We start from the raw sequence: 69,883 nt of genomic DNA, 5'->3' as shown, positions 1-69,883 counted from the left end.
CAAAAGGTTTGAAAACGCATACTTTATTTTTATCTTTGGATTCGACATTTCGCAAGGAATAAACAAATATAAACATTCATGCTATCATGTTGTATACTTTTACATCCATCGTTTACCATAAACGGTGACCAGTTCGAAATCAGTTTGTCTCCTTTTGTTTTTTTACAGAAAAGCTCTTGTGTGAAGAGCTTGTAATATAAAACAAATAAAAGACACAGCTGATTGATTTTTTACGCGCTTAAAATATTTGAATAATAATTAAAACATGTGTAAATATGTAAGAGATACATAACAAAAGTATTTGTTACCCAAATTTCTGTTAGAGTTACCCTGCAAGACTTAGGTAACACCCTGCCAACCATGAGCGGGTAAAACACCAGATAATTAGCGGGTAACATGGTGGTAAACGTGGTGGTAAACATATAGAATGTTTCTTAAGCCTGGCAGATATTTTACCTACTCACGTACGTATACATGTGATCAGACATCTTTGTTGCGCTCATTCAGCAGTGTCATATAAAAAAGTATATCTGTCCTGCTCTAATATCCCCAATCGACGGCTGATGCAGGGTTGCATTTTTTGATTCCTACTTTTAAAATTTCTTAAAATTTCAAACTAAACTTTTTAATTTTCAAAATTTATATTTTATTTTATTTTTTATATGTTTACAAAAAATTTATTACAATTTATATAAATAAAAATATATTTAATTTAAAAAAATATTTAATATCTGAAAACAGATTAAATAAAGAAAAGAATTTTTAAAACCTGAAAATAAAAGAGTGGAAAAATATTATAAAACACAAATACCTGAAAATAAAATAAAGATTATTAATACCTGAAAATAAATAATAATTACATTGAAGAAAGATTAATTGTATAAAATGATAATAATATCTGAGAAAAAAGATTAATATTATCTGAAAGAATAAAATATATTAAATACAAATAGAATTTACTCTGAAAGCCAATATTAATTAAATAAAAATAGAGATAAAGTCTGAAAAGAAAGAATAATTAAAAAAAAAGCATAATAATATCTGAAATAAAAGAATAATATTATCTGATTATTTAAAATATAAGGCAAACATTTGTTTTCACATATTATATTGGATTGTGCAGGCTGCCTTAAACGCATAAAATACATACTTATGTACATATGTATGTAATTATTTTTGCATATTATGTTGAACTGCGCAATCCAATTTCAAACAACACACACTTTTTCTCACATACTTACTTAACAATTTAAATTTGCTGCTTCTGGTGATATTGCTGCAGCTGCTAATTCCAATGCTATAAAAACAAATAAAGTAATTATTTGCAAATTATTTTAAAAAAATCATTCACTTACCTTCTTGTTGTACGAGCCTCCTTTACGATAGTACGATCACGAATGACATGCGTCTTTCAATCGTTTTTTTATTACCCTTTTTGGGATTTTCTTTTGTCACTATTGACAATAATGTTTTCTCCTTCGAACTCATTCAAATAAATCAAGAGATGAAAGAAACTTTTTTCATCGCATTTAGGTAAACAAAAAATTACCCGAAAATGTGCGTTGGTGTTAGTGTATAGAGAAAAAATGTGTAGTTGTATTGGAATATTTGTCTCAAGCGGGTAGCCGTGGTTCGCAGGGCAGATTGCACAAACACATTGAAACATTTTCAGCTGTTCACTAACACTGTTACATATTCTGGAATTTTCAATAGAATGGGAGATTACGTAAGTAAGATAGAGAAAAACTATCGACATTCTAAACATATTGTAATGTTAATTTGCTAGAATAGGATAGACGAATTCCCAATTTTTCAAGAAGAAGAAAACGAAAAGCGCAGTTTATTTTGGATTTTAAAGAGGTAAGTTTGTTATTTGATAATTTGATATTTTATAATTAATTTCTTATATGTATATTATTAATTTCTTTTATATATTATAGAGAAAAGGAAAAAGATTAAGAAGGAGAAAAAGGTAAGCATTGTGAATATATTGTGTTGTGTGTATAATTAAAAATTTTAATATTACAGAAATCAGAACTTAGAAAAACTCAAATCTATTACGTATAACAAGCAAATAAGAGAGTAAGTTTTAAATTATTAAAGTTAAATAGTGCATATTTAATTCAAATATATATAGTGAATTTTTGTGAAATATATAATTTGTATATACATACATATGTATGTATGTAAATGTAAAAAATTTAAAATCTAAATTGAAATGAATTGTCCGGTTACAATTATAATTGTGTAGAATTTAGAATACCCAGGATTTCGGGAATAAAATAGCTATGGTCGGATAGAGGAGGTTCTGCAGATCAATAGCGTAATCCTTTAATTGATGTTAAATAAATATAATTGAACAATAAGTTAATATTAAAAAAAATCCACACGAATTAGTGAAGTGTTAGTGGATAAAAAAATGCGAAATATAAGTGTAAAATTAATTTTAAATCGAAAAATACGTTCTTCGAATAGTGGTAATTTTCAGCTTTAAACGCAAATATCTCGAATATTCCCGCGAGTATAAGTATATATACTCTTGAACTGAAGAACATCCTCTGTAACTAAAAATGTTCACTTGTTCGTTTAAGATATCTGTTCGTATGCAGAATATCTAAATTTGTTTAAAATAAAAACAACATTAGTGTTTCATAATGAATAAAAGTGAACATAGTTCGAATATGCATATACGCATTTCTGCTCCGAAGCATGATTTTAAAAATTAAATTAAAATTAAAATATCATTAGTCATCACCTTTTTTTATGATTTTTCATGGAATGAATTTCGATGACCTCGTGGAAGAAAAGGATTCCGAAGTTGAATGCTCACAACCGTTGAGCCCCCATAGAGGTTGTATTGAACATAAATATTTTTCATTTTTTAATAATATTTTTTTAAAGATAAAGTGTTTAAAAAAATATCTTGCAACCTCGTTTGCGCTCCTCGAGTAGAACCATCACAAATTGTGGTACCGTCGCCATCTTCTGGCGGCCATGCAGGTATAATGTATTATTATATAAATGTATGTTTTAGTATTTGCTTTATAAAAATACATTTATGTTTTTCAGATATAATACAGAAGCTGGATGCCATTGAGACCCGACTCACTGCCATTAAAAAGTCCCTAACAGACAAAGTAAGTAACGCAGTATTACATTACCAAATTAAAACAGAAGCTAACTTTTATAATTTAATTTTCGAGATGCCAGAAAAGGCCGAGGTGCAGGCACAAAGCAAATTATTGCGCGAATGCCGCGTCATAGCGACAAAGATGCATCGTTCGATTATCCGCATCACCCGTGACTTGGAGGACGAACACTACGTGGAGCTCGCTTCGAAACTGCCTATGTCATCGGAAGAGCACGTATTAGTTTTAAGTTGTACGTATTAGTTTTAAGTTGTAAATATTAGTTCTCAGTTGTACATATTAGCTTTACGTTGTAAATATTAGTTTTAAGTTGTATAAATTAGTTATAAGTTGTACATATTAGTTTTATGTTGTAAATATTAGTTTTAAGTTAAACATATAAATTAGTTTTAAGTTGCTTATATTAGTTTGAAGTTGTATATATTAGTTCTCAGTTGAAGTTTCTAATTTTATGCAATAATAATAGGCATATTATTAATTTAACTAAATATCTGATTTTGATTTTATTATTAAATAAAGCAAAATAATAAAAAAAACTGAATTTTATTTAAAATAATTGAATTTGCTAGAAGTAACAAATGGGTAACAGATAATCTTGTTACTGCTTGTTCTTGCTAACATGCTTATATGTTATATGTAACAAACTGATAACGAAAATAATAACACTGACAGATATTCGGGTAACAAATACTTTTTGTTATCCATAACACACAGGTAAGCTGTGCGCTAACAAAAGAATTTATTACCCGTAACATACTGTGAAGAGATTTGCTAACAAATGCATGTATTCTGTTAGAACAAGGCAGCATGCGATATTTGCCATTGGTTAGAGCGAGATAACCATTGAACATCAAATAGCTATGTGTTATTTTTTTCCCACTCTCTGAACAAAAGTAACAAATATTTTAACGAATGCAAAAGTGAACAATAACAATAGCTTTTTGAATATTTGTTACCCGAATATCTGTTAGTGTTATTATTTTCGTTATCAGTTTGTTACCTATAACATATAAGCATTTTAGCAAGAACAAGCAGTAACAAGATTATCTGTTACCCATTTGTTACTTCTAGCAAATTCAATTACACTCAGTCCTTTTTTTACGCGATCTCTTTTTACGCTATTTCACTTTAACGCGGTTATTTTTGCAGCGCAAATTCCTTTTTTTACGCGAATTTCTCACTTTAACGCGATTGTTTTTTTTCGTTTTTTGCTTGGTCTTAAACTTGCAGCACAATTGGAAAATTATTTTGTAGCAAATGATACTGATGCCGAACGTGCACGAATTTTTCAAAAAGAATTACGTCTCTGCATGTTAAGATATAAAGAACTACAACGGAATTTATTGGGTCCAAAAAGAAGCATTCAAACAAAATTAACTGAATTTATGGTGCAAACTTAGTCGGAGATGCTAAGTCAATTAGAACATCAATCCATAGTTCTTACTATTGATTCTGATACAAATTCTAGTGATATCAGTGCCGGCCATCAAAAAAAGCGACTAAGAATAATTTCCACTACGGATAATGACAGTGATTAACCAGCATTCAACGGTTTTTTCAATAAATCTACCTATTTTCTATTTTCTTCTCTTTTATATATGGTTTTTGTTTTGTATTTTTTATTTTGTTGAATGAATAAATCATAAATCTGAAATTTGAACCTTATTGTATTGTTTTTGAAATTTTTTTTTTGCGCGTATAATTTGTTATACGCGATATTTTTTATATTCGGAACCAATTCGTCAGTTAATCAGCCCTATTCTGCATTTCTACTCGAATCGAAATTTTCTCCGATTGGCAACTTTGGTATTCTGCGTTTCGATTCAACTTCGAAAATTCCAATTCTATGTATTCTGCATTGCGATCGTAATTACGTTTTTGTACGTTGAAGTTTTGTTGGCGGAAAGCCGTTATATATTCATTTTCGTGCATTTGGATAAAATAATTTCCTCAAATATGTAAGTAAAACTTTAAGATTATAGTTGTAAAAGACATAATGATGGTGTCCTTGGTTGTTTGTGCTTAAATGATATATTTTGATATGTTTGCAGGTCAAAAGTAACAACGGCAGAGCAATACGAAAAATTGTGTGATATGATGGCCACGAAAAGAGATATTGCGCACGGCTTCCAAAAGCGACCGAAGGAAGAAGTACAGGAGTTTTAATAGGAGGTTGCAAGGAATTTAAATGCACTTGGCTCACCAACAAAAGATTCCAATACATGGAGAAAGGTAAGGTATTACCTACAATTAATTTTAAAAAATTAAGTTAAATTTAACTTTTTTTGATGAAAAGGTGATAGCTTTGACGGGTTTGGAAACGGATGATATCCCTTCAACCAGTAGAGCTAGCAGCCAAAATAGAGAGGCGAGGGCAGACAAGCAGAGCACTTCTTCATTACTTAAGCAACAGATACAAATCAAAAAGAATTTTATGCAGAGACGAAAAAATTCAATGAAGCTGCCTTTGGTAAAATGGAAGAAGTTACTTCATATTTACGACACATGAATCGTTCTCTAGAAACTTTGGCGGAGACTGCAGTGAAGCAACCTGAAGAACAGAAGCGACACAATAGAATTAAGGAAGAGCTGGTGAAGGAAAAAGTAGAAATAAAAATGCAAATGCTAAGATTAGGTCCAAATTATAAGCCGGATTCAAAGTAGTCATTTTTTAATTGTTAGCCTTTTATTTATTTTACTATTATTCATTTATATAACGAGCTGTGAAATGAAATAAAAGCATTTACTTTTTTAATATAGGAGCTGTAAAATGCACTGAATGCAATTGTTTTTATTTAATAGAGTAATGTAGGGCATATTTTGAATAATGCATTGCTCTCCTCCTCAAGTAATATCGCTGCCGCTACTAATTCCATGTTAGTGTTTAAAAAAAACGCGATATAATTTCTTTATTTTAATAAACCAACAATAATTTGTGTATTTTTGCTTTGTTGTGTTTCATTTTTACACGTTTCAAGGCAAACAGCTGACTTCGAAAGAGCTACAGCTCTTCCTCTTCTTCTTTCAATCCAATCGTAACTCAGAATACCTATTTTCGACTCAGACGGAGCGTAGAGTGGGAACGTAATCGAAATGCAGAATAGGGCTGAATATTAGAAAACTAATCATTTTTACGCGATTAGTGGCAGAACCAAAAATGCGTTACTTACTTTGTCTGTTAGGGACTTTTTAATGGCAGTGAGTCGGGTTTCAATGGCATCCAGCTTCTGGATTATATCTGAAAAACATAAATGTATTTTTATAAAGCAAATACTAATACATACATTTATATAATAATACATTATACCTGCATGGCCGCCAGAAGATGATGACGGTACCACAATTTGTGATGGTTCTACTCGAGGAGCGCAAAGGAGGTTGTAAGATATTTTTTTAAACACTTTATCTGTAAAAAAATATTATTAAAAAATGAAAAATATTTATGTTCAATACCACCTCTATGGGGGCTCAACGGTTGTGAGCATTCAACTTCGGAATCCTTCTCTTCCACGAGGTCATCGAAATTCATTCCATGAAAAAAAAAAAAAAACAGAAAAGTAAACACTTTTGTAAATTCGCAAAATATTATTAATTCTTTCGATTTTAATAAAAAGTTTTAGTGAAGCGATTGAATATTGTTGAGTGAAAAGATTTGAATCATTTCTAAATAAATATATCGGCCTATTGATAATAAAATTGTCTATTAAGTTGTGATTCAAATGGAGAAGACGTTTCTTGTGTTGTATATAAATATATACATATATTATAAGTTCAGATGTATGAAATTATGATAAAAGAATTGTGAAATTATTAATTTAGTATTAAATATATCATTTCTTTTGCAAAATAACACCAATTTTTTGGCAACTTTTAAATCAGCCGGAAAACTGAAAAAACTCGTTTTCGATCTTTTAATTGCATAATAATTATTACAACAAGCCACTGCACATTTCATTTTAAAAAATTAATATATTTATGCTTAGAAATTTAAATAAATACAACAGTACACTTACACTGGTTTTCTTCATTTGAACAATTTCCACACATGCTACTCTATTTATTGTGGATGTGCCTAAAACTAATTATATACATATTTTCTCGCAACAATATTCTAAACATTCCACTGAAATTTTTCCTGCAAATACGAATGAATTAATATTATTTTGTGAATTTCAAAAAGTGTTTACTTTTCTGTTTACAATTTGTATGCATTTCTATGCTTGTTCGTCTCAACGCATAAGTGTGACGTCACGAAATTGTTGCACAATATATTTGTTTTTGTAAGAATTGTCAAGAGCTAAACCGAAAAAAACTAACTGTAAACTAGTGTCGTAATCTTGTATTCTATCATTCTTGGGTATTCGTCTATCCTATTCTAGCTAATTGACATTACTATATGTTTAGAATGTCGATAGTTTTTCTCTATCTTACTTACGTAATCTCCCATTCTATTGAAAATTCCAGAATATGTAACAGTGTTAGTGAACAGCTGAAAATGTTTCAATGTGTTTGTGCAATCTGTTACCTCCGTCTTGCAGGGTTTTGGCTAGCAGCTTGTTACCTTTAACATATAGACATCCCAGCTTGTTACTTATTTGTTAGCCGTAACAAGCCTATCTGTTAATTGTTACCCATTTGTAACTTAGGGTCATAGGTTATCGTATTGGAAACCGTTTTCACACCATAACCAAATTCAATTCTTGTAAATAAAATTTAGTATATTTAATATTATTTTGCTTTATTTAATTGCAAAAATATATTTATTTGAACTAATTGTTAAAATCAATTTATACCATATATGTATGTGTACATAGCGTGTGAGGAATAATCAATTTTATAAATAGTGGTTGTTAATATAGAGGAGGATGGGGTCATGTGTAGAAGTTCATGCAATTGAAGAAAGTTTTTCGATTGCCATTCATTTGATAGAGCCAGAAACGATTCTTTTCCTTATGACCAAAGCAGCTCACACCTTCCGCTCTTTGACCATGTATCCTCTGGGTAGCCTAAAAACATCCGTTTGAAGGCGAGCTAAAGTGAGAAGGCGAAACATTCCCTCTACAGGGTTGTGCGCTGCGTATCACACCCACCACGTAAAATACACCCCCAATGAAAAACTGCAAACAGCCTCGGAGGAGAGACTTCCGTTTTGATGACGACCATGGCAAACACACTAGAGATAACGATTTATGGGCATGCACCTGGAATGTCCGGCCCCTTAATTGGAAAGGTGCTGCGGCCAAGCTGATTGATGTCCTCGTTAGAGTGAATGCTGATATCACCGTCGTTCAAGAAATGCGATGGACGGGAAAAGTATTGAGGTCTTTTGGCATTTATTACAGTGGCCATATAAAGGAGAGTAATTTCGGTGTGGGATTCGTGGTGGGGGAGAGACTCCGTCGCCGAGTACTGATATTCACTGCGGTGGATGAACGTCCAGCCACAATCCGCACCAAACCGAAGTTCTTCAATATATTGCTGATTTGCAGCTATCATGATGAAACATCCCCAAATGGGTTGCGGCTAATTGACTTCGCCGAGGCCCGAAATATAGTTATCTGGAGTACTAGATTCCAGCATAGAAAAATTCATCAAGCTACCTGGCTGTCCCCGCGTCGAGAAGCCACCAACCAGATGGATCATGTTGTGATAAACAGAACACACGTCTCCAGTGATCTAGACGTGCGTACGCTCCTCGTAGGTCCCAACATTGACTCGGACCAATATCTTGTTGCCAAGTTACGCACCCGCCTCTGAGCAGCAAAATACGCGCGTCAACAAAGACAAGGAAGGTTCGACGTCGAGAAGCTGCAATTACAACAACCAGCCGAAGGGGTTTCTACTCGAAATCCATAACTGCTCCCTGAGAGTACTACTCAGTAACTCGGTATAAAAAAACTGTGGGACGACATTTCAAGATCCTTACATACAGCTGAAAACGAAACTATTGGTTTTCGGCAAATGCAAAAGATGCCTACCTCGCAAAGCTACCATCGACCACAACACGTGAGGTATGAGATAGATACCGGAAGCGAAGAAGGTTTCAAGACCGGAGCAAACTCTTGTAGAACTCCCAAAGGTGGTCTAGCAACCAATGCCAAGAGCATACTAAAATCATGTAGGGAACATTTCTCCAGCCTGCTGAACAGCAGTGAAGGCATAACATGAGGAGTTGGCGAACCCGATTTCCCATTTGATGTATGTTAAGCAGAACTTCCATTGCCTGACCATGAAGAAGTCCGAATAGCAATAATCCATCTGAAGAACGACAAAGCGGCGGGGGCCGAAGGATTGGCGGCCGAGCTATTCAAACACGGCGGCGAAGAACTGATAAGGAGCATGCATCAGCCTCTTTGTAAAATATGGTCGGACGAAAGCATTCCCAATGATTGGAATTTAAGTGTGCTATGCCCAATCCATAAAAAAGGAGATCCCACAATCTGCGCCAACTACCGTGGGATTAGCCTCCTCAACATCGCATATAAGGTTCTATAGAGCGTATTGTGTGAAAGATTAAAGCCCACCGTCAACAAACTGGTTGGACTTTATCAGCGTGGCGTTAGACCAGGAAAATCAACAACCGACCAGATATTCACCATGTGCCAAATTTTGGAAAGGACCTGTGAAAGGAAAATCGACACACCTTACCTCTTCGTCGATTTCAAAGCTGCTTTCGACAGCACGAATAGGAGCTGCCTTTATGCCGCGATGGCTGAATTTGGTATCCCCGCTAAACTAATACGGCTGTGTAAACTGACCTGGAGCAAAACCAAAAGCTCCGTCAGGATCGGGAAAGACCTCTCCGAGCCGTTCGATACCAAACGAGGTTTCAGACAAGGCGACTCCCTATCGTGCGACTTCTTCAATCGAACTGCAGAACTTAATCGAGCAGGTACAATCTTTTATAAGAGTGTATAGCTGCTGGCGCATATCGATGATATTTATGATTCTCAAAGAAGAAAAGCAAATGGGTCTGGCAGTGAACGAGGGCAAGACGAAATATTTCCTGTCATCAAACAAACAGTCTTCGCACTCGCGACTTAGCTCTCACGTCACGGCTCTCAACAGACATAACTTTGATGTTGTATATAATTTCGTCTATTTAGGAACGAGCGTTAACGCCAAAAACAACGTCAGCCTCGACAGCTAACGTAGGACATTTCCAAAACCAAACTCTATAAGTCACTCATCATCCCCGTCCTGCGTTATGGTGCAGAGGCATGGTGGATGACACCATCTGATAAGTCCACGTTACGAGTTTTCGAGTTAAGGATTTTGCGGAAGATTTATAGTGGAACGATAAGCTGTATGAGATATTCGATGACATTGAAGTAATTTAGCGAATTAAAAGGCTATGTGAAAACACTCAACTCTGAAGTTTTCGAAGCAGTCCCGCCGGGAGAAGCAGAAGATGACCTCAACTCCGTTGAAAAGTCGGAATCACAACTTGCCGTTATATTACAAAAAGAGGAAACGACTGGCGCCCTGTTGTTGACACGGTAATAACGAGTTAGCAGTTTCTACGCAAGTAAAGCAGAATAAGAACAAATGGGTAACAAATAAAATAACAGATCGCGGAAATTAAAGCAACAGATATGCTTGTCACTGCTAACAAATAGGTAGCAAAAACGCTAACATGTGTACATGCTAAAGGTAGCAATTTGGTAACCTATTCGCTAACTAAAGTATTTGCTACTATGATCAGACGGTAAAGAGATATGATAATCAATAAATGTCATTCAGTTAACCAAAACAATACAAACACGGTACACATTTAAGGTAACTTAGAACAAGACAGCGTGCCATATTTGCCATTGATTAGAGCGAGAAAATCATTGAACATCAAATGAATCTGAACAAAAGTAACGAGTATTTTAACGTATGCAAAAGTGAACAATAACAAGTCGCTTGCACATTTGTTAACAAATACACGTCTTGCAGGGAGTCCTGTTAGCTCTCAATTAATATATGTTTTTAATAATTTTTATTTAGATTAATACTACTTTATATAGCATTACAATACGTTTCATTATATATATTAAAATTCCGAATTTTCTTTACTTTCAATTGTTTTTAAGTTTTTATTCGTTCCCACATATATTTGGTAGAATTTCAATTGGCCGTGCAAGTAATACCAATTGCGAAACGACAAACGCTACCCTATCCAGTAAAAATCGGGTTGATGAACTACTCTGTCATTTCCAATGACGGTACAGTTGGCATCTGTTTATGTTCGTTTTATTGCCTGTCCAAATGCGCTGTAAATACAATGTGGACTTAAACTTCGGTGAGAATATTTAGGAAAAGTGGAATGTGTAGCTGAATTCGGGATTGCTTCTGAGCAGGGTTCTTCAGAGATTTTAATTGTTTGGAAATTTATTTGAGTCGTATTCTTTTAAAATTTTTAGTTAATAATAAGCCAGTGTGGAGTTAAAATATCTAGAAAATAAAGAATAATGTTTATTTATTATTTTTTAGTCTAATGCTATTTTGGCTATTATGGTCGTTTGGTTGAACATATATGTGCTTTGTGCAACGCGCATTTTTATAGTCAACGAAACTGAATGTTTCGGACTGTTTATGCTGAAGTGCTAAGGATTAGAAGGGATTTATATTTTAAAGGTTGGAAAACAATAGATGGAACTCGGAAAGAAAAGGTAACACAAAATAATTATTTATTAATATAATGAAACGACAAATGTAAGCAGATGAGTAGATATGAATATATATTTGGAATGTATATACATACATATATAAGTAAAGATATATAATATTTTTGAAGATGGGATTTTGTGAGTAAATACGCTTATCTGTTAAGGACGTGTTTTATTCTATAAAAAGTATTTGATTAGTCATGGAGAACTGTATTGAAAACAAATTGAGATATGTTTGTTCAATTATGTACGAAATTTATGTGGCATTAGGAAACGTTACAAAAGTAAAGTTATTAGCCTGATTTCTATTCCGCAAAACCCCGTTATAAAATAATAACCCTTAAGTTTTACTTTGACGTTCACTTTCATTATGAACGGAATTTTTATATCAGCGATTCTAAGACGTAAATTATTTTGGGTAAACTTTAGTATACCATCCCACTATTTCAGTGTTAAAAGTGGTATGGTTAGATAGTGCTGATGCTCCAGATTAAGAATATATGTATATAATTATTGCCGCCGCCAACTTATAGTTTTCGAGATATTTGCATTTAAAATTGAAAATTTTGCAAATTTAATTTTGCAATTTCTCGACTGGTTAGTTTTTCTTCCGCGCCGTGCTTCAAAAAAAATAACCATGGCAACCCTTTTCTTATTGTGCAAATGCAGAGAATTGTAACTAAAATAAAATAATTAAAATAAAGCTTTATTTACAACAAATATTAAAAAAATGAATATACCGAAACGTTATAGTGAAGTGTTAGTAAGTGAAAAGTGCACAATATAAGTGAAAAAGTTACTCACAATACACAAATTATCAATGTAAAAGTTGTCAATTTTTCAACTTTACATGCAAATATCTTTAAAACTATAAGTCAGCGGCAACTATATTATACATTTTCGTGATCTGGAGAACGTCACCTTTCCAGTGATACCCATTTTATTCCCGAAATCCGGGGATGCTATTCTAAATCGCAGCCCAAAATTCCTTTTATTTATAATGAATTTTACACATATATTTTTAACTTTGATATCGACTACCACTTCACTAATTCTGTTCTACATATTTGTAGAATTAATTTTGTTGAAATCAAATCTATGCGAAAGCACTGAAGCACCCCTACCGACCAAGGTTATTTTTTGAAATGCGCCGAAATGTACCATGTAGAAGAGAATTCTATGCGAAAAACTAATATATTATTTGTATTTAGAAAACTAATCAAAAATTTTATATATATAATCCTGAGGACCTCCTCTATCCGCCCATACCCTCAGATCGCGGCGCCAAAAGAATCGTAATCGTGCCATAATTAAATATTTTGTTGAAAATCCAGTGTTGTTTAAAACAGATCGACACGACTTCGTCAAAGAATCCATAAGATTTCGGCAGAAAAAAAAACTCTTCATTATTACTTGAGCACTTCCCTCCTAAGGGTTCAGGAGGGTCATCTGGCCTGTTTTTTGGGCCTTTTTCAAAACCTTCCAATGGTAAAGTGGGTTTCTACATTAATTCCAAGGGTATAAGGAAACAGAAAATGCAAAAAAAAATTTTGAGAAAATATTACCATACTGACCCCTGTACCGACGCTTTCACTGTTTTTCACTAATTTCCAATGGGGTTTAGATCCGTGGACTGCGGTGCCCACTATGAAAACGTTCCTACAACCATATGTTTAACGGTCTTTATCGTATACTTAGGGTCATGCATTCTTCTTACACAATGTATAACTCTATCAGATTTAATAAGTTGACTTTGGTTTCGTCAGACTAGATAATGTTACGCTATTGCTCTTTAGGCCAAAGAAGATTTTCTTTATGTTCATGTTAAGGGATCGTCTCAGTGTGAAATTTCCGAGAAATTTTTGTTGTATTATCGGATACAACTACAATAAACATTCCCTCAAATTTTGAAATCGAAGTTCATATTATTACAGTCGCTACATCGTTTCTTGTAGAAAAGGAACAGAGGAGAGCATGCAACACCAATCTTTAAACGCGTTTTTCTCAGAATGGAGTTTTTCGAAACGGTTTCCACTTTCAAAGGAAGACTTTTGAAGATATATATCTAGTTCCAATTTGGATAGAATATTTTTAATGTCAATCGCTATCGCGCTATGGAAGCTTTTATTTTTTGTTTAAAATCTTCCTAGTTTTTTCTACAAAAAACTGTCGAAAAAGCGGCAAAATTCAATCCTTTTTGTTCAAACTTCCGTCATTTTGCCAAAAAAATCCATAGCGCGATAGCGACTTTCCTACAGATTAATAATCTTTTTGAAATTTTTGTTTTAGACCAAAATTACCGTCCGCAATCGTGGACATCATAAAGGACCTTTTTTTTTACGTGTCATTTCAACAATTTATTGAACTATTATACACTCTATAAATAAACAAAAAAATTAAGTTGTATTCGTTATGAATGTATTTACTTATAAAAAAATCGGACTGATTAGTTGAATCCAACATTAAAAAAAAGCGAAAATCTGTGATCACACAATCTGGGGTCACACTGAAACTGAAACGATTCCTTAAGGGCTATACCAGTGTGACGTATGAAAAATTAGGCGATTTTCGTGAATTTTTTTAAGAGAAAGTATGCGATTGAATATTTCGAACTTCTTTGAACGTAATAAAATATATTTTTAGCTATATTTTAAGTTTTTTTTTTTTACAAAAATATTGAAATAACGGAGCTATGTGTAGTCTTCGGAGGTGCAAAAAAAGAGCCCCAACTGCTGACATGATTCCGGCCGATTAAGTAGCTGAAACCAAAAAACTCAAAAAGTTTATTAAACTTAAAGATATTTCCTATACAATGACCTATGATCTTTGAAAAATATCAAAAATTAAGATAATGGCGTAATTTTGAAAAATTCGTTTTTTTTTTTAGGGAAGAAATGGTCGTTCAAAAAGATCGTAGGTCATTGTATAGTAAATGTATTAAAAAATACTCAGTTTTAATTTTAAGTCGACCGGTTAATTTCTCGTTGAGTTATGACGCCAGCAATTTTGAAAAATTGTTTCGAGAAAAACGCGTTTTAAGTTTCACTTATATATGTTTGCACCTCCGAGCGGTAGCTCTTTAGAACGCTGCCATTCAAAAACTATTCAAGGTGCGACATTCCCGATTTCACAGGGTATTTATGGAAATATAAACTATCGAAAAAGCACATAAAAAAATTTTTTTTTTTTGAAAGTGTAAGCCCGTAAGCCTTTGTTGTATGTTCTTTTTGACAACATAAGCACTTTTTCCTTTATAAGTACTTGGCGGATATATTATGGGCCAATATCAATATTCAAATCACATTTTATTTATTTCGGCGAAATAAATGGATTTTCTTAACTCATAACTATATTTTTTCACTGTTTCACTAAATATTTAATAAGTTCTCAAGTGTTCAAATCGAAGTGCTTACCCCTTCCCATATCTATTCAATAAAAGGAAAAACGAGGTTTTAATTGATTGATATTAAAACAAAGTATTATTCTTGCCTTATCTCTTTAAAACACACACAAACATATTGTACAATAAGTTACTATATACTACATTCTTCCTTATTTAAAAAAAATAACATTATTTATAAGTAGTATATTCTCAAAAAATTTGATTTATTGGTATTAAGAAATTTCAATTTGAGTGATCACAAAGTTGTTTCAATATGCACAAAACATCAGCTTTGGTATCAACTTTTTCGTAATTTTAGTATTAGTCAAAACTTATGCTTGTTTTAATATTTATCCACCCTTTTGTAACCCCTAACTGAATTTAATAGTTTTATATTTACGCTTGCAACCAGTTGCTACAGAGTATATATTATTGCACACCTAACGGTTGTACTGTCTTTCCGTCCATCCGTGCAAGCTGTAACTTGAGGAAAAATTGAGATATCTTGATAAAACTTGGTATATTCGGCCAATGCTACGCCCACAAATCTAAGCACTAAATTAATATATAAAGCTGTAATACAGTACTGGGGATCGCAGTAGTAAGGGGCACTTGTGGGTAAAAAAAATTTTAAAGAGGGGGCGTGGCCACGCCCTCTACACATCTCCTAAACTACTAAAGCACCAACAACCAAATTTGCTAAGCGCAAATCAAAAAGAACTACCTATAGTGTGAAAATGGATGAAATCGGAGATAACACCGTTCACTCCCCATATAACGGTATTGTTAAAAACTAATAAAAGCGCAATAAATCAATAACTCAATATATCAGAGACATTATTTCCTCCGAGATGGCATTAAAGAGGTTAATGTGAACCAGTGTGAAAGTGATGGCGATGGGCGTGGGACCGCCCTCTTTTTGGTGAAATCATATATCCCGGGACACGACCAACCGATTTTGACAAATTTAGTACGTAACGTTATTTTCATATTCTTATGTCACACTAAGAAAATGGATTAAATCGAAAAATTTCATTTGAAAATTTTAAATTCCACTTGATTCGTTCAGTTTACAGTACACAAATCAATATAAAATTGATATAACGGGATAAAACTTTTCACGAATAATATCTCTGGTGTGTGCCACCTTTTGACCAAAAATTTTTTTAATTCAAGGCTGTAGGTACCGAATATTTAGCCCCGGTCCCTAAAAATTTCGTAAAAATATAATTGCAACTCTGTTTTAGCTGTCATTTTACATAAAGACATAATACACCGTTAAATTGTTGAAAGTAAGTTTTAAATAGATTTTATAATTTCTATTTAAATTATAAAGATTTGTTTTTGTTAAGAATGAATACAGAATGTGCACCAATTCACAATAGTCATGCACAATAGTCATTCTTAATAAATTGACCAAAACAGCCGTTCATATATCACTAGAGTCTGCAATGGGTGCTCTCTTGGCCTTGCATATTTCAGTATAGGATTTTTGCAAGAGCAAGAGAATCTCCCTAATATAAAGATTTTCGAACTTCCGGGTGACTTTCTTCCCCATATATCCGCCAATATGTGAAATATCCCGATGAAAATAAGAGAAACATATCATAACAGTGTATCTTTGTGCCTAAAATAGATCAATTTGAGCGAAAACTTGGCCTAGCCTCTATATAACTAGTATTAGGATTTTCGAACATCCGGCTGACTTTATATGACTGGCTTTGATTCGTGCAAGTTGCAAGAGTACAAAATGTTCGGTTGCACCCGAACTTAGCACTTCCTTACTTGTTTTTCGCTTAAAAACTTCATTTACTTTTATTAATTAATAATTCTATTTAACAGGGTTTCTCTTGCACTAAGTACAAATTGGTTTTATGATTGACAAACTTTTACGTTGCGTATTCGCTGCGTATTCCTTACTTTTCAATCGTAATTCTTCTGAAATAGTTATTGTATGTTGATGTTAATTTTTATTGCTCGGATGACTGTCTTATACTTTCGTTCGGCAGTATGGTTTTCCGAGGCCTTCTACTTCTATGCACTGTAACTAAAGCCTGATGTGCGAAATCGTTTATTATCGGGAAACAATCTTTCCGCTTACGCGATTATTGCCGAGTTAATAACAGCGTGCCAGTCGTTTCTTCTTTTCGCTACGTGGCGCCAATTGCATATTCCAAGCGAAACCAAGCCCTTCTCCACCTGGTTCTTCCAATGGAGTGGAGGTCTTCCTCTTCATCTCCTTCCCTGGCGGGTACTGCGTCGAATACTTTCAGAGCTGGAGTGTTTTCGTCTATTCGGACAACATGACCTAGCCAGCGTAGGCCCTGTCTTAATTCGCTGAACTATTCACCGTGGCCAATGCGCAAAGGACCATAAATCTTTCGCAGAACTTTTCTCTCGAAAACTCGTAACGCCGACTCATCAGTTGTTGTCATCGTCCAAGTCTCTGCACCACATAGCAGCACAGGAATTATGAGTGACTTATAGAGTTTTGTTTTTGTTCGTCGAGAGAGGACTTTACTTCTCAATTAAGTTGTCTTGCGTTGGATTTCTAGGTTGACATTGTTGGTGTTACGTATACTAGTTCCAAGATAGACGAAATTATCTACGACTTCAAAGTTATGACTGTCAACAGTGACGTGAGAGCTAAGTCAGGAGATACATATTTCGTCTTGCCCTCGTTCACTGCCAGAGCCATTTGCTTTGCTTCCTTGTCAAGTTTGGAGAAAGCAGAACTAACGGCGCGGTTGTTAAGGCCAATGATATCAATATCATCGGCATACGCCAGCAGCTGTACACTATTATAAAAAATTGTACCTGCTCGATTAAGTTCTGCAGCTCGAATAATTTTTTCTAGCAGCAGATTAAAGAAGTCGCACGATAGATGTCTGTCTGACTGAAACCTCGTTTGGTATCGAACGGCTCGGAGGTCCTTCCCGATCCTGACGGAACTTTTGGCTTTGCTCAAAGTCAGTTTACACAGCCGTATTAGTTTAGCGGGGATACCAAATTCAGACATCGCGGCATAAAGGCAGCTCCTTTTCGTGCTGTCGAAAGCAGCTTTGAAATCGACGAAGAGGTAGTGTGTGTCGATTCTCTTTTCACGGGTCTTTTCCAAAATTTGGCGCATGGTGAATATCTGGTCGGTTGTTTATTTGCCAGGTCTAAAGCCACACTTAAAAGGTCCAATCAGTTTGTTGACGGTGGGCTTTAATCTTTCACACAATATGCTCGATATAACCTTATACGCGATGTTGAGGAGCCTTATCCCACGGAAGTTGGCGCAGAGAGCCTCCCTTTTTGTGGATTGGGCAAAGCACACATAAATTCCAATGTTGTTGTTTTAACAGAAATTCAATCCCCGTTGGGATGGTAAATGTCATTTGTGTTGTCGTCGATGTCATCCAACGGTAGGCCCAGGAAACGTGCTGTTTCAACGGGGTCGGACCAAAGGGAGGAGGATGTTAGATGAGTAGGGTTCGTAGGGCATGCAAAGAGGTAGTCAGTGTCATGTGGAGACTCGTTGCATGCAGGACATACATTCGGTATGTCAGGGTCTATTCTGGATAAGTAGGAGTTTAACCTGCTACAGTATCCAGAACGAAGTTGCGCAAGGGTCACACGCGTTTCTCGCGACAGCTGGAGCTCTTCGTCTGCTATGGGTGGTGGTTTGACTCCAAGAACGCCATTCACGGGAAGGGAGTCGGTGAAGGTGTTGATGGCTCCGCTGTGATAGCGGTCAGTACCTGCCGAAAGTTAGTTGCGTCCGAAGTCCGGGCGGCGTACTGTACGACGTCGTCGACGTAGTCCAGGAATGACCTTTTGATGCTCCTAGGAGGCGGTTCCGCTCCAAGCAGATGGCTGCAGGGGGTGATTTCTGCGAAAGCATCCCAGCAGGAACTGCCTGGAGAGGAGTTCATTATGCTCCTTAACTGGGAGCATACGCGTCTCACTGTGGAGGTGTTTAACGGGAGACATCAAAAGACATCCCGTAGTGGTCCGGAGTGCAGTGTTTTGACAGGTCTGAAGTTTCCTCGTCTGCGTGCCACTGCATCCAGGCGACCATATGGGTGCTGCGTAATTGTGGACCGGCCGGTCGATTGCCTTGTATGTTGCCAAAAACGTTTCTTTGTCTTTTCCCCATGTGCTGCCGGCTAGCGACTTGAGGATTTTGTTGCGGCTCTGTACCTTTTCGATAATCGCGGTCGTATGAGGAAAGAAGGAGCATAGACTATCGAATGTTACACCTAAAATCTTAGGATTATTGACAGTCGGGATTTTGACGCCGTCGACTGCAATATTAAGCCCAAGTCTATACTCCTTCGTCCAGTTTGTGAATATGGTCGCTGTGGATTTGGTGGGGGAAAGTGTGAGATTTCGTGCAGTGAGGAAACGAGAAAGGTCGGAGAGGTAGCTGTTTACCTTCGAACACATGCCATCGATTCCATTGTCCGACGCCAATATCGTGCAGTCATCAGCGTACGAGGTTATGGAAACTCCCTCTAGTGGTTGTGTGAGTTTCGAGATATAGAAATTAAACAGTAGCGGGGAGAGGACATCACCCTGCGGAACCCTTTGTTTAATTCTTCTCAGTTTAGGTGTTTCACCTCGAAATAGTACGGATGACTGGCGACCGCTCCAATAGTTCATGGTCCACCTCTTTAGCCCTGGAGGAAGCGTAGTTGTTTCAATGTCCTGCAGTAGTGTTGTGTGATTGACTGTGTCAAAAGCTTTTGACAGGTCCGACGCTACGAGGATCGTTCTTTCGCAGGCTGAGGCCGCGAACTATCTGAGCGTTTATGACGCTAAGTGCTGTGGTGGTGCTATGCACTTTTTTCGGGAGTAGCAAGGCCTCAAGTGTCTTCACTACTGGGGAGAGGAGAGTTATCGGTCGATAAGTTCCCCTTTGTTGGCGGGTTTCCCAGGTTTCAGTAGTGGGACCACTCTTCCGACTTTCCACACATCGGGTATTTGAAGAGTGGTCAGCGGCAGATTGAGGACCTTGGTGAGATATCCTACTCCCGTCGAGCCTAGATGCTTTAGCATTAGCATGTTGATTCCATCAGGACCAATGGATTTGGAAGATTTTGCCTTTTTGATGACACCCTGAACCTCTTCATCGGTGAAAGTAAGTGGCGCGCCATCGTTTGGCATTTTGCGCAGCCGTCGGTTAACACATCGTTTAGCTTTGTCTACCGAAGGGTGCAATGTGAACTGCCGGCTAAAATAGCTCGCGCACTTCTTCGGGTCCGAAGAGGCATGACCATTGAATTGAACTTCAACTCGGTCGTCATGTCTCTTCGGGTTTGACAAAGCTTTAACAGTAGCCCAAAGCTTACTCACACCGGTGGAGAGGTTACAGGACTTCAGGTGCTCTATCCATTTCGTCCGCTTATATTGGTTTACCATACGCCGAATCTCCACATTGAGATCCCTTATTCGGGGATCCCCGGGATCGGCATGGCGTAAGGTGTCGCACTTATTAGCTAAAACGGCTGCTTCGGCTGGGAAATTGGGGCGGATCATTTATGAGAATGAATCATAAATTCCAATCGTTAGGCATGCTTTCGTCCAACCATATTTTACAAAGAAGTTGATGTATGCTTCTTATCAGTTCTTCGCTGCCGTGTTTGAATAGCTCGGCAGGCAATCCACCGGCCCTCGCTGCTTTGTTGTTCTTCAGACGGGTAATTGCTATTTGAAAAAATAGTATGAACTCAATTGTTTTTCCAGTAGTTATTACCAATGCTTAGTTCTTATCATCATTAAAAAAATGTTCTCTAAAATGAGCAGAATACTTATTACGACCCATTGACATACTTTTCACTATAATATGCAACAACCTCATTTAATAACGAACTGCAACTGAATATGATCTAATTTTTTTCTAAAAATTAATTATAACTACACATACCCAATAAAATAATGTGTACAGTTAGAAACACAGAACATATTTATCACATTAATTTATTAAAAGCAATTAAAGTCATACTATTAAAAATAAATCATTTAATTCTCATTTTATGATTTTATTCATTTAAATACCGTCAACGTATTCCGCGCTCTAGTTTTGCCGCACACTGTATATTCAGCTATCAATACGTAGGTTGTCTTTTATATATCGAGATTTGGCAACCATAGTGTTGCAATCTGGCAATTCAACTTTATCGTGAATTTTGACATATTTGATAATATGTATACATACTCAAAATGTTTTGACATATGACAGCTATTTGTGTTGCTTACAGTAACTTGAAAAATTAATCTCGGTAAACTGTGAACGTTTCTGAGCTATAATTCAGCAACTGTGCATCGATGAACTTAAGGGGTTAGGGGTAGTCAGAGGCATCAAAAAATGAGAATTTTCAGTATTTTTTTTGCTATTAAATCGTGTTATTTATATTATAGAATGTGTTGACTTGAAGTCACGAAAATTTCAAAAAAAAATTTAATTTCCAAAGTTATAGTTGTTTGTGTTGACCCAGTTCCAAAAAAAGAAACTTGCGGTGACAACCATAAGTCCTTGGAGATTCATCTAAAATCAATCGGACAAAAAAAATAGTTTTATAAATAGATAAACTCGGGCCTGATCGAAGATTTTTTTTGTTTTTCAAAAATTAACAAAATGGCGGCCTTAGGAAATGTTTGTCTAAGTTTTTGGGAAAAAATCAACAGTTAATTGGTCTAAAAAATCGAAATTTTTGAAAAAAAAAAAAATGTTTCGATCAGGCCCGAGTTTATTATGTATTCTAAAAGCTGTATAAATATCATTAAAATCTTCTAAGCGGTTTTTGAGTTACAGTTGTCACCAGTTCATATAACATAGTTTTGAGAAAAACGCGTTTAAAGTTTCACACTAGCGTTTTGAAGTGCCCGAGCTCTCTTTGTTACTTGTCGAATAACTCAAAAACTAATTATCGGATCAACGTGAAATTTTCAGAGAATATTTTTAAGATAACGACGACGACGACGACGATAACGAAAATTAAAAAAAAACTAAATTTTTTGAAAATTCTGACTATCCCTACCCCTTAATCCCCAGACTTATAGTTTTCGATATATTTGTATTTAAAGTTCCATAATTTTATATGTAATCCAATAGAACAACGCATAACGTAAAATTCTGAATGATACCCAACGTTATGTTTGCCAGTTGTTTTATCAAGAAATCATAAGACCCAACCGTCGAAGTCTGATCACTCCTCACCATGACAATGCAAACTCTCACACATCGACTGGGACCCACGAACTCTTAGCAAACAATATTTACTTTTTGTAATAGATGTATCCACACCCCTTATGTGGACAGCCAGACCAGCTTATATTTATATGGCGAGTCAGGTGGAATCGATTGGATTTGGTGTGCCAGGCGTTGGTTCTTGTCGAAATCGGCACGGTAATTACAGTAAGGTGGTGGTCCTTCTATATTCTGGTGAGGAGTAGTCACTCCCAGACACGGTGTTGACTGTACGGTACAATGCAGTATTCTATGGATCCCATGCGAGTCCATGTTAATCGCGTTAGTTTGGTAACAGTGCACTATGGTGTGCAAGCAGTGGTACTGACGCTGTTCGAGGCAGCGCAGCTGTGACTGATATATCGGGTGATTTTTTAAGAGCTTGAAAACTTTTTTTTAAAAAAAAACGCATAAAATTTATTTGAAACGTTAGATTGGTTCATGACATTTACTTTTTGAAGATAATTTCATTTAAATGTTGACTCATGTGGTTTCAACAAGATGGCGCTACATGCCACACAGCTCGCGATTCTATGGCCATTTTGAGGGAAAACTTCGGAGAACAATTCATCTCAAGAAATGGACCCGTAAGTTGGCCACCAAGATCATGCGATTTAACGCCTTTAGACTATTTTTTGTGGGGCTACGTCAAGTCTAAAGTCTACAGAAATAAGCCAGCAACTATTCCAGCTTTGGAAGACAACATTTCCGAAGAAATTCGGGCTATTCCGGCCGAAATGCTCGAAAAAGTTGCCCAAAATTGGACTTTCCGAATGGACCACCTAAGACGCAGCCGCGGTCAACATTTAAATGAAATTATCTTCAAAAAGTAAATGTCATGAACCAATCTAACGTTTCAAATAAAGAACCGATGAGATTTTGCAAATTTTATGCGTTTTTTTTTTAAAAAAAGTTATCAAGCTCTTAAAAAATCACCCGATATTAACGGTGCACTAGTGTGCAGGCGGCGGTAGTGACGCTGTTCGAGGCAGCGCAGCTGTGACTGATATGTTAACGGTGCACTGGTGTGTAGGCTGCGGTAGTGACGCTGCTCGAGGCAGCGCAGCTGTGATATCGCTGTATCGCAACGCAACTGAGACTACGGTCGAGCCATTGCGCGCACTGATATCACACCGAGTTGGTGTGATATCGTTTCGACGCAACGCCTGCGGAAACTAACACATCGATTAAGTTATAAGGCAGAGTCATTGCGAGCACTGGTATTACACCGATTTGGTGTAATACCTTTTCAACGCAACGTCTACAAAAACTAACTACATCACTTACCACTGCCTATTGCATAGCGCAGCTTTGGTCAGCGTAGTGAGGTAAATTGTGTGCGTAGCTTTGGTCAATGCAGTGAGGTGAAGTTTAGTAAGTGTAGGATATTTCTAGTATGGTGGAAAGCACTATGTTGAGGTATGGTAAGGATAAATGATGTACAGTGTTGGAGTAAATTATTGTAAGGTGGTAAAAGCCACGTTACAATCTTAATGGAGAATATTGTGAAAAACAATGAAGTGATTTTCGACGTTTAACTTGGTATTGTGCATTTTGCTCGAACCTTTCAGAATTTACTTGCCCTAATCAGTATGTTGCAGCTTAGCTAAATTTTAAATAACATTCTCTGTCTAAATTTAACATTTTCTGTTATAAGTGAGTAATGAATTTTGTTTTTGAATTTACACTCGGTTAAAATTGAACTTTTCCTGATTTTTTTTTTTTTTTGCAAATTCTCATAGGTTCAGAAAATTTTTAATTTCCTACAACGGCTTAGTCAGCTATAGCGAAGAGACAAAAACCCAACTTATTTTTAATACGCTTTTATTAGCTTCACTTGTATGTATGTATGTATGTTTGTAACTTTTTTAAGTGGTGCTGAAACCTAGAATATTTGAGCGACACTGTAGGAAGGCGATAATAAGTTTAAGCACCTCACCAAAAAGATGCGCTTAAAAGTATGCAACATCTATATAAAACTAGTTTTGTAGAGAACGTATATTTATAAATATACGATATATATGTTATAAATATACGTTCTCTGGTTGTACAGTAGATCATGCAGTAATTTATCTGGGCTCTCGACTGTTTGCTGCTGGACAAGCTTATGTAGCACTTAGTCGTTGTAGATCTTTGGACGGTGCGCGAATTGAAGAACTAGACTGTTCAAAGTTGACAGGTAAAACCCCATGTAACATTGAAGCTTTAGAAGAAATGATTCGATTAAGAAGTAATAATTCGTAAAGTCGTGAATAGAACTTGGTCGCAAATAATATAACAATAAGTCAATGAAAGGTTACGAGTAGATATTAAATGCTGCCTAATTATCGATTTACTTAACCCATACTACATGCCATAGTTCATATTTTAATAAATTTGCAGTTTCTCACATCAAACTAAAAAATTAAAAATAAATATAGTTTAAAAAAACTAAAAAACACGCTTTTAAAACATATCAAACTAAAAAGTGAAAAATAATTCCTGCATTATTGTAAGAAAAGCGTGGGGTGCTTGGTCATATATCGAGCATTCCACGCTTTTCTCACAATAATGCAGGAATTATTTTTCACTTTTTAGTTTGATATGTTTTAAAAGCGTGTTTTTTAGTTTTTTTTAACTATATTTATTGGGTAGTCGAAAAGTCTTTTCGTATTTCTAATCAAACTTCAACTTATTTTTTTTATATTTATATTAATAAATAAATACACAATTATGTACCTTTTTGCCATTTTTCCGCTATAAATATTATTAAACTTCACTTGCGTGGCATTCTTCCTTTTTTTTATAAAAAAAAAGGTGCGTGGAGTCCCTACGCGCGGATGAAATTATACTTCTTAGTGATATTCCAAGAAATGCATATCATTTTGTGTGAAAGAAAACTAGAAAACTTAAATTCACATTTTATAAATTTATTATAATTTATTATCTCCCCGGGCATGCCTTTGCCAACAAGTCGTCTTTTCGCAACGATGGCAAAAGCTAAAAATCATAAATTGCACAACTTTCTGGTGCTTCTCGCAAAAATCTGCGTCGATATGTATTCACGATCATACGTATACATACATACATATTTACACATGTTTGTAGGCGAAGCTGCTACAGCGGCAAGGGGTGACAATCGGCGGCCATTTCTTTTAAGAAATGAAAGGAATGAATGATCCTGAGAAGTATAGTCTTAACTTTTCAACAGCCAATGCAGAGCATTTCAACCAAAAGGAATTTATTCATTAAAATCACCACTCAGAAGTCGTTTTATCCGTTGTAAGCGGACGATTTTCGAAGAAACATCATTTCTAATATGCCACAAGACACAATTAGAAATGAACTTCTTAAACCTCACGCTGTCAGATAAAACGATATACCTCGTCATCGCGGGTCGATTTCCAAAAAATGTAAATGAAGACTAACTACAGAAATAATCCTGTAAAGTATAGCCTTAATTTTTCAACGGCCAACGCAGGGTATTTCAACAAAAGGTACATAAAATAGTTGAGAATTCGCAATGAAAGACAAAGGAAAGAAAAAGCAGTATAACTTCAATAATGAACAAGCACACAAACATACATATGCGCAGCAGCAGCAAGGAAAGAGGTAACAATCGGCGATCCATTGTATATTTCTTTCATGCATAACCAAACCATAATTAGGACAACGCAATTCAAGTGTCAATGGTGGTCTAGGTGGTAAGCGCTTCAAAAGTTACGACGAGCACGTAGGAGGTGCGTAGATTCGAATCCCAACAGAATTTATTTTTAATTGAATATGTGATCTTATTTTATAATAACTCATTTTAAATATATAAACGATTTACCTAAACATTATGATGATATTTTCATGATTCATACGCAATGTACGAATGTAAGCAATTTCGTTTTGCCGTCGGCATTTCCATATTGACATGCAAAAGTAATTATGTATGTATTTCATTGTTTCGTTTTGGCCCAATTTTGTATATTAAGACAAGTGTCAATAATTGCGCCAAAATCAAATATATTATATATTCATATGTAAACAAGTTTTAAACTTTACATAAAATTGAAGTGTCAATAATTGCGCCAATTTTCATAAAGTTGGAAATTTTGCGCGAATAAGACGTGTGCGGGTTAAGTCGTGAATTTTACTTATATTAATTAATTTGAAAGTGCCTAAAAATTCGAAACGAAATTTCAATAAATTTAAATAAATTTAAGTAAATTTACATGTATTTTCATTTATATTTAATTGTCAATAAATTTTTTAAAAATTATTTGCCCTAGTTGTCCATTTTTTTATTTTCTCACACATTTCAGCCGATTTTTGTATAGAAATTTAACCGGCGTAGAAGCAAAATGCGAAATAATCATACATACATATGTACATATATCTATTATGTCGTTTGCACATTTGTCTGTATATTTGCGAAAGCAAATGTTCTACAAAAGCATATTTCTATACTTAAACAAAATTATTAGTCGTATGTTTCTTATGTACATGCATAACCAAACCATACTTAAGTCAGCGCAACCTAAGTGTCAATGGTGGTGTTGGTGGTAAGCGCTTGGACCACAGGTCTCAGGTTCGAATCTCGACAGAATAAATTTTTAATTTTTGGCTTTTAACATCGTATACTATACAAATAAATATTTTTCTTACTAATAGAAATTAAATTTATCACAGCAATATACATAATATTAAAAGGCACACATCTTCTATCCTATCTTGTGTATCTACATCATATTTTCATCACTTATCAATATACTTATCAGAGAATGGCTTCCGTTGAGCGCAAAAATATTCATGCACGATCAATACCCGAACTATCAGCACATTCGGCTCAAGCGCTCAAAATGGCATTCGTGAATGTTTTCGCTACTGAGCTAAATTCAGCTCAATTGCGGTAAATTCGTTTGCTTGCTGAGTTTATTCACGCTCGTGTTGAAGCAGCTCTACTCAAGCGTTCGCTCATTCGGCTCAACAATGATCGTGTTGAATGAAAACAAAAACACAAAAGAGCAAACTCAACACCTATGAGCAAACTCAATGGGTATGAGCCAACTCAACGCATATGAATAAACTCACTTGTGCTTGAATAAAAGCGCCGTCTCCTTAAGCGATTTGCAGCACTTACATACATACATACATATGTCTGTTTAAATTTGAAGAATTTTTTGGCAAATATTTTAAAATATTGTTACAGGATTGGCAGTATATATGTAAATCCATTCCAAATAGTGCCATCCTCTTTAATAATTTCAGATAATATATTCCAAACATGGCTCCTTCCCTTATGTCGGGCTGACAATGTGTAGGCGTTTGTACGTATTTTTTCTAAAATATCTTCTTGGTCCATATCGACGGGATGACAAATACATACTAAAATATAAGTTGTGTACCAAATTCTTAGTGCAATGCATGTGACACATAAGCTGATCGCGAACGAAGCATACAAAAACTATATACATACCAGAGAACTGCAAAACTCACTTTTTCCTTAAATCAGCTCATACGCAAAAGTTTCTATTCAATTCCAATCACTGAGCGAAAGTGAGCTAAACATTTCGTAAAGTGAGCGAGCATGAGCTAAATATTTCGTGAAGTGAGCAAACGTGAGCAAAGCATTTCGGACCGAAGGCTCACATTGTACGCGAATGAGCGATTCGGCAACATGAGCTGATTTTTACTCAACGCTGTGTTTCGCTCAGTGATTGGACTTGAATAGAAACTTTTGCGTATGAGCTGATTCGAGGAAAAAGTGAGTTTTGCAGTTCTCTGATACTTATTACATGTGCGGGCATTGACTTGCATGTTCATACATTCATATATACTTATATGTACATATATTTGCATACATTGCCAAACAAATAATGCACAAGCATACAAACATACATATGCGTAGATATGTATATGAAGATGTCACCAACAATCGGCGATCCATTGTATATTTCTTTCATGCATAACCAAACCATAATTAGGACAATGCAATTCAAGTGTCAATGGTGGTCTAGGTGGTAAGCGTTTCAAAATTACGATGAGCACGTAGGAGGTACGTAGGTTCGAATCCCAACGGAATTGATTTTTTAATTGAATATGTCACCAACCAAAAATTGAAACATTGTTTTACAAAAACAACAACAGCATAAGCATGGCAACATTGTGTTGTTGGTAGAAAAGCCGAGCTGTGCCGAAAGAAACGAACAAACGATCGCCGATTGTCACCGCTTCGCTTGCTGCTCGAACATCTTCGCAGACAAGGTTGCGTAGATTCATATTGAGCAAGGTTGCTCAACCTGAATCTATCTCAACCTTTTCCGAACTCGTATAAGAAGTATAACTTCAAAAATTTAAAATATATTTCTTCATTATTTTCACTCATAAACAGCTGTAAATTTTTTTCAACTTCCCCGAATTTATTTTTTTTTTGATAAGTTAAGCCTGAAATCTCACCTTTCCAACACTATATGGTATGACACAATGTAATTAGTAGCACTGGAGATATACGACTGCAACATCTACTGGCAAAATACGAAAAGATTTTTTTCGACTACCCAATAGATAAGATTTTGAAATAAATATATATTTTTTTGTATAAAAGTTATAAGTTTGCGGAAGCAAAACTATATATTATTAATCTGAAGACCTTCTCCAACTCTCTCGAACTCTCGCTATTTACTTTCAGACGGCAAAATTTTATAACCGCAATGTTGTTTAAGAATTCAACATTCATTAATTCCGAATTGATTACAATCAAGTTTGGTATCTTATAAACTTATATACATATGTACATTATAAATCAGAGACTTTCTTAGTTTTGTGACTACATTTTGCTTCGTGTTAGAAATATTTATTGTAAAATCAATGTGTATTATGTAAACTCAACCAAATGGTTAAATTTAACATACGACGAAAAAATCAACCAGACGATCGGAAGTTATATTAAAGACATTCGGTTTACGCCAAGGTTTAGCCCAGACAGGTGCAAAGAGTATGATTAAGTCAGATCAAATACTTGTGCTGAAAACAATATTAAATCAATTCGGCTGAACATATTGTTGATCGATTCAAGTACCGACCAGCGTCAACTGATTTGACATAAACGTTACTTTCCAGTGAATGGAACAAATTGTTCTAAATGCTCAAACACACGAACATCAATTTTGTTGTAACTCTGAGCTAACATGTGTTCTGATGCATGTGCAATAGTGTTACGATTCTCTCTGAGTGAAGAAATTATTTTTTTCGCGTTAGAATACATAATTTTTTATTTTTTCCATTTTTTCTATATATTACGATGATAGATTTAAATTCATGAATCACCCCCATTGTTCACTCAAACTTGTTTTCACTAAAAATATTATCTTCTCACAATCGCATGGCTTGCTTGTGTAACAATGAGTGTAAATACATATGTATATCTCACAATCACTTATTGCTTTCTCTTGGTTTACTTGCTTCTCTCTATACAATTGTTTGAGCAATTCGTTGCATACCATTAGATCAGTACTCAACTGAGTATAGTTTATTCGTGAAAACATACAAAAATTTCGCGCTTACATATGTACTTCTTATTTTTAGTACATTGATAATGATATACTTGAATCTAAGGATCTATAGGAGCTACATATCTTTATATCGGGTGATTTTTTAAGAGCTTGATAACTTTTTAAAAAAAAAAAACGCATAAAATTTGCAAAATCTCATCGGTTCTTTATTTGAAACGTTAGATTGGTTCATGACATTTACTTTTTGAAGATAATTTCATTTAAATGTTGACCGCGGCTGCGTCTTAGGTGGTCCATTCGGAAAGTCCAATTTTGGGCAACTTTTTCGAGCATTTCGGCCGGAATATTTTATCGACAAATTTTGTTCAGCGATGAGGCTCATTTCTGGTTGAAAGGCTACGTAAATAAGCAAAATTGCCGCATTTGGGGTGAAGAGCAACCAGAAGCCGTTCAAGAACTGCCCATGCATCCCGAAAAATGCACTGTTTGGTGTGGTTTGTACGCTGGTGGAATCATTGGACCGTATTTTTTCAAAGATGCTGTTGGACGCAACGTTACGGTGAATGGCGATCGCTATCGTTCGATGCTAACAAACTTTTTGTTGCCAAAAATGGAAGAACTGAACTTGGTTGACATGTGGTTTCAACAAGATGGCGCTACATGCCACACAGCTCGCGATTCTATGGCCATTTTGAGGGAAAACTTCGGAGAACAATTCATCTCAAGAAATGGACCCGTAAGTTGGCCACCAAGATCATGCGATTTAACGCCTTTAGACTATTTTTTGTGGGGCTACGTCAAGTCTAAAGTCTACAGAAATAAGCCAGCAACTATTCCAGCTTTGGAAGACAACATTTCCGAAGAAATTCGGGCTATTCCGGCCGAAATGCTCGAAAAAGTTGCCCAAAATTGGACTTTCCGAATGGACCACCTAAGACGCAGCCGCGGTCAACATTTAAATGAAATTATCTTCAAAAAGTAAATGTCATGAACCAATCTAACGTTTCAAATAAAGAACCGATGAGATTTTGCAAATTTTATGCGTTTTTTTTTAAAAAAAGTTATCAAGCTCTTAAAAAATCACCCGATACATATATAAAAAGTACGTGTATCGTTGTTTGTCCGCGATGGACTCCTAAACTATTGAACCGATTTTAGTAAAATTTAGCACACTGTGTCCAGTTCGAACCAACTTAGAAGAAAAAATAGTAAAAACAATTCATAAATAAAAAAAAAATACAGTGAAAGCTCTATTAAATGGACTCTCTATTAAGCGGACAACTCTATTAACTGGATAGAAAGGCTGGTAACCAGACGTTTTTATAATAGTAACTTTCGGGGCTCATATGGTTTAAGTGGCTTGCGTTCAATTGAGCTTCTTCGTCTACTCACAAGTGTTTCGGATTCAAAATTGTCACAGAAACCTAAGCAAAGATTCGTAAGTATTGTGAACTTATATCCAAACACTTGTGAATATTTCCTTAATAGAAGCTAAGTAGCTCAGAAGCCAATACTCTCTCTCATAATTGTAAGTGAGCAGTAATGACACTTGTACTCATTTCGTGAATAATTTGCTTGCTTCATACTTAATTTTTCGCAAGTAGCTCAAAGTTGTGTTTAACTCATTCACTGCAGATCACTGGTACGAGTTCAACTCGATAACTTTTTTTACATGTAATTTTTGTTGGCAAGATTGCTGAAGCGAACATAGAAATGGCGAGCGAAGACATCTAATATGAACAATCTATTCCTCAGTAATCACCATCAAGTACAAGGTATGGGCGATTTCGATTCAGATAACATCATATTAGAACATTGTGTTGCCACGATTGCTTGAATCGAACCAATGTATGCTTGCCGGAAAGAAGAGGTCAGCCAAATTTACTCGAGTAATATAGGATTGATTCAAGTCATGAGAGGTATACTCGAGTAAAAATGAATGACCTTTGGGTATGAGCGCATGTTCGAAAGCTTTGATGCGTAAAAACATTTATGTCAGTATTTATGGTATTCGGAACATAAAGAAGTAAGCACATATTTAGAAAAAGTTTTAATTATTTTTTTAAATCGGTTCTTTTTTTAAGTTCTATGTTTAAATTTAAAAAATAACTTTAAAAAAATATTTACAAACACCATTAAATACAGAGAAATTAGCCAATAAGAATAGTCCTCATAATCAAATAGATACCATAACTGAACAACTTTCATGAACACAGTGTTTTCATTACTTTCTTCATACAAAACACGGACACAATTTTGATAATATTTCGTTCAAATTATCTCTGATAATGGAAAAAATGTCAAAAAATATGTGTAAAGAAAATTGTGAACAATTTAGAGTTCACTCTTTTTTAAATTCTTTCTCATTTGTGGTGTTTTGAGACAGTTTTTTGGGAACAATACGCAAAAGGATCATAGAAAACAAATTGATTTGCGCTGCCTGACATTGCCTCGCATTTTTTATTTCAGCAGAAATATAGTTCTGAGGTGCATCTTCTGATCTTAAGAATACATTTTAAACACGTTTCTGCTACTCCCACATATGTGCATAGATCCTTTAACCGAACTGCGACGGTGGAAATCTCACAAGTACATATATCAAGCCGATCTAAAGAACTTTTCTTCACCGACTCTGAAAACAATCCTCCGAGAAAATCACGCTTAAAGTTTTTGGGAGCCGATTACACTAAGTTAAAATTTTTTAACCATTACTCTCATATATATACATACATATCTTAAACTGTTTTCTGAAAAAACTTCAAATTTTCGGTGATAATTTTCAAATATACAGGTGTTCAAAATAATAGGAGTGCATCCCAATAAAGCTATGTTTTTTAACAAAAACAAGAATTTTATTCATTTGTTTTTTATCCACGAATTGTTCATTTTACTCGTATGCAGTCCTTTTATGCACTTTTAAATTTCTAGTAATACTCAGTAAACGAAAAAAAATAACTTATTTAAATAAAAACCTCAATAATTGAGTGTTCAAAATAATAGGAGTGCATCACAAAATTCAATAAAACTAACAATAAATTTAAAAAATTGTAAATTCTGACTAGTATAGTAGTTAGTTTGCTTAATATTTAGTCGAGTAACCGCCGCTTTTTATTACTCCAGCACATCTGCGGGGCATAGAGTCGATCAGATGCACGATACCTTTTCAGCGGGATTTGCTGCCATGCTTCGTAGACCGTGATCCATAATTACCTCGTATTTAATGGTCTACGGTCAGCAAACATTTTTTAATATCTGCCCATACATTTTCTATGGGATTAAGGTCAGGCGCCTCAGCAGGCCACGACATAACCTCAACTTTATTGACCCAAAACCATACCTTTGCAGATTTACTTGTATGTTTCGGGCCGTAATCTTGCTGACACAACCACTTTAACGGCATATTCCATTCCGCGTATAGCAGCATAACTTTCAATTTATCCACATACACGTACTGATCCATGGTTTCTTTTATCAGATGGATTGGTCTCACGCCGTTGTACGAGAAGCTTCCCCAAACCAGCAGTTTTGCACCACCATGTTTGACGGTCTTAAGAGTGTATTGCGGATTGTATTCCGTATTTGGTGGACGACTGCCTAGACCCTATGCCACCAAATAAAACTATCTTACATTCGTCTATCCACAAAATATTTCTTCATTCCTCCGGTTGCCAGTTGACATGTTACTTTCAAAATGGTTTTCAATGATGCTCTTGATACTCCAACTGTTCACATGAGCTATGAGCATTCTGCAACATCACATCACCACACATCACGTCACGTCACAACACCTCATCACACAACATTTCACAGCATACACCAATACACACACACACGCATCAAACACAGTACTTAACACCGATCATTACTACAACACAACAACCACACGATTATCAACGAGACGACTCGTAATCAGCATCTATTCACCACTCAAAATTGCTCCCTTTTTCGTTTCATCCGCAAAGTAAGACGGTCGATCCGCAACTATTAATTTTTTTACAAAAACGCAATCAACGCAATTTCTTTTTTTATAACCGACAAGTGACAAGTGACGTTTTTTTTTTTTTTTTTTTTTTTTGTTTCGGAGGGGGAATCTTCAAAGATATCGTCATTTTTCCGGACGATATGCACGATTCGTATTGGCCGCACGCCCAAGCTGGACTTGCGACGCAGTACGCCTACGTACTAAACCCTAAACTCCGTCGTCTTTGCTTGTATTTGGCCCACGGGACCGCCGTTAGGCATTACATCGTGGGACCAAGCTTAGCCATTCGGCTCTTCATTCACACAATTTCGGTCTGATTCCGATGTATCCTTCTGTTTTCGCTGCGTTGCCACTCTTTCTTTCTTAACTCTTGCATAGCAATAGCTGCCCACGCTCTCATTCTGTCCCAGACCACCTTCGATTCGATCATGTAAGGCACTATGTTCTCCGGAGTCACGCGATCGTTTATCAAATTCTCTATTTCTAGTCTTTCTTTTTCATATTTTGGGCAGGAAAAGAAGATATGTAATGCATTTTCATTGCTGTTGCTGCAGTAGGAGCAGTTTGTTCCGTCGTCATGTCCGTATTTGTATAGATATTCTCTATAGCATCCATGACCTGTTAAAAACTGCGTAAGGTAAAAATCAGTTTCCCCGTGTTTCCGTTCTATCCATGGTTGTATGCTTCTAATAAGCCTGTGCGTCCATCTCCCCGTAGTTGCTTCGTCCCATCGTTTCTGCCATTCAGTTAGGCTCCGTTGTCTTTCCTGCTTCCTCTCTTCATTTGTTAAGCGAGCGCCTTTGCTTTTCGTTTTGTCGAATACTCGCTTCATTTCCATGGCCATTATGTCTGGTGGCATGAGGCCTGATATAACTCCAGCCGCCTGATGTGATACAGTGCGGAAGGCACATGCAACTCTGATTGCATTCAGTCGTACTATTGATTTCGCCTTTTCTGCGTATGTTTTCTGCTGCAGCGCTATCCCCCAAATGGGTGCAGCATACATAAGTATAGACTGACTCACTTTGGCCAAGAGGGCTCGTCTATTCTGACTAGGTCCACCAATGTTGGCCATTGCCCTTGTTAGCGCCGCCGTCACCCTAGATGCTTTTTCACAAGCTTTGTCTATATGCGTCTTGTAACTTAACCTCGAGTCTATCATCACTCCTAGATATCTCAGAGATTGCTGTGTGGTAATGGTATATCCGTCAATATTGAGTGTAGCGACCTCTAATTTCTTCCTGCTTGTGATTAGTACTGCTTCCGTCTTTTGGCCAGCTAGTTGGAGCTTTGTTACCCTAAGCCATTCTTTGATTTTTTCCGCTGTATGATTGCACAAACGCTCTATTTCGTGAATTTCTTTTGCTACCACAGTCACCGCGATGTCATCCGCGTATCCAATTATTTGCACCTGCTTGGGTAATGGGAGGCGCAGCACTCCATCATATAAGATATTCCACAGGAGTGGGCCTAGGACTGAGCCTTGTGGAACTCCGCCCGTCACCATATAGCGTTGTGGTCCTTCGTCTGTCTCGTATAGCAGGACCCTGTCCGACAGGTAGTTGGAGACGATATTCAGCAAATAGGGTGGTGTTTTCTTCAATTGGAGAGCTCTTATTATATGCGGCCAGTAGGCTGAATTAAAGGCATTCTTAACATCGAAAGTGACTACCGCGCAGTACTCTTTGGAGCCATACATCCATCGAGTTCCTTCTATAGCTTTACTTGCGACGTCAGTAAGCTTTTTGATTGCGTCTATTGTTGACCTGTGTCTGCGAAATCCATATTGGTTATCGGCCAGTCCGGGTTGCTCTTTTTCGAGATGTTGCTCCAGGCGTACGCTTATTATTCGTTCTAGTATTTTCCCCACCGTGTCCAACATGCACAGTGGTCGGTACGAGTTTGGTTCTCCAGGCGGTTTGTTTGGTTTTGGAATTAGAACCAGACGTTGCATTTTCCAAATTTTTGGGAATAAGCCCTCTCGTAGGCACTTTTCGAACAGTCTTGTGAACGGGTCAGTGTTGTGTTTGATGGCTATCTTTAGGGCCCTGTTGGGTATGCCGTCCAGCCCTGATGCCTTGTTATTGGCGAACCTTTCTGCTGCCTCTACAACCTCTTTGTTAGTGACTGGTGTAGGTATTGTTCCGGTTTCTTCTGATCGATATTCTTCTGACGGTTGCGCGGGAAAGAGGGTTTCTACTACAGTCTTTAGTAGTTTGGAACAGGTTGGGGCTTGGCCTTTGTGTCCTCGAACTTTTGTCATCACTATCCTGTAGGCATCACCCCATGGATTTTCGTCGAGTTTATTGCACAGCTCTTTGAAGCAGCAGGCCTTTCTCCTTTTAATAGTTTTTTTGAGGTCGTTTCGCTTCCTCTTAAAACATTCCTGTAGCACTGCGTAATTCGTCGATTGTCGCCCTCTTTGGCACAGGCGCCTTGCTTTGTGACATTCGCTTCGTAGGACTTCAATTTCGTCATTCCACCAGTATGCAGGTTTCCTGTGCGTGCCTTGCCTTTTTCTGCACATAGCGGCGTCACATGCCTTGCTGATGTGTCGTATTAAGTGTTCCGCCTGTTGTTCCGTTTCTGCAGCAGCGTTGTTCGGGTAGCTATCCAATATCAACTTGAATACCTCTTCATCAAGGGTGTCGACTTTCCAGCCTCTGGTTTGGGCTTTTCTTGATGGACAGTATCCTTGTAACGGCGTGGGGTTGTCTATTTCTATCAAGAGGGCAAGGTGGTCACTGTGCGTGTATAGGTCGCTTACCTGCCAGGTAATCTTCCGCACCAGGGAGCTACTGGCAAAAGTTATGTCAATTACGGAACCGCGTCCGTTCTTTTCGAAGGTGTTCTTGTTACCAGTATTTAACAGCACAATGTCAAGCGTTGAGAACGCCTTTAGGAGCGCGTCCCCTCTCCTATTTGTGTGGGTGCTGCCCCATTCTATTGCCCACGCATTGAAGTCTCCTGCTACAATGTTCATTGTTGTATTGGCAATGTCTCGTACCAGATTATCTAGAACTCTTTCGTATTCGACTTGTTGAACGCTCGGTGGGATGTAGCAGCTGTAAAAGTTTATGCCACAAATTTTTGCACGTGTATAGTAGGCTTGTCCTGATAATGGCTTGCTTTGGAATGGCTTGTTCCCGCAGGCCCATACAGCAGCTTTTTTTGTTTGATCAGAGCTCCAGTTTTCAGTACCCAGATTTTTGTACTGCTCGCTTATTATTGCTATGTCCACTTTTTGCTCAAACACCGACAAGTGACGTGGAGCGCCGAGTTTGCTAACAGTGCCCAACAGTGGTCAGACACGGTGTTATATACCAGGGTTCTCATTTACTACTCCGTAGCAGCAAAATTTCTAAAATTATTGCTATGCTATCGCTACCGCTCTCACTTTGTCGGGAGCCGCAGCATAGACGTAGCATAACAATGTAAAGTGTAGAGCACATACTCTGCTCCGAGTTTTGTTAGGTAAAAAACTATAGCTGGAGCGGGAGCAAAAAATTAAATTCTGCGCTATGCTCTGGCGTAGCGGTAGCAAAAAATTGGGAGCGGTAGCACAGCGGAACAAATGAAAATTTTCATGTGCTACAGCTCCCCGATGTGTTTGTTGTTTTTTTTTCCTTTTTGCTATTTTCTGGCATAATATTTGAATTAATTGAATAATTCAAACAAAACAATGTTATGCAAATCATTTTGGCACTTGTTGCGTCAAGTGCCTTTATAAATCTAAAATCAAATATTTTAAGAAATATATTAATAAAGTGAATTAGATAATAATTGAATAAATTATAAATTTTTTTTTATTATGTAAAATATTTACCAATTTTATATTACCAAAAACATCATCTATTCCAAATGTATTACAATACTCAATTACTATGAATTTTCGAAATTAATTTTAACTATGTACATATACTTTCCCCCTTTTTATATACATTAGAGTGTTTTTTTTTAACTATTAATTTTTTTCAGTCCCGTCACGAAATTTCCTTGGAAATACCCTAAAAAAAAATTCCCTGTAAATTTTAGTCCTAAATATTTACATTAAGAACTGGACCGAGGCATGTAAAAATTTTCCATAGAAAATACACTACAATCCTGATTTTTATCTTTAAATTCCTACAGATCAGAGGTATTTTATGGCATTTTTATATGTGCGGAAGAAATTGCGGGAATATAGCGCGGGAATTCCCGCAATTGTTTTAATGAAGGAAACATAAATGACTGGAATTCCCGCAATTTACGCGAATGTGTTAATCCATTGCACTGTGTATTTGCAGTTCTATTCTACCATTCCCAATATTTAGTAATTTTATAATTTTTTAGGAAGAATCAGTTTGAAATTGTTCGCATATACATACTTCAATGTATATTGCAAAGAATCGAAAAGATTTCTGTATATCTAAAATTATAATAAACCTTTTTATCAACACTCCAATTATTCCGCTTTATCTTTACGTTAGATATCGCGTTTGGTTTGTTATGAATGCATTTGCGTCCTTGACCAATAATCTAGCAAAGTATCCGCAGTGCCTTGACGATGAAAATTCCAATGCCATTTTTTGTTGTGATATTAAATATATCGGACGGGCTCGTCTTAAAAAAAAACTACCTGGTTAAGAAGCAAAATCAGTATAACCCATATACTAAGCATGTTTGGAAATGAAAATTTTTACTTATTTCTTTCTATTTTTGAATAACTAAAATTTTCAAATGATTATTACATAAATTTTGAACAAATGCTTATGATTTGAAATATAATTTTTGTATTTATGAGCTGTATTGAATTTTAGCATAAAGAGATAAAATGTATCCTATGTCCTTACCCTGCTTCTCACGTTCTTGATTTATAAACGACTTTCTTTTATACATATATCAACTTGTACCATATAATAGCAAAAAAGAAAAAAAAAACAAACACATTCGGGAGCTGTAGCACATGAAAATTTTCATTTGCTCCGCTGTGCTACCGCTCCCAATTTTTTGCTACCGCTACGCCAGAGCATAGCGCAGAATTTAATTTTTTGCTCCCGCTCCAGCTATAGTTTTTTACCTAACAAAACTCGGAGCAGAGTATGTGCTCTACACTTTACATTGTTATGCTACGGCTATGCTGCGGCTCCCGACAAAGTGAGAGCGGTAGCAAGAGTAAAATGAAATGCTACGAGAGTAGCGTAGTTTTTCAAACGCTGTTATATACATATGCAATAATATAATATTACGATATAATAATACAACATCAAATAAAGAAAATAAATATTTTATAACGAGTGTGAAAACCAGGGCGTTATTTTCCATCACATAGGTATACTACAATATAACAAGTAAGTATACTAGTGGCAAACGTTAACAAATGGTCCTTCGAGCCTTTCCGAAAGGCACCTAAGAAAAAAAAATTAAAGCGAACAAATTAAAGAACAAAGTTACAGTGAAAAATGAAACAAACCACAGAATCGCACGGAAAATAGAAAGTGGCGTGAAAAGATACATAAAAGAAATTGAAATAAACAACATTGAAATAAGAAACAGTGAAAGAACAAAAAAAAAAAAAAAAACAACTACAAAAATCAAAACCGGGCGCGAAATAAACTAAAAACCAAAGCAACAAAAACAAAACCTATTAAAATCAAATACGGGCGCGGTATAATTATGTACAAAGTTTAAGAAACATACAAACAGTAATAACATATACACAAAACACAACTACTACACATAGTCACGGGAGACTACACCAACAAACAACGAGAGAAATACAGCATATCAACAAGGACAGCTCTGGACGTACATAAGAGGAAAAGGAACTGAAAAAAAGGGTATAAGTGCAATGACCCCAAAACCCTTGGCGGAAAATAAAGTAAGTAAGCCAGTAAGATCTTTGACTGGTAATCGTCGATTCTCAAGCACCAATCCTATTATTTTATTGGCCGTTCTGGACGTGGTTCATCGCCAAGTCATTCTCAACCCTCTTTAAATAATATGTATCAATCAAAAACACTTGCGACAAACAATTATCACGAACTTCTATGTTGAATAATTTTACCTCAGGACGACAAGCATATATTACAAAATACAAAATAAACAATTAGGTATGTATATACAAAACACAAATGATTATTTTGATGTGACATAACAACAACGCGCCAGTCGTTTATTCTTTTCGCTACGTGGCGCCAATTTTATATTCCAAGCGAAGCCAGGTCCTTCTCCACTTGGTCCTTCCAACGGAGTGGAGGTCTTCCTCTTCCTCTGCTTCCCCCGGCGGGTACTGCGTCGAACACTTTCAGAGCTAGAGTGTTTTCGTGCCCAACGCGCAAAGGACCATAAATCTTTCGCAGAACCTTTCTTTTGAAAACTCGCAACGTCGACTCATCAGTTGTTGTCATCGTCCAAGCCTCTGCACCACATAGCAGGACGGGAATTATGAGTCACTTATAGAGTTTGGTTTTTGTTCGTCGAGAGAGGACTTTACTTCTCAATTAAGTTGTCTTGCGTTGGATTTCCAGGCTGACATTGTTAGTGGTACATATACTGGTTCCAAGATAGACGAAATTATCTACGACTTCAAAGTTATGACTGTCAACAGTGACGTGAGAGCTAAGTCGCGAGTGCGACGGCTGTTTGTTTGATGACAGGAGATATTTCGTCTTGCCCTCGTTCACTGCCAGACCCATTTGCTTTGCTTCCTTGTCCAGTTTGGAGAAAGCAGAACTAACGGCGCGGTTGTTAAGGCCAATGATATCAATATCATCGGCATACGCCAGCAGCTGTACACTCTTATAAAAGATTGTACCTTCTCGATTAAGTTCTGCAGCTCGAATAATTTTCTCTAGCAGCAGATTAAAGAAGTCGCACGATAGGTGTCTGTCTGTCTGAAACCTCGTTTGGTATCGAACGGCTCGGAGGTCCTTCCCGATCCTGACGAAGCTTTTGGTTTTGCTCAAAGTCAGTTTACACAGCCGTATTAGTGTAGCGGGGATACCAAATTCAGACATCGCGGCATAAAGGCAGCTCCTTTTCGTGCTGTCGAAAGCAGCTTTGAAATCGATGAAGAGGTAGTGTGTGTCGATTCTCCTTTCAGGGGTCTTTTCTAAAATTTGGCGTATGGTGAATATCTGGTCGGTTGTTTATTTGCCAAGTCTAAAGCCACACTTAAAAGGTCCAATCAGTTTGTTGACGGTGGGCTTTAATCTTTCACACAATGCGCTAGTTAATTTTTACATTAAATAAAAATGAGTCAAAAGAATATATTTTGAGCTGCACCGAAATGTATACTCTTTACTTATATTTTTAAGACTAACTTATTACATGTTTCTTACTTCTATTTATACTAACTAGTATGTATATTTACTTATTACTAGTTGATAGTTGGTTAAGATACAGATTTTATTATTTGTTTAGGTTTGTTTACACATATGTAAGTATATTGTTTGCTTAGATACATTTGCTTTGTTTTAAGATAAGGTTGTTGTGGTATTCAAACTCAATGTTGTTTTGATACTTGTTTGTTTAGGATTGTTTGTTGTAGTGATAGTACATTTCAATTGTTCCACCTCAAGGTTGTTTCTGCATTCTGTTTACTGAAACAAAAGGTTGTTTTGATGTTTGTTACTGCTATAAGGAATACATTCCTTAACTCTTCCCTCTGTTAAAATGAAATGTCCTCATTTCAAAACATCTAGGCTTGAAGTCGGCTTATAATACAGTACACAGTACAACAGCTAATCTGGGGGGTGAGAAATTCCAAGTCAGGGTGATGGTACTAGGTCAGTATAGTAAAACCCTCAAAGGATTTGGCGTTCGTATGTGTCAGTTTTTTTTATGACCTTTTAAATTTTTTCCTTTTGATGTTTTTTCGCTTAGTTGTAACATTGTGGCGAAACAAAAATAAAAAAAACTACGGTTTTGCCAAAATGTTACAACTAAGCGAAGAAAACATCAAGATAAGGAAAAAATTTAAAACGTCATAAAAAAAAAACTGACACATACGATCGCCAAACCCTTTGAGGGTTTTACTTTACTGACCTAGTACCATCACCCTGACTTGGAATTTCTCACCCCCCAGACAATAATTTTTTGTGTTTATAATTTATACCTTTTTTTATTGTATAGTAAATAATTATTTTTGCATGTTTCTTATGATGCTTTCTTTTCTCTTATAGTTTAGTTTTTAATTAGCGTCAATTTTCTAAAATTCAACAACCATTTTCCTTTTTGGGTTGCCTTGTTTTCGGTGCCTTTTTTTGGGTAATTGGTGTTGCTTGTTGAAATTTTCACATTTGTTTCACATTGTTTATGCAGTTATTTGTGCTTGGAGTTGGGCCATCTTTGCTTCTTCCCAAATGATAATTAACTGTCCAATTTTTCAGAATTCAACGTTGTCCGCTTTTTCAGAGTCTATTGCGAATCTTGGTGAAAGTATTATCCATTATTTCAGGACCTACACTTTTTTACCTTGTTCCACTTTTTCAGGAATTGTCGCTGTCCGCTCTTCCAGGGTCTGTTGTGAATCTTGCTGAATTCGCCGCTGTCCGTTTTTTCGGGATCTGCTTTTGATTCATTCTGGAAGTATTGTCCGCTGTTACAGGACTTATACTTATATCCATTGCCATTTGTTTCTGCTCTTTTTTCAGGCATTTAGTGCTGGAAGTCCTACTTCCTGTGGATTTTTTTGATTTATTCCTTTCGGAATAAAAGCTGGCTTTTTGGATAACAAATAAATTTGTCATCCCGGTTGAGCCCCCAGTTAATTTTTACATTAAGTAAAAATGAGTCAAAAGAATATATTTTGAGCAGCACCGAAATGTGTACTCTTTATTTATACTCTTAAGTATTCAAACTCAATGTTGTTTTGATACTTGTTTGTTTAGGATTGTTTGTTGTAGTGATAGTGCATTTTAATTGTTCCACCTCAAGGTTGTTTCTGCATTCTGTTTTCTGAAACAAAAGGTTGTTTTGATGTTTGTTACTACTATAAGGAATACATTCCTTAACTCGCTCGATATAACCTTATAAGCGATGTTGAGGAGCCTTATCCCACGGTAGTTGGCGCAGATTGTGGGGTCTCCCTTTTTGTGGATTGGGCAAAGCACACATACATAAATTCCAATCGTTTGGCATGCTTTCGTCCGACCATATTTTACAAAAACGCTGAAACATGCTCCTTATCAGTTCTTCGCCGCCGTGTTTGAATAGCTCGGCAGGCAATCCATCGGCCCCCGCTGCTTTGTTGTTCTTCAGACGGGTAATTGCTATTCGAACTTTTTCATGGTCGGTTACTAAATCCACTCGGGGGGTTCTGCAAGAGCATGCTCCGGTCTTAAAACCTTCTGTTAGTCGCCGCATTTTTTCGTAGAATTTTGCCACAGTTTCGGCCAGGTTGTCAAACTCTCCATTCTCATCGGCCTCTTTATTTTTGTGTCTGCAAATGCGTCTTGCTTCCCTCTTCAACTCTCGGTATCTATCCCATCCCGCACGTGTTGTGGTCAATCGTAAGGTTGCGAAGTAAGCAGTCTGTTTTCTCTCCGCTACGACACGGCACTCTTCGTTGTACCAGCTATTCTTTTGCATTTTCCGAAAATCAATGGTTTCGGTTGCAGCTGTACGTAAGGAGTTAGAAATGCCGTTCCTCAGTTCCGTTATACCGAGTTAACGAATGCTCTCAGAGAGCAGGAGTGCAAGCCGAGTATTAAATCGTTCGGCTGTCTGTTATGATTGCAGCTTCTCGACGTCGAACCTTCCTTGTGTTTGTTGACGTGCCTTTTTTGCTGCACAGAGGCGGGTGCGAATCTTAGCTGCAACAAGATGGTGGTCCGAGTCGATGTTAGGACCTCGGAGCGTACGCACGTCTAGAACACTGGAGAATTATCTTCCGTCTATCACAACATGATCGATCTGTTTGGTGGCTTTTCGATCCGGAGATTTGATGTATTTTCTTATGATGGAATCTAGTACTACAGATAACCATATTTCGGGCCCCGGCGAAGTCGATCAGCCTCAACCCATTTGGGGATGTTTCGTCGTGGAGGCTGAATTTACCGACCGTAGTGTCAAAGATACCTTCTTTGTCCACCCTAGCGTTAAAATCGCCAAACGCGATTTTGATATCGTGGCGGGGGCAGCTCTCATAGGTGCGCTCCAAGCGCTTATAGAAGACATTTTTGGTCACATCGTTCTTCTCTTCCGTCGGGGTGTGTTCGCAGATCAGCGATGTGTTGAAGAACTTCGCTTTGATGCGGATTGTGGATAGACGTTCATCCACCGGGGTGAATGACAGTACTCGGCGACGGAGTCTCTCTCTCACCGCCAATCCCACACCAAATTTGCGCTCCTTTATAGGGCTACTGTAGTAAATGCCACAAAGACCTACTCGTCTCAGTCCTTGTCCCGTCCATCGCATTTCTTAGACGGCGGTGATGTCAGCCTTTATTTTCACGCGGACATCAACCAGCTGGGCAGCGGCACCTTTCCAATTAAAGGACCGGACATTCCAGGTGCATGCCCTCAAACGTAGTCCTTAATTCGTTTGCCATGGTCGTCATCAAAAGGGGGGTCTCTGGCGTCACTTTAGCTCGCCTTCAAACGGATGTTTTTAGGCTACCCAGAGGATACTTGGTCAAAGAGCGGAAGTCGTGTGCTGCTTGTGTAAAAGAGTCGTAATCTGGCCACTCCCCAGAGAATGGCGACCAGAGAACTTTCCTCAATTTCGTGAACTACACATGACTCCATCTTCCGATAAGTGTTAATATTTATTTTATTAAGTCACTCTAAGCAAATTTGCTTATAATTTATGCCCTTACCAAGCTTTTCTGATTGCATTGACAGTTACAAAATCTTAACACATTTTTTACTTGCTCTTCTATGCTCAAAAAGGGAATTTCCCTTAATTTGTGGTATTTCCAATTGCTCTGATCAGTAAACTTACTTGTAGCTACAAATAGGGAATTCCTCTAAATTTGTAATATAAACATATTTCGCAAAAATTAAATAGAATTTAAACCCAAAAATTTTCAAATCGTGCTAAATGGAATAAAGTCGTGGACAAATTTAAAATATACAATGTAAAACAGGATTAAGTGCAGTTTAATATTACTTTTGAATACAAGCGTGACATTGCAGGTTCTAATTATTTTATATTTCTTTACCTAGGATATATCTTTTGGCTAAATATAAATGTACTTTAGATTATTATAAAAAATTAAATTTGGACTATTAAGGAGTATTCAAAAAAGTTTAAACAGAACTAAAAAGTGAGTTTATAAATTACTTTATATTTGTCTTAAGTGTCAGTAGTGTTAATATGTCGGCCTATTGGTTTAAAAATTTGAATATTTTGAGCTAAATCTGTAGTGGTCTAAAACGGGATTTTAAATACTCACTCACATAAGGAACAAAAATAATAGGTAGCTGAAAGTTAAATGTTTTGTTTGCTTGTATGCTTTCAGATTTGCCATTTTGCTCTTGGATATTTTTTACGCCATTTTAAGGTAGCTGCACATTTTTATTTCTTAATTGCATTACAAAGGGGGAAATCGTACGGTAACAAGAAGAGAACAATATATAATATCACTTATATCTGATAGCAGAACCTGAAAATTTTGGACACATGTTGTTTATAAAATTTGAAGTAATCAATAAAATATTCAATTTCGAATTTTTGACCATACGTTCTTTTCCATTTTTGGTGACGATATGTATGTATATAAGTATTATTTATTTATGTTTATTTAAATATTAAAGTTAGATTAAAAATCGTATATGCATTACAAACCATAGTAATCTAGAATTATACTTTTTTGTAATATTGTAATGATACTTACTGCATGTAAGTAGTGGTAACACTGTGAAGTTTGCACTGCTGATTTTAGGCCGGCTGATGCCTTGCATCGAAATAAAAATTGAGGTTTTGCAGCGCTACCTATAGTCTTTTGTGCACTCTCCTCTATCACATATGGTCCCAGAGGCCCAGCACACTGATAAATTCTAGGTACTTCTGGGCGCAATGGAGGTGATGTGATCCCTGATCCCTACCACGTAGATGGATCCAAGGGACTTAAGCCTGCTCTTACAAATTGCTGAGCAATCTAGAATCAGATGCTTTGTAGTTTTCGATTCCATGTCGCAAAACCGGCAGTTTGCACAGGAGGACATGCCCTTGTTGGACAGGTGTTTCTTGAGCCTCCAGTCCCATAGATCACGACGAGGAGACAGAATTTATCTCGGGGAGGTTGATTGTATTTTTGAACCTTGTTAAGTAGTAACCTCCCAATATCAGCTTGGCCTGTCGCAATCCTGTTGCTTGCTGCCTTTCTCTACTTCTCTCCTTTATGGTGTGGAACCCCACCGCAATGCACGGGTCTGGCCCCATCGGCCTAGAAGCGGCCGCAGAGCGGGTGAGTTCGTCGGCCATCTCGTTGCCGGCTACCCCTTTATGCCCCGGCACCCAAATCAGGTGTACACGGTTGTAAACTGATAGGCCATTCAGGCTTCCTATATACTCCTCCACTAATATCTGAGGTCGCTGAGTATAGCGATAAGCTGGCTACGATAGTCTCGTTGGAGATTAATTTCTGCACACCGACTTATAGTTATAATTTCATAGTCTTCTACGTGAAAGATGCTCGAGAAACATCCCATTGGTATAGACAGCTTGGTATGCGGTACCTCAATGCCTGCTCCGATGTGTTTTGGTGTTTTCAAGCTATCAGTATACCACTGGATGGTGCTGCCTCTCAATAGTAGGACGAGTGTGGAATCACACCACTCCGCCTTACTGCCGAGAGTAACTTTAAACTTTTACCCTCTTCGTAACGCCATTTTTTGGAAAAGGGTGAAAAGTGGTGTGCCATCCCCCAAGGCCTTCATTTTTTGAAACGAAATTATCCTTCCTTTACCATATCCCTTTGCTGCCATGAGCAGCATCGTATGCTTCGCTGCCTATTTGTACTCTAGATGGAGCGGTGTGTTCAAGTGCTGCGGCACGCAAGCTCGTCTTTGCAGCTTCGATAGTTGACGTTGCCTTCGATGCCCAAGCAACCTCTTCAAAAGTAAGAATATGCCTTACGATTAGGGTATACACCCACCTCATGATACTTGGCTTGCATATCCAAGATCTACTGGCTAGGCGTCTGCATATTACGAGTGCTTTGGTGACTTTGGATAGTGTTAATTCCACATGCCTATTCTACAGAAAGGTTGAGACTCGCGTACTACCAAGACGAATCTTTTTCTCCCCCACAGTCGTTTCAGTAATCCTAGTACGCAGTACAGCCTCTATCTATCTGAATACTGCAGCCGCCATGTTTCTTTTCTTCTGTGCCCTGATGACACTTGCGTGGGAGGCACTTTCAAAAGCACCTTCGGTGTGAATTCTGGAGTTTAGCCGTATGTTTGTATAGAGCAGTGTTAGTGGACCTTCATTCTCTGTACTCGTGCTGTTAGGTAGTTAGGTGCTTATTGTATTCCTCTCCCAATTGCCCATGCGTTTGGCTCTGTTGAAAAGCCTGTGAATTGAACTTGTTTGTTTTGTGATGGTCACCTTTAGAGGACAGGCGCAATGATATGCGTCCATTATAACCTGGTTTGTCGCAGTCAGCCTGCTCTTCAGTTTAGCTGCATCGCTACCTATCAGCCTCACTCTACTTATGCTAAGCCCTAAAGTTTTCCTAAAGACATCTTATTTCTAGGGATAGGAATCGGCGGACTTCCGTAACCTTCAGTGCAAAGCGTATAATCCTGTGATCTTTCCATACTGCGAGATCAGACCGGTCATGTGTTCATTGCACAAGGTTATGTCGAGGACCTCCCTACGGGTACTGGTTACGTAGTATCCCCTGCATTTCTTGGAAGGTAGGCCGATGCAAGGACAAAGTCCAATCTTCCTCCATCTACACTGCTACTAGATCCTGTGTTAGAAACTCTGAAATGCAAAAGAAATCGATATCGTTTCTAATCCACCAGCATCCGTTCTTCCTGGCTATAATTCTCCGTCGACGCTTTAAGCTTCTAAGAGCTCAATTCAGGGGAGAGCCTGCTTTAGAAGCTTCAAGAAATCAATTTTTTTACTTCAAAATTATCTAAGAGTATGTTCCCAAAGTTATAGATGGGAATTCGAAATATTTCCGAAGCTAGAAGGGAAATAGTGACCTCGAGTCTGGCAGATATATTAGCGCTTGGGCAGAAAGTTAAAAGTTTGACGCGTAATTTCTCGGTTTTTCATTTTTACGATTTTTCTTAATTGGCGAGCAGGATAGAAAAAAACTAAACGTCGTATGAAATTGGGGCAAAGTTTATTATCTTTGGCATTACATTATCTTCTATTTAAACTAAAAAAAAAATAAGAAAAGTCAAGTTTGAACATATTTTTGTTCAAAAACCACTTTTTTCAATTTGTAAAAAATTTGTAAAATTTTACTCTTTTTTTAAAATTTTCTGAGTTTAACTAGAAGATAAATTATTAAAAAATATGAATCTCTTTAAATGTTTTGTTTCCGATAGAAATTGCGACCTGCATCCTGCCCGCCGTCCGATAAATACACATACCAGATGCATCGGGCAATTCCTTCCCAAAGGCAGAATATCAAAGATTTCGTATCCAAAAAGCTTGTGAATGATGTTTAAATATGTAACTATAAACCGTAGAAATTTCGCTTTAATCAATTGTTTCTTTCACTCCCAAAAAAATCCATTTTTTGAAGCCTCTAAAGAAGGCTCCCCCTTAATAAGGCGTTGAATCGATAGTACATCTGAAACCCCTGCTCCCAGATAAATTTGTAAGACTCATCGTCGATGGTGATGTTAAGTCTGCAATCAGCGTCCTTAATGCTGTTCCCCGAGGTAGTGATGCCCTTGTTTTGGTTTCTGATGAGCCGAAGTGCGAACTCGTAGGATTTACCTGCGCTCCTGGGAAGGAGTATTGTCATGCAATGCATGAGCGGTATGCCTTCCCTCCTCATCGCGCAAAAGACTGGGCCTTTCCAACCTTTCAGCTTCGGAGCTATCTCCTCTAGCCAGGATCCCATCTTCTCATCCTTGCAGTCAACTAGGAGTAGACTTGACCTGAAATATACACCCTGGACTGAAACAGTGTATCTGTGCCCCCGATTCCCACGTCTAACATCGGACGCCGAGTTTGGCCCTGTGAGGATCGTCAGGGCCACCGGGACATCTAGTTTCTGGTGTAGGACTTTTTCCCCAACTCTCTTCCGCTCACTCTCGATCCCTTCTTTTGTGGAGTCACGCCTCCGCGCAGTTGATCTTGCTAAAAGGGATTGTGGTTGTGAGGATGGCGACACCTGCAACCGCCGCAGTAGACACCTTCTTTTGAGTGCCACTACAGGAGGGCACTTCGTCGTCATCACGCGCATGCTCTTTAAAGAGTGCGCTTTCATCCGGCGAAAGATCGTCCAGGAAGTTTAGCTTCTGGAACTCTCTTACCTTCAATTGGCATGTTGCAGTCAGTTACTGTTATGGACTTGGGATGTAATTATTGTTTTTCTTTGTTGAGGTACAATTGAATCATACGATCATCAGTTTAGCTAGGTGAGAGTTAAATAATAAATATTTTTTATTATTTAATTTATTTATTTGAGTATAATGTGCAATTGCTTTTCTTACATGTATTATAATGTTCGCAGAACATGGACGTTCTTCTGTTGTGTTTATATCTTCTGTCCATAAATATGTTTACGATGCGTTTTCATTAACTGCAGAGGTATGTCTCGATGCCTATTATTTCTACAGCTGGATGTGATTGATTTGGGTGCGTGAGTATGATAATGTATGCTGTGTTCCTTAAATCTCCTATCTGTTAAAATGAAATTTCCCCATTTTAAATGCGCTCTGCTTGCAGCCGCTGTACTTCCATTTCATATACTTCCTTGAAATCTCGTTTTTTTGTTTCTTGTTTAATGTGGTAAAATTCACATGCCTTTACTGATGAGTAATACTAATGTTATCACTAAAATAATAGCAAAGCTTAAAAATTCTATAGACTGTTCCTCAATAGAAATTAGGTATTTATACATTTCTTGTATATTAGAAAATTTATAATTGGATTTGGATTCTAATATTTTCATAATTGCAATTAGTTCATCCCGGTGACTATCTATCACATTTTTTATTTATTGGTCATGATTAAAATATGTCTTATTATTTATCTGCTAATATTCAACTGAATTAATTTTGGCCCTGCAACATTTTGGCCGTTCCATATATGGTTTCCGTCAATTAGAATAGTGCAATGATCTAATAATAATGGCTGATTATATTCTTGAACAATATTACAATATGCTTTTTCCTTATTTAGTAAAGCATTGGCACAATTATCTTGCAATTCTTGTTTACAAAAATTATTCCTACATTATTTGTACATAGTATTATACCCGTGACAGACATGTAGTAACAATACCATATATGGTACAAATACCATTTGTCACCAAATACTAGCAAAATACCTTATGAGCAATGCAATATTTTGCTGGTAAAAATACTATGATGTTTCATTGAGGCATTTGTATAAAAACAGTTAAAAAAACAGGTAACAAACTTTGCTAAAAGCTTTTACACAAAAGCTGTTCAAAATATTCCGTCAAAACTACTTAAAAAATTAATAAATATGAAATGAAAAACAAAACATTTTCACAATTTTTTCCGGAAAAGCAAGAAATGCCTTATTATTTTGTGACATGTTTTTAGGGAGTCTTTAACCAAATCGTTTTTTTGTGATGAAAATACATTAACTTTAAAGTATTTTTAATAATTGTACTTATTTTCTCCAAAACACACAACTACATATTTATTGCTAAATTTCTTTTAAATATTTAAACAAAGCTAGTATTTGAGTTTACTATATTGCTATGTGTGTCATCAACGTAGTAAACAGAATACCATGCTAACTTTACTATGCTATTGTTACAACATGTCAGACATGTCTGGTACAAATACCGTATGTGTGTCACTAATTACTAACAAAATACCATACGAGCAATGTAGTATTTTGCTGGTAACAATACTATGATGTTTCATTGTGGTATTTGTATAGACACAGCTAAAAAAAACAGGTAACAAACTTTGATAAAAGCTTTTACACAAAAGCTCTTCGAAATATTCTGTCCAAATGACTTAAAAAATTAATTAATGAAATGGAAAAGAAAACATTTTTCACAACTTTTATTCCGGAAAAGCAGGAAACGCCTCATTTTATGTGAGGATTTTAGAGAAACTTTAACCAAATCGCTTTTTTTGCGATGAAAATAGATTAACTTTAGAGTATTTTAAATAATTAAACTTATTTTCTCCATAACACACAATAACATATTTATTGTTTACAATTTTTTAAAATATTTAATGCCTATGAAACAAAGCTAGTATTTGAGTTTACTACATTGCCATGTGTGTCACCAACTTAGTAAACAGATTACCATGATACCTTTACTTTACTATGGTATTGTTACTACATGTCCACAATGCAACATCATAGTACCACAATGAAACATCATAGTATTGTTACCAGCAAAATACTACATTGCTCATATGGTACTTTGCTAGTATTTGGTGACAAACATATGGTATTTGTACCATATATAGAATTGTTACTACATTTCTGTCTGGGGTATAGGTTAATTTTTTGTATGCACTACTATTTTATTGCTCCACTTAATTTCCATGTAAAATTAAGTTATACATATGTGATAAATGTGAATGGGTTCATGTTTATTAAATTGTATGTTTATTTGACAAAAAGTTTATTTTAGGTTTACAAGTTTGTTTCAACCTGATCAGTGTTCGTTCGCGTATCGACTGATTGTGTCGTTTTTTTTTAAGTCTTCGCTACACGACCTTTCTTAGTTCCCACATTCGGCCGTCCTGACATTTGTTAGTCCTCGAACGACGTGCATCATTTTATCATGATCTCGGCAGCTGTTGTCGTTCGATACGGTCCAGAGAACTGCAACGAGTAATAAATTTTTGTTTATAATTAAGTACTGGTCCGTTACTCTGTCCGATTCTGTCAGATCGGTTCATGTACACGAAGCGAACCGTTTGTCTTCGAATCAGCGATAGAAAACAACGTTGAATTATTATACAGCTTATACCTAATTGGTTTATGAACGTTCGCATCAGCAGAAAATACCCGAAGTAATGCAAAATCATGCTTCAGTGATTGAAATGATCGACAGCTTTCAGGTTGTATATCATTTACTCGTGCACTTCTGTTCTATTTCAAATACATATGTTTGTATATACATGTATGTCTGTATAAACATATGTTATATGTATAATGGAAATTCCATCGAGTACATACATACAACAATTGTTTGTATATATGTATGTACGTACTCGATGTATTTTCCATTGTTTACCCATCGAAAATTTGTAATATGCGCCCATTTTCAAAGCTGATACATTTTTTGCCATACATGATTCAAATCAGTCCAGCAGAAAATTGTTGTTGTTTGCTGTACTAATCGATTTAGATTAGATTAGATTTTTTTATGAAGAATGCACCGCGACCTTTGGTCTATTGTGCCCTCTCCTAAATCACATGGACTCACTTAGCCCCAGCACATCGATGAATTCCAATATTCTACCGGGTGCTAATGAGTCGATGCATTCCCTGTCCCTGCAGACTGCTGTGCAGTCGATCAGCAGGTGTTCCGGTGTTTCAGGCTCCATGTCGCAGAACCGGCAGTTAGTGCAAGAAGATAGGTCCATGTTATATAAATGCCTATTTAACTTGAAGTGGCCAGTATAAAATGCGACCAATAGCCTAAGTTTATTCCTGGGGAGGTTGATTACAACTTTGAACCTGCTCATGTTGTACCCTCCCATTAGCAACCTGACATGCCGCATGCCGTGAGTTCGTTGCCAATACTCCTTTCTGCCCACTCCCTCTTTGCGAAGTAGCTCCTTTATGGTATGCGGACCCACCCCTGTAAAGGGTTCAGGACCTACCATTTTGGTGGAGGCTGCGGAGCGAGCGAGCTCGTCTGCCAGTTCGTTACCGGCTATTCCTTTGTGACCTGGCACCCAAATTAGGTGCACCTGGTTTCTTTCCGCAAGGTTGTTCAGCCTTTCTCTGCACTCCTGCACTAGCAGCGACCTGATCTCGTAGGAGGAGATCGCTTTTAGTGCTGCTTGACTATCGCTAAGTATGGCTATCCGCTCACTGCGATAGTTGCGATGGAGGTTTATCTCTATGCACCGACTTATGGCAAAGACTCCCGCCTGGAAAATGCTCGGAAACTCCCCCATAGGTATGGAGAGCTTGGTGAGTGAACCCGCGATCCCTGCACCAATTCCCTCCGACATTTTTGAGCCGTCGGTGTACCACATCAACGTGCTGTTCCTCAGCAGCAGTTCAAGAGTGGAGTCGTTCCACTCATCCTTGCTTCCGAGGCTGACCTTAAACTTCTTGGTGAAGTTAATCGTTTTGCTAGTGCTGTCCTTCGGGAGGAGGGCGATTGGTATATTGCCACTTATCTTTTCCATCCTCTGGGACGAGATTACCTTTCCTTTGCCAAACCCCTCTGCCGTTATTTGCAGAAGCGTGCTCTTGGCTACAGGGCCGATAACCAAGTGAAGCGGTGTGAGTTCAAGCAGGGCCTCCATATCTGCCGTCGGGCAGGTGCGCATTGCGCCCGTCATGCAGACGCAGGCTAGCCGCTGCAGCTTCGATAATTTAATTCCTACCGAAGTCTGCGACGCTATTGAGGCCCAGGCCACCGCCCCGTACGTGATTATCGGTCGCACAATCATGGTGTACAACCACCTAACAATCCTTGGCTTACAGCCCCAGGACTTACCCGCCAGCCGATTGCACACCATTAATGCCTTTGTTGCTTTGACCATAGTCAGGTCTACATGCTGCTTCCACCGTAAAGTAGAGTGAGCAGTGCCCTTCAGCACCACCCACACCGGCTGGGGGATACCGAGTATGCCTTGCGCCTAAGCTCCTGCACCACGGCAAGGTGCCTACCATTCGCAGAGATAAGATCGATTTACTCGTAGATTTACTTATAGTTTACCCGAAGTTTCACATCGATTCAAACAATCGTCGCAACGCTATGAACTGACATGATACGATTCTAACCGAAGCCAGCCATACCGTTTACTCGATCGTGATTGCCGAAGAACAGATTGTTCGTGTTGCATCAGATCAGTTGACGCGGGCTGGTACTCGAATTGAAACACAATGTTGTCTATGCTGAACTGAATTGATTTGATTGTGTTTTTGGCACGAGTGTTTGTTTTGATTTTATCATACTCGTTGCAGCTCTCTGAAACGGTCCTTCATGTTCACCTACTTTCTCGACATCATACCTGCCATGATTCAACCTCCTAATAATTTTGTACGGTCCTAAGAACTTTTTTTTTCATTTTTAATGCGGGGCCATATTGTGTATGCTTTATAGCTACTAACGTATTTTCTTCATACGTTTGTTTGGCTTTTCTTGTTGTATTAAAATTTTTTCGATTTTCTTCTTGTATTACTTTAATATTTTTCCTAGCCATCTCTCTAAACTGCTCACGTTCTGTTTCCAACTCTTTGGTTACTTCGTTTCCAATGTACTCACCCAAGTCTACCTGATTTTCTACACGCATGTTAAGTCCTATTGTAAGAATTACTGTTCGGTGGATGGGAGGATGGAGTCATGTGTAGAAGTTCACGCAAGTGAGGAAAGCTCTCTGATCACTATTCACTTGGGAGTGGCCAGAAACAATTCTTATACATATGACTCAAGCAGCTCACGACTTCCGGTCTTTGACCAAGTATCCTCTGGGCAGCCTAAGAACATCCGTTTGAAGGCGAGCTAAAGTGAGAAGGCGAAACATCCCCTCCGCAGGGTTGTACGCTGGGTTTGGGACCTGCCACGAAAAAAAATTATACCAATGAAAATTAACAATCAGCTTCGGATGAGAGACCCCCCTTTTGATGACGACCATGGCAAACGAAAGCGGTCCCTTAATTGGAAAGGTGCCGCTGCCCAGCTGGTTGATGTCCTCGTTAGAGTGAAGGCTGACTTCACCGCCGTCCAAGAAATGCGATGGACGGGACAAGGACATTTACTACAGTGGCCATATAAAGGAGCGCAAGTTTAGTGTGGGATTCGTGGTGAGAGAGAGACTCCGTCGCCGAGTACTATTATCCGGTGAATGAACGTCCAGCCACAATCCGCATCAAAGCGAGGTTCTTCAACATATCGCTGATTTCCGCCCACGCCCCGACGGAAGAGAAGGACGATGTGACCCAAGATGTCTTCTATGAGCACTTGGAGCGCACTTATGAAAGCTGCCCCCGCCACGATGTCAAAATCGTGCTTGGCGACTTTAATGCCAGGGTGGGCAAAGAAGGTATCTTTGGCACTACGGTCGGTAAATTCAGCCTCCACGACGAAACATCCCCAAATAGGTTGAGGCTGATCGACTTCGCCGGGGCCCGAAATATAGTTATCTGTAGTACCAGGTTCCAGCATAAGAAGATACATCAAGTTACCTGGCTGTCTCCGGATCGAAAAGCCACCAACCACATCGATCATGTTGTGATAGACGGAAGATACGTCTCCAGTGTTCTAGACGTGCGTACGCTCCGAGGTCCTAACATCGGCTCGGACCGCCATCTTGTTGCAGCCAAGATTCGCATCCGCCTCTGTGCAGCAAAAAACGCAAGTCAACAAACACAAGGAAAGTTCGACGCCGAGAAGCTGCAATCACAACAGATAGCCGAACGATTTTCTACTCGACTTGCACTCCTGCTCTCGGAGAGCACTCGTCAACAACTCGGTATAAGGGAACTTTGGGACGGCATTTCAAACTCCTTACGTACAGCTGCAACCAAAACCATTGGTTTTCGGAAAATGCGAAAGAACAGCTAGTACGACGAGGAGTGCCGTGTCGTAGCGGAGAGAAAACAGACTGCTTACCTCGCAACGTTACGATCGACCAGAACACGTGCGGGATAGAATAGATACCGAGAGTTGAAGAGGGAAGCGAGACGCATTTGCAGACACAAAAATAAAGAGGCCGAAATGCGTGAGAATGAAGAGTTTGACAACCTGACCGAAAGTGGTAATGCTCGAAAATTCTACGAAAATATGCGGCGACTAACAGAAGGTTTTAAGACCGGAGCATGCTCTTGTAGAACCCCCCGAGTGGACTTAGTAACCGACCATGAAGATGTTCGAATAGCAATAGTGTGCAAATAGTGTGCTATGCCCAATCCATAAAATGGAGACCCCACAATCTGAGCTAACTACCGTGGGATAAGCCCCCTCAACATCGCATATAAGGTTTTATCGAGCGTATTGTGTGAAAGATTAAAGCCCACCATCAACAAACTGATTGGACCTTACCAGTGTGGCTTTAGCTTTGACAAATCAACAACCGACTAGATATTCACCATACGCCAAATTTTGGAAAAGACCCGTGAAAGGTAAATCGACACACACCACCTCTTCGTCGATTTCAAAGCTGCTTTCGTCAGCACGAAAAGGAGCTGCCTTTATGCCGCGATGTCTGAATTTTGTATCCTCGCACTAATAATACGGCTGTGCAAACTGACGTTGAGCAACACAAAATGCTCCGTCAGGATCGGGAAGGACCTCTCCGAGTCGTTCGATACCAAACGAGGTTTCAGACAAGGCGACTCCCTATCGTGCGACTTCTTCAACCTGCTGCTAGAGCAGATATACAATCTTTTATAGGAGTGTACAGCTGATATTGATATCATCGGCCTCAACACCCGCGCCGTTAGTTCTGCTTTCTCCAGACTGGACAAGGAAGCAAAGCTAATGGGTCTGGTAGTGAACGAGGACAAGACGAAATATCTCCTGTCATCAAACAAACAGTCGCACTCTCACGTCACTGTTGACAGTCATAACTTTGAAGTCGTAGATAATTTGGTCTATCTTGGAACCAGCGTAAACACCACCAACAATGTCAGCCTGGAAATCCAACGCAAGACAACTCAATTGAGAAGTAAAGTCCTCTCTCGACGAACAAAAACCAAACTCTATAAGTGACTCATAATTCCCGTCCTGCTATGTGGTGCAGAGGCTTGGACGATGACAACAACTGATGAGTCGACGTTGCGAATTTTCGAGAGAAAAGTTCTGCGAAAGATTTATGGTCCGCGTTGGCCATTATGAATATCGCATTCGATGGAACGATGAGCTGTATGAGATATATGACGACATTGACATAGTTCAGCGAATTAAAGGACAGCGGCTACGCTGGCTAGGTCATGTTGTCCGAATGAACGAAAACACTCCACCTCTGAAAGTATTCGACGCAGTACCCGCCCGGGGGAAGCAGAGGAAGAGGAAGACCTCCACTCCGTTGGAAGGACCAAGTGGAGAAGGACCTGGCTTCGCTTGGAATATCCAATTGGCGCCACGTAGCGAAAAGAAGAAACGACTGGCGCGCTGTTGTTAACTCGGCTATAATCGCGTAAGCGGTGTCAACGCCAATAAAGAAGAAGAAGAAGGATGCGCTCTACCTGTCCGTTTCCCCTCGGCAATCCCGTCGCTATGAGAAATGCTGTATTTCCTGCTGACTACAATAGTCTTTAAATGCTTGAGAGGTAAAAGCTGCTCCTCTGTCTGAGCCTTTCTCCTTGGATTTCCAAAAATAACAGCTTGCTTTGTAGAAATCTAACCGCTTTCGTCCAAACATCATTCAACTGTGCTATAAGAACTGATATTTTAAAGAATCTTCCATTTGTAGGCAATGCATTCTGCTAAAGGGAGGCTTCAAAAAATCGATTTTTTTGAGGATTGCTTCTTGCTAAGGAAAAAAAATTGATTAAAGCGATTTGAAGGGTTTATAGTTATATGCTTATTCTCCCTAAAGCCCGTTGATACATATGATACAAATTCTAGCAAATTAGTTATTGTAAATTTCTCTACGAAAACCGTGCTAAGGACAAAAAATTAGTGGAGAAATCCAGAAACTTATTTCGTCTGTTATAATTTCTTCAAAAATTTAGGTATTGCTGACAACTTTTTCAATGGACGCCCTAAATCCACTCTTATGCAAAGGAATTATAAATGATATTTTCCATATATGTAGATGGAAATATGCCTTGCTTAAGAGATGCATTAAATTGTTTTGTTAAAGGTCGGTATATATAATTCTCACATTTTTTAAGAAAGCATGAGGGAATCATAATTGGCCGTAAATTAATGATAGTTCTAACATGTGTAACTGATATAAGACGTCTGCTTCGGAAATGGTGGGTGCATTAATTACAGAAATCGGACATAACTTTTGCTGATGCGGAAAATTTTTTTTGGACCTAAAGAATTCAGCAAACATATTAGAAATTGTGTGATTGTCAATAGACATAGTAGACTTATATTTCATCGCGGACGAAAAATTAGAAATCTTGCGTTTGGAGTTGCCGAAACCATATTTCTAACCAAATTTCGTGTGCGGAATCGTTGCAAATGTTGGATTTATATATTTTATACATTGCCCGATATTTGCGGTAAAAAATCAACTATGGGTACTGAGGCCCAAACATTCGGTACCTCGGGGCTTGAAGAGTTTTTGTTGATTTGGAAATTTTTGGACATAAGGTGACATACTCTAAAGGCATTATTGGTCCAAAGTTTAATTCAGTTGATTTGTACACTGGAAAGGAAGAATCATATGATATTTAAAATTCTGTTGTATGGTAGGTGGATGTGGTTGCGGTCAGAATTCGCCCATTTTCGCACTGTTACATAAGAAGAGGGGAAATGAAATTTAACTGAAATCGGTCGGCCGGGTCCTGATTGTGATTTCACTATAAAGTAGGTGATGTCACACCCATCGTTCAGTTTTTACCCCAGACCCTTCTCAGACTTTTTGGAGTGTAAAATGTATGCCTCTGTCGTATTTAGCTTTTAAGTAGATTTTTAGCAGTACCGTTATATGGGGGCCGATGGTGTTACAGTTTTTACAGTGTCGGTAGAGGTGTTAAAGGTATTTGCCTCGAGCGAATTCGGTTTTTATAGTTTAAGTGGTTTAAGAGATATTTTAGAAGGCGAGGCCGCGTCCCTTTTTTAAAAATGTTTAGCCCAAACGTACCCTTTGTTACTGTTTGTTTGTGTCATTTGCCTTCGCTGCTATTAAAGTTCACTGCTATCATTTCCGTAAATGATATCAAACGCAGTTAATGCAATAGGTCGCTCTTTGCTGCGAGTGACTTGTGCAGCAATCTAGTATTAATATATAAACGGTCCTTGTTTTCTGTGAATTTATCCTCGCTGTATGCATTGAAAAGTTGATAACGGAATTTATGACAACACTAATTATTTTCTATATTAAGTGGATTATTTGCCAAAATTAAGTTCAAAAAAAATTGTTGTTTATTAAACATTATGTATTGTTTGTTTTAAAATTTTGCTATAATCCAGGAGCGACCCTTAAACAATTGGGGTATAAATATTTGCAATTACATTAGGACACTTAATGGAAACTCTCGAACGCATCTGAACGAGGTTTTAAAAAACTTTAATATAAGAACTAGTATCAGTATATTAAGAATAACGATTAATAAGTAATAATAACAATAGTAAGTGAATGTAAAAGTCATTTATCTCAACATAAAATTATTGCGAAATATTTCAGTAATAGATCTCTACTTATATGCAAATATCAAAAGTTTAAGGGTGATGATCTTTTGGCAAAAATACAATCAAGACAATGCAGTAATTTTTTCCACTGAAATGAAGATAAATCTACAGTGGACCAAAAAAGTTTACATACACCTAGTTCTAGTAAATTTCGACACGTTTATTTGTTTCAAAATGGATAAATTTTGTGGTTTTTTTCTATCCATTTCATGATATGTATATTTAGCATTAAATATAGCATATCAAAATATTTTTTTTTTACACAAATAAAAAAAATTTAAGTTAAAGCTTAAAATGAGCATAATTTATATCAAAAAAGTTTACGTACACTTATGATTGTTTATATAAATCAAAAGTAATTACAATACTTTTAACGGGTTTTGGCCTACATTTTGTTGCTATTAGTGTCCCTAGACATCGTTGTATGCTCCCCACTCAATTTCTAGTATTATTTCCGGATATTTTGACCCATTAAGTCCATGATCCAGCTTTTTGGCCTTATTTTGATGAAATTCGATGTTTTCGAATACGGTTTTCCAAAAAGTTCCAGATATTTTGAATAGGATTAATGTCTAGTGATTGCGGGACCTATGGAGTTATTTTTATTTCCATAACAACCATTCATGTACAAGATAAGACATGTATTTTGGGTCGGTATCCTGTTGGAAATTGGTTTTGCTGCTATTAACAGCCGATTTAAGCACACTTAAAATTTAAATTTTTTTCCTAAAATGTTCAGATACATATGCTTATCCATGTTTTCACTAATAAAGTCCAAATGTCCAACTCTAGATGCAACCATACACCCGCAAACCATAACATTACCCCCACAGTGCTCTACCATTGGCAATACATTTTGTCCTTGCGACTCTTCATTGATCTTTCTCCACACTTTTCGTGATCTATTCGAACCAAATTTATTAAATTTTGAATCGTCGGTGAACACAATGTTTTCCCAAAACCAATACGGTTTGTTTAAATATTGTTTAGCAAACGCCGACATTTTCTTTTTATTAACCTTATATATGTATGGCTTACGACGCGCGACTCGTCTATGATAACCAGCACTCTTCAACAAATTCCTTACTGTTTGGGGATTTATTTTTTTGTGTACATTTCAAAAATGTATAAGCATATGTATCTGAGCATTTTAAGAAAAAGATTTAAATTTTAAGTGTGCTTAAATCGGCTGTTAATAGCAGCAAAACCAATTTCCAACAGGATACCGACCCAAAATACATGTCTTATCTTGTACATGAATGGTTGTTATGGAAATAAAAATAACTCCATAGGTCCCGCAATCACTAGACATTAATCCTATTCAAAATATCTGGAACTTTTTGAAAAACCGTATTCGAAAACATCGAATTTCATCAAAATAAGGCCAAAAAGCTGGATCATGGACTTAATGGGTCAAAATATCCGGAAATAATACTAGAAATTGAGTGGGGAGCATACAACGATGTCTAGGGACACTAATAGCAACAAAATGTAGGCCAAAACCCGTTAAAAGTATTGTAATTACTTTTGATTTATATAAACAATCATAAGTGTACGTAAACTTTTTTGATATAAATTATGCTCATTTTAAGCTTTAACTTAAATTTTTTTTATTTGTGTAAAAAAAAAAAATATTTTGATATGCTATGTTTAATGTTAAATATACATATCTTGAAATGGATAGAAAAAAACCACAAAATTTATTAATTTTGAAACAAATAAACGTGTCGATGGAATTTAATGAACGTCAACTTCCTTCCTGAATTTTTAAAATGTAAAGTTAGGACAAAGATGCAAAATGACAATGTCGCAAGACGTTATTGATGTCTATATATATTATTCAAAAACATATTTTCAGAAGTATTTAAATGATAAAAATGTAAAATAATTAAAATCATATTTTTGACATAGGTGTATGTAAACTAAAAGAATCTATGTAAACGTGAACCACCGATATCTTCTTCTGTTCAGATCTCAGAATAAATCACCGAGATTCAGTCCTATTTAATTCGGAAACACAGATCTGGGTTGACTTGAATTCTCTTCAGGACTATCCATGCTATATACCTTTTATATATAGCTTTAATCCGATTTACTTTAAATAAATTGAAGTTATAGTGTTGGTTCAAGTTTTAGTACTTCTCACTACTCTAGAGGCATGTATTTCAGATAATTTTTGAACTGTCGTGAAGAAAAGGCAATTAATATTTTTATTATCCATTTTTCTGTTAGTTATTTAATAACGTTACAAGAATACAGGAAAAAAGGTCAAAAATTATCGTAATAAAGTGGGGGTCTCAAAAAATTATCACTTGACGATATATTAATTTAGAATATTGCGATAATGTCTGGAATTGCTCACAAAAGGCGACTGCATAAAAGAATTACCACTTTTTTATTGTTTCGAGTTTTTTAAAAATAGTAAACTTGGGAATATGCTACTTCCAGACATACATAGGCAAGTCTATAAAGAAGACTTTCTAAAAAATTCACAAAAATCATTCGATCGTGAGTATCGGTTTAAGAAATACTGTTTCGAGAAAAAAAAATTTCAGTTCCGGCTGTACCATTTTGAATGCCTGGTCAGTAAAATACCTATTTCTCGGAAAATAAATTGAGTTTTGAAAAATCCTCTTGTAGGCATGCTCTTGAATACTTAAACTTTGAAAATATAAAAAAACTATTTTTTTTATTTCTAGAATATAAAACCCCTTAAGCTGCTTGCTATTATTTTATGGTTCTTAATTTTAAATATTAAAATTTACCCACCGTTTCAGTTTTCACTTTACAATTCATTTATTTTTTATTCCTATTATTTTTTAATTTCATCCTAATAATGCATGAATTTGATACATATGTATGTAGTTATATATAAATGAAAAAATATATGTAAATAAATGTTCTTTTATATTTTAGATATAAAGGTGGTCGGATGCCTGGCGTAAGAAACACAGATAGACGTCGACCGCAAAATATTTCTTCAACTTCATCTTTAGCGCCACGCGTTGTATTGTCCCGGTTGGAACCAAGAGAATTTGAACGGCTCAAGCTATCATATAAAGTAGCTCTTATTGACCAAAGAAAAACCAGAAGCTGCCGTGGTATGAACATGGGCCAAAAAATAAGTGGAGGTTCAAAATCAGTTAGTCGAAATGATTCACAGGCGAACTTTAAGCCAATAATACCACGTGAACTTGCAGCTGATTTTATTAAACCCACTCGTTTAGATATCCTATTGGATATGCCACCAGCAAGTAAAGAAGTCCAGTTGAAACATTCGTGGAACTCAGACGACCGATCACTAAATATATTTGTAAAAGAAGATGATAAATTGACTTTTCATAGACATCCTGTAGCTCAGAGCACAGATTGTATTCGTGGGAAAGTTGGTCTTACAAAAGGATTACACATATGGGAAATATATTGGCCTACAAGGCAAAGAGGTACACATGCAGTGGTAGGAGTAGCCACAGCTGAAGCACCTTTGCATTCAGTCGGCTACCAAAGCTTAGTGGGCTTGTCAGATCAAAGTTGGGGTTGGGATTTAGGTAGAAATAAACTATATCATGATTCTAAAAACTGTGCTGGAATCACTTATCCAGCCATACTTAAAAATGACGAAGCCTTTTTAGTCCCGGATAAATTTCTTGTTGCTTTGGATATGGACGAAGGTACGTTAAGCTTTATTGTTGATCAACAATACCTCGGGATTGCATTTAAGGGGCTCAAAGGGAAAAAACTGTATCCTGTCGTTTCTGCTGTCTGGGGCCACTGTGAAATTACAATGATATACATTGGTGGATTAGATCGTAAGTAATTGATTTAACCAACTGTTTTAAGTAATCATATATATGTCCATTTGCTTTAATTTTTTAGCTGAACCCTTGCCGCTAATGGATCTATGTAGAAGGACTATCCGCCAAAAAGTTGGGCGCTCACATTTAGAGGAGCGTATTCAAGAATTACAACTTCCTTTATCCATGAAGAAGTACCTCCTGTACAAAAATCGAAGATAATACTTTAATATAAGTTTTAATTAAGATTTAATTTACATTTAAAAAAAACTTCACTGTCAAATAGTATCGTTAAAGCTGCAAATGTTGCCACTATTACACGCGTAAGATCTCCAAAAATTCGGTCTATTTTCAATAACAAACGTATTCAGTGTAATTATAACATTCTTTACTTGTGACTACAGACTCTCGTATTAAAAATATTTTATTAGATAAGCCTAAAAAGTATCTTGCTTCCCTGCATAAGGAAGCTTAGAATAGCATAGAAAAAAAGCTGTAGGCATGTTTAGATTGTTTATTTGAATTATACAATAAATTCACATAAGTATACATTTTTCTTGCAGCAATCGTAATAATTGTAATAATTTATATAAATATGTCAATACCATTAATTTCTAAGATCTATCGGTGAAAGTGAGTAATGGTACTAGAAAGTGTAAAATCTTTATTGACGAAATCATATGTTTGTTTAATAATATAATTTCTGATACAGTAATATAGATATTTGCCAATTTTTCCATTTGTTTTTTTATTTTATATCATTGTGTGCATTTTCATAATCAAAAAAATTAATGATATGTACAAAAATGCGTAGAATCCAAATAATTTCGTTATAAATTCGTTTGAGTCTTCATTTTATAAAATCATTTAGCATCCAACTAGCTACATATGTGTGCATATAAGATTTCAATTACAACATCAGTGTTGGACATGAGACAAAATATCATTCTGCGAAAATGTCTGGCAACCCTTGCAATAGCATCACGTTCAACTGTCATTTTCTGTCGTTGAAGACGGTGGAGAATTTTAGGATATGGCAAGAGAGGAAGTTATTGCGATTCCTATCACACACAAGAAATGGACACCGGGGTAGTGAACCGCTTCACCTCAATCGACCAAACGATAAGAGATCAAATAAAGTAGTCTTTAATAAATTTAATTCAGAAATGTATATGTCCTTAACCTTGTAAATAATTTTATTTTTATTGCCAACTAAAATACAAAAATTTTGTTCATATAAATAATTTTTTTTTTTAATTTTTAATGAGATATTCCATTCATGGTTTCTTGTTTATGTTCTTTATTACTAAAAATTATAAAACACTTAAAATTTAAAAAATTTTGCTCACATTTCCATAAATTTGTCTATTACGATTGGTAGTTCGCGTTCGAACGACGACGACGACGTTTATATACTCCTTCACGTACATATGTCATCATGCCAGATTACGATAGAAGCGTTACGATCGCGGATGTCATAATACGAAATACAGGCGACAGGCGATTTACGTGACGGATGTAACGATTCGACCCTTGATTGGATTTTCGTGTTTTCGAACATACGCAAAACCAATATTCGAACCAGTTGTTTACTAATGTGACAAAACTTGCATATAAATACATTTGGAAGCAATCATATTAAAGTTTTTAATAAGTTCCAAATTAAAGGAAGATTTTAAGAGATAGGGGATGTTCATATTCAACGCAAAAATTTAGCAAGTTTTGCAAATGTCAAACGTTCGAGCAACTCAAATTTTGACATTTCTTGCGTGCCAAAGTGACAAAATCGGCATCAACAAAATTTATGATAGAAAAAAGAGGCAAGCGAAATCGCTCTTTATTTTTGTTTATAACTAATTATTATCATTAATTGTGTTTCACGAGACATCCGAAAATGTGATAAATATATACGTATCTGGAGGATAACATCGAATTGTTATAAAAAAGTTTTGCGATTCTACTATTGCCCTCTTCTTAGCCACTTTTTTACGGAAAAAACTTTGTTTCCTTGCTTTTTTGTATTTAAGAAGCAAACTACACTCACTATCCACCAAGTTATCCACTGTTAAATTGATTAAAAATTCATTTTTAAGACTTCTTAAACTTCACTTCTTCAATGTACCTGCACGCCGCGCAAAATATTTGTTTAAGTATCAGCTGAGTATCTGCAAAAAACATCAGGGTGGAAATATTGCCGCAGTTATTTGCTTGCTCGAACATCCCCATAACCTTTATCTAAGGAATAAAGACGCATTTTGTGTTAAATTGCGGATATTTAAAGATATTAGATTTACAAAACGTAATTATGTAAATCTAATATCTTTAAATATCCAGATTTTTTTTCCAAAAACTCAATAATTACGACATTTCGTATATTATATCGGGTGATTTTTTAAGAGCTTGATAACTTTTTTTTAAAAAAAAACGCATAAAATTTGCAAAATCTCATCGGTTCTTTATTTGAAACGTTAGATTGGTTCATGACATTTACTTTTTGAAGATAATTTCATTTAAATGTTGACTCATGTGGTTTCAACAAGATGGCGCTACATGCCACACAGCTCGCGATTCTATGGCCATTTTGAGGGAAAACTTCGGAGAACAATTCATCTCAAGAAATGGACCCGTAAGTTGGCCACCAAGATCATGCGATTTAACGCCTTTAGACTATTTTTTGTGGGGCTACGTCAAGTCTAAAGTCTACAGAAATAAGCGAGCAACTATTCCAGCTTTGGAAGACAACATTTCCGAAGAAATTCGGGCTATTCCGGCCGAAATGCTCGAAAAAGTTGCCCAAAATTGGACTTTCCGAATGGACCACCTAAGACGCAGCCGCGGTCAACATTTAAATGAAATTATTATAAATTATTTATGTTTTCCATTATTGAAATAAAGATAAATTAATTCGAAATAATAAAGTAACTTGATTTCTTAACTTACATTTCAAATCTGTGAGCGACTATTTTCTTGCTTTGTTTCTGATAGCAAAACTGATAAAATTGGTTTCCGTGACACCCAAAACCGATACAAATTCTGTTTCGAATATCAAACCAACAATATCTGAGTTCGTGACACCTACTTTTTTTGATCGGTTTCGATTCTGATTCCGACAACTCTCAGATTCCCTACACCCCTGATTGCGTTTTAAGTGTCAGTATGTTTGTGGTATCGGTGCGAAAATGAGCTTCAAACAAATAGCCAACATTAAATTTTGATTTAAAATTGGTAAAACCTTTACCGAGGAGTAGCAGAGTGGTTTCAATGTTTGCAAAGTGGTCGTGAGGACATAAATGACGATGTCCATGTACATATGGGCCAATCCAAATCCGTGATCACTGGAAATTCCATCGAAACTGTGCGTGAATTCATTAAAAATCAGCCAAAATCATCATTGAAATTCATGGAAATAGAATTGAACATCTCCTACCCCGAACATTTGGGCTTACGAAAGGTGTGTGCACGGTTTGTTCCGCAAAAATTGCTCAGAATCCAACATTCGAAGGACCGATTATTTGACAAAAAATCACATTTTAACCTTTTGCCACTTCCCATATTCACCTGATATGGCACCATGCGACTTCTTCCTATTCGGAAAAATGCATTTGCCTATGAAAAGAAAGCGTTATGCAGACGTAGAGGTCATTCAAAAGGCTTGCACCAGCTTATACTGACGGCTATACCGGTCAACGAGCTAATACAATCGTTCGACATGTTTGTGGACCGTGTAAAAAGCTGCATTGAAGCGGAAGGAGACTATTTTGAATAAAATAAATTTATTTTGCCGAAAAAATCTTTTGTTCTGTTTTTTTTTTAAAGTCCTGTTTACTTTGGAACACACCCTGCATATTGGGAGTTCAGACAAAGAATAGAACATGCCCAAAATTTCAGATCGATATCTTAAATACTGAATGACTAGTTCAGGTATAGGCTATGTTCGTAAATGCATCATGACTTGCAGCATAAGCAACAGTAGCAACACTGCAAGTTTGACGTTTGATACTTCTTATACAATTTTTGACAATTTGCAGATACATTTGTTTGCATTTTTGAACGCGTATAATACTAAAATGGAAATTTTGCTGAATCTAACACTAGACGAAATTTGTGAGCAAAGAAATGATAGATTTTCTTTAAATTTAAGAAAAAGAAGGGTGTTGAAGTAAAAAACAAAAATTTGTAGGTACAAATGTTTGTCTTTTAAAAGACTTTTATAGAATAAACTTTCGGGATTTTTAAGAAACAGTTTAAAATTTTAAATTATATTGAAGCTTCGAGCATTAAAGCCACATCTAATGTAATACTCGCTTGCGCTATCTTACACAATTTTATCATAAATAAGGGAGGTTATTCTGAACATATTAACAATACAATAACACATGCCGATATGGAAACCAACAATGAAATCGAAGGAATTCAAGATGCCCCCATTCGCCGTGTTGATTCAGATGATATCAATGGAATCGATAGAAGAAACTATTTTACCACTCTGTTTTCATCAAAAAAAATTTACTTTACCTCACCTTCCTTTATTTGAATAATTTTTTTTATTACGTTTTCTGATGAACTTCATTTAAATTTTTATTGTTTTCATTTACATTTTTAACTTCGGTCACAACTTTCTTCCACAATACATTTTTTTTCCTTCTACCCGATTTAAACTCGTCCTTCATATTCAACCGTACTCTCAGCAATAACTGTGTCTCCGCATTACTGAGATTTTCACTAAAAATTTAAAAGTAATAATTTATACAATTATTATTAACATAATTTAACTAAATTTCAATACAAAAATTAAAATAGTTTTGCACTTACTTTTCGTCAGACAACGTAGTTAAATGTAGTAAACAATTTTTTGATAGAAATTATGAGTGACAGCTGATAGAAGTGTTGTCTTTTTGAACGCTTGATTATTGCAGTGCTGCAATATTGGCATTTCTGAAAGTGTAAACACAATGGCTACGACAGACTGCAGCGGCACGACAGTGAACTGAGAACGTCGTTGTTCATCTTACTACATGTACATTTTGAGAAGCAACAACAACACAATGGCCGGCATGTGCACAAAACAACGCAGTTGTCCATTTTGTATGTACACAATTTCGTTGTGGCCATACTAATACCTTTCACTTCAATGAAATTTTAATAATTTGTTCAAAGTGAAATTTTTTATGCAAAAAATAAGTAAATAGGTCAATATTTTTGCTTTAAATTATCAATTGTTATTACAAATGATATAATAGAGCTATAATATAGCTATTTTATGCTTTTATTTGTAAAATAACATCAAGTTTGTTAGAGCTGTGAATAATTTTACATTTTACATATTAGTGGCATCACCACTCTACCTCCTCTTTCTATCTTCCATTCTACTGTCGTCGTACTGTCGTTGGCAAAAATAGGAGCAATTTGAAGTTAGCGAGAACGACAACTGTCGGCCTGCAGTCGTGTAGTCGTGCAGCTGTCGAAATAACACTGCCCATAAGAACGTGTGTATTTTAATATTTGACAGATGTAGTTTGCAGTCTGTCGTAGCCATTGTGTTTACACTTTGAACGTTCTGTTTGTTATGCAATCGTCATGATGCGCGTCATGATGCATTTACGAACATAGCCTGTGTTGCCGTGTTATGCTATACAATTTATTGCTTTAAGTACGTTTTTGTTAAAGTTTCAAATGTATTTCGATTATTAAAATTCATAAAGACTAAATTTACCTAGTTTTGATTAAAATTTTATTTATTGTATCAAAATATTGGTAAATCTTTCCTATTTTATTAAATATATTTGAAGAATATATATAAATTTTTTTTATTATTACAAGTAGTTTTGTTTGGTATACTAGATATTATATGGGTGAAAATAGGCATCCTGGAGAACCAAACACCCAAAATATATCGATAACGCGTCTATAATGCAACCTCTTTACCATTTTTAAGTCCTTTTATTTAAATCTCTGTGCCGAAAAATCAACTACATATTTCGATCAGTTGATCTCAGCTGTTGACGACCATATGATTCTTTTGTTACTTGTGTGATTCTATCGGGTGATTTTTTAAGAGCTTGATAACTTTTTTTTAAAAAAAAACGCATAAAATTTGCAAAATCTCATCGGTTCTTTATTTGAAACGTTAGATTGGTTCATGACATTTACTTTTTGAAGATAATTTCATTTAAATGTTGACCGCGGCTGCGTCTTAGGTGGTCCATTCGGAAAGTCCAATTTTGGGCAACTTTTTCGAGCATTTCGGCCGGAATAGCCCGAATTTCTTCGGAAATGTTGTCTTCCAAAGCTGGAATAGTTGCTGGCTTATTTCTGTAGACTTTAGACTTGACGTAGCCCCACAAAAAATAGTCTAAAGGCGTTAAATCGCATGATCTTGGTGGCCAACTTACGGGTCCATTTCTTGAGATGAATTGTTCTCCGAAGTTTTCCCTCAAAATGGCCATAGAATCGCGAGCTGTGTGGCATGTAGCGCCATCTTGTTGAAACCACATGTCAACCAAGTTCAGTTCTTCCATTTTTGGCAACAAAAAGTTTGTTAGCATCGAACGATAGCGATCGCCATTCACCGTAACGTTGCGTCCA

At 36.7% G+C, this 69,883-nt stretch overlaps 2 protein-coding genes, 2 long non-coding RNA genes and 1 pseudogene across 9 annotated transcripts; 3 read left to right on the top strand and 2 right to left on the bottom strand.

Moving 5' to 3' along the window:
* Window positions 1–963: 963 nt before the first annotated feature.
* On the bottom strand, window positions 964–1,449 carry LOC126764828 (uncharacterized). The gene is made up of 3 exons (XR_007668104.1): window positions 1,356–1,449; window positions 1,242–1,297; window positions 964–1,041 (listed from the first exon to the last, which is right to left on the bottom strand). It is a non-coding gene; the product is annotated as an uncharacterized LOC126764828 (long non-coding RNA).
* Window positions 1,450–1,788: 339 nt separating this feature from the next.
* LOC126764827 (uncharacterized) lies at window positions 1,789–3,604 on the top strand. Of its 4 annotated transcripts, none has more exons than XR_007668102.1 (7): window positions 1,789–1,860; window positions 1,941–1,972; window positions 2,029–2,082; window positions 2,809–2,851; window positions 2,902–3,000; window positions 3,070–3,137; window positions 3,204–3,604. XR_007668102.1 is itself a non-coding variant. In XM_050482398.1 (7 exons), the coding sequence occupies exons 4-7, from the start codon at window positions 2,764–2,766 to the stop codon at window positions 3,390–3,392; spliced, it is 444 nt and encodes a 147-aa protein (XP_050338355.1). In that variant the 5' UTR covers window positions 1,789–1,860; window positions 1,941–1,972; window positions 2,029–2,082; window positions 2,749–2,763; the 3' UTR covers window positions 3,393–3,604. The 4 variants fall into 4 exon arrangements, 2 of the variants coding, with proteins under 2 accessions (XP_050338355.1, XP_050338354.1); XR_007668103.1 differs by having other exon boundaries at window positions 2,804–2,851; XM_050482398.1 differs by having other exon boundaries at window positions 2,749–2,851.
* A 116-nt stretch (window positions 3,605–3,720) lies between these two features.
* On the top strand, window positions 3,721–5,809 carry LOC126765176 (uncharacterized). Its single transcript, XR_007668292.1, has 3 exons — window positions 3,721–5,107; window positions 5,201–5,381; window positions 5,446–5,809. It is a non-coding gene; the product is annotated as an uncharacterized LOC126765176 (long non-coding RNA).
* A 5,660-nt stretch (window positions 5,810–11,469) lies between these two features.
* On the top strand, window positions 11,470–64,033 carry LOC126764874 (protein gustavus). Of its 3 annotated transcripts, XM_050482514.1 has the most exons (4): window positions 11,470–11,806; window positions 45,330–45,371; window positions 62,421–63,313; window positions 63,381–64,033. In XM_050482514.1, exons 1-4 carry the CDS (start codon window positions 11,787–11,789, stop codon window positions 63,518–63,520), a joined length of 1,095 nt encoding a protein of 364 aa, XP_050338471.1. In that variant the 5' UTR covers window positions 11,470–11,786; the 3' UTR covers window positions 63,521–64,033. The 3 variants fall into 3 exon arrangements, with proteins under 3 accessions (XP_050338471.1, XP_050338472.1, XP_050338473.1); XM_050482515.1 differs by lacking the exon at window positions 45,330–45,371; XM_050482516.1 differs by lacking the exons at window positions 11,470–11,806; window positions 45,330–45,371 and adding an exon at window positions 49,521–49,645.
* LOC126765612 (small nucleolar RNA U3) lies at window positions 25,658–25,860 on the bottom strand (annotated as a pseudogene).
* Window positions 64,034–69,883: the final 5,850 nt, after the last annotated feature.

This window comes from Bactrocera neohumeralis, unplaced genomic scaffold, assembly GCF_024586455.1.
Source record: "Bactrocera neohumeralis isolate Rockhampton unplaced genomic scaffold, APGP_CSIRO_Bneo_wtdbg2-racon-allhic-juicebox.fasta_v2 cluster10, whole genome shotgun sequence".
NCBI lineage: Eukaryota > Metazoa > Arthropoda > Insecta > Diptera > Tephritidae > Bactrocera > Bactrocera neohumeralis.
This window is presented reverse-complemented; position numbering and strand designations above follow the sequence as displayed.

Bases quoted from the DNA above. Each gene is read 5' to 3' on its own strand.
- LOC126764827 (XM_050482398.1), top strand. From the start codon at position 2,764: ATGATTTTTCATGGAATGAATTTCGATGACCTCGTGGAAGAAAAGGAT. The intron at 3,001-3,069 runs GTATAATGTATT...TATGTTTTTCAG, and splicing joins ATCTTCTGGCGGCCATGCAG to ATATAATACAGAAGCTGGAT. The intron at 3,138-3,203 runs GTAAGTAACGCA...TTAATTTTCGAG, and splicing joins AAAAGTCCCTAACAGACAAA to ATGCCAGAAAAGGCCGAGGT.
- LOC126764874 (XM_050482514.1), top strand. From the start codon at position 11,787: ATGGAACTCGGAAAGAAAAG. The intron at 11,807-45,329 runs GTAACACAAAAT...GTATGCTTTCAG, and splicing joins ATGGAACTCGGAAAGAAAAG to ATTTGCCATTTTGCTCTTGG. The intron at 63,314-63,380 runs GTAAGTAATTGA...TTAATTTTTTAG, and splicing joins ATACATTGGTGGATTAGATC to CTGAACCCTTGCCGCTAATG.